Here is a 71,255-nt window from a genome sequence, read left to right as displayed (position 1 = left end):
TCACAATGCATGTCGACCTATCATCTCATGGTAACTTTTTTTATTGTGAAAGGTAGGCCTACATTTGCTGCAGCATAGTCTATGCTACAGTAATATAAAGACAGGATGTGAGTCTAAGTTACCAATCGCCATCTGGCTTTCGGGGGTCACCTTGTTTTTTAATTGTAAAGATGTATTTATTTTTTTATTGCCGCTGCAGTTTTAAAACAGCCTATCACTCGAAAATCGTTGCTTTAAATCAGTGCACGCACGAGCACTCTCTCTTTCTCTCTCCATCAACTCCATTCAAAATAGATAATCCTGTTCTAGATTGATATATAGCCCTATATATACTGTAGATGTCCTAGCCTACTCTTTTCAGGTAATACATTCAATGCAGTGTTAGCCTTATATTTAGCTCATTAATGATGGGTTATGCAAAATAAGCTTCTAACTTAAGCCGCTGTCTCTTGCACAATACGCAAGCACCTGTGCTTCACTGGCCTCTCATAAAAAAACGCTGCTTAGCTCTTGGAGTCCCATGCAGGAAAAGCTAGACTAGAATAGCTTGCTGGACATAATTTATTTTTTTGCATTTCTTATACTAATAGACTATTCGAAGAGGGACGCAAGCTCTTTTTTGCTGAATGTTAAATACAGCAGCCAATAGAACTCACAGGTAGTTTGAAAGAAGAGTGAACACACGATGGCGGTAGGCTATAGCAGTTATTTATTCAGACCCATAACCATTCAATCTTTGTGAAGAGAAGTGAAAGCCTTCTGCATCTAATTCTTATCCTATATTATTCAAGGATGTCATTAGAATGATTAAGACAAGGACAACAAAACTTATTTAATTTAGCCTAACTGTTGAAATTGAGGAAGGAATGAAGCAACAATAGAGAGAAAGAGGAGGTAGGCTAATAACATTAGGGGAAATATTATGAAAGGTATATATGCGTCGGCCAACTAATTATACAAATAGGCCCATTATACTTCAAAATTAAAATCCAATTAGCTAGCCTATACTTATAACTTTGTAGGCCGCATGTGCTGCACCAGAATTGCATGTTCTCTTCTGCTTTATCATAGTTTGAACGATGTCCGTAATTCCAGTCCATATAATACAGTATAATACAATACAGTACAGTAATATAGTTCACACTGAAAAAGATTAGCCTACTGGAGCTAGTTTAATTTATTTACACAAAAGAGCATATAGCTAGCTACATCTATGGGCTTTTATGTTTTTCTGTCGTGTGTAATGTGCAGCAGCCTATATCATATACAGTGGCTGCGAAAGTATTCACCCCCATTGGCATTTTTCCTATTTTGTTGTCTTACAACCTGGAATTGAAATTGATTTTTTGGGGGGGGTTGTATCATTTGATTTGTACAACATGCCTACCACTTTGAAGATGCAAAATATTTTTTTGAGTGAAACAAACAAGAAATAAGACAAAACAACAGAACACTTGAGCATGCATAACTATTCACCCCCCCAAAGTCAATACTTTGTGGAGCCACCTTTTGCAGCAATAACAGCTGCAAGTCTCTTGGGTTATGTCTTTATAAGCTTGGCACATCTAGCCACTGGGATTTTTGCCCATTCTTCAAGGCAAAACTGCTCCAACTCCTTCAAGTTGGATGGGTTCCGCTGGTGTACAGCAATCTTTAAGTCATACCACAGATTCTCAATTGGATTGAGGTCTTGGCTTTGACTAGGCCATTCCAAGACATTTAAATGTTTCCCCTTAAACCGCTCGAGTGTTGCTTTAGCAGTATGCTTAGGGTCATTGTCCTGCTGGAAGGTGAACCTCCTTCCCAGTCTCAAATCTCTGGAAGACAAACAGGTTTCCCTCAAGAATTTCCCTGTATTTAGCGCCATCCATCATTCCTTCAATTCTGACCAGTTTCCCAGTCCCTGCCGATGAAAAACTTCCCACAGCATGATGCTGCCACCACCATGCTTCATTGTGGGGATGGTGTTCTCGGGGTGATGAGAAGTGTTGGGTTTGCGCCAGACATAGCGTTTTCCTTGATGGCCAAAAAGCTCAATTTTAGTCTCATCTGACCAGAGTACCTTCTTCCATATGTTTGGGGAGTCTCCCACATGCCTTTTGGTGAACACCAAAACGTGTTTGCTTATTTTTTTCTTTAAGCAATGGCTTTTTTCTGGCCACTCTTCCATAAAGCCCAGCTCTGTGGAGTGTACGACTTAAAGTGGTCCCATGGACAGATACTCCAATCTCTGCTGTGGAGATTTGCAGCTTCTTCAGGGTTATCTTTGGTCTCTTTGTTGCCTCTCTGATTAATGCCCTCCTTGCCTGGTCCGTGAGTTTTGGTGGTCCGCCCTCTCTTGGCAGGTTTGTTGTGGTGCCATATTCTTTCAATTTTTTAATAATGGATTTAATGGTGCTCCGTGGGATGTTCGAAGTTTCAGATATTTTTTTAGAACCCATCCCTGATCTGTACTTCTCCACAACTTTGTCCCTGACCTGTTTGGAGAGCTCCTTCGTCTTCATGGTGCCGCTTGCTTGGTGGTGCCCCTTGCTTGGTGGTGTTGCAGACACTGGGGCCTTTCAGAACAGGTGTGTATATATATACTGAGATCATGTGACTGATCATGTGACACTTAGATTGCACACAGGTGGACTTTATTTAACTAATTATGTGACTTCTGAAGGTAATTGGTTGCACCAGATCTTATTTAGGGGCTTCATAGCAAAGGGGGTGAATACATATGCACGCACCACTTTTCCGTTATTTATTTTTTTGAATTTTTTGAAACAAGTTATGTTTTTCATTTCACTTCACCAATTTGTGTATGTCCATTACATGAAATCCAAATAAAAGTCCATTTAAATTACAGGTTGTAATGCAACAAAATAGGAAAAACGCCAAGGGGGATGAATTATTTTGCAAGGCACTGTATGTATTGGATAACGGCACAATCATTTGGCCTTTATTGGGCTAGGCCTCATTAAATGTTGTTAATGTAGGGTTCATAAAATGTATTTAATGTATGGCTCATCAGGCTCAGGTAGCATCAGGTTTGAATTATCATGCTGATCAAAGCTCTAATAAAATCCAGACATGTATATGCTTTATAATGCTTTTGAATGACACTTACGGTTTTGGTGGGAAATACCGGGTTACCCGGGAGAAATGGGAGAAATGTAGTTTATTGTAATATATATTTTAATATTTGTAAAATAACCGGAAATTATTCAACCCTAACACACACACACACACGATTACACACACTCACACAATTACACACACACAAACACACACACAGACACAGACACACACACACACACACACACACACAATGAAAGCTTGTGATTGCAGGGCCTCCTACAGTGGAGGACTGTTTGATTGGAGGATCATAAATTCAATTGAAAAACCTGTTGCTGCAGTATGCCCTACTGAACACAACCCTATACAGTATTTCTCTCAAAACCTTAAGGATGTCCATAGGATGTCAACAATAATTTATGTAGACCTGTTAGTTGTTTTTGATGAGGTCTAACTAATTTAACACACTGCAATATATAATCACAGCTTGACCCTTAACTGAACAATCAGATTGTGTTGCTGGAACTAACCATTTAATAAGAAGCAGCAGTAGACAAACTCTATCACAACATGGATATGTTCAACTCCTACAACCTGTACCTATGCCATTAAAAATGACCTAAATGAAAATCATGTGTGCTTTTTAAACCAGTTCCTTTAATTCCAGGTGGCTCGTTCTGCATCCTCTACACCCGCTACAACACTCTAATCACAAGCCATATTAGATTTCCTTGAAATATAATGATGTTCCTCTGAATTACACATTCAGATATGCACAGCCCAAATACATTTCAGTATGATTTACTTTGGAATGCTTCCTAAATCTCAGTGGCACACTCTGTGGCAGGCTGGCAGCACGAAGCACTGTGCATGAGCAATTTCACTTGGCTTGGCCTGGTAGTGGTTAGGTCTCTGCAATTCTGGATCCTTGAGACTTGAAATTTAAAATGGTTAAGGTAAGGGTTAAGGTGAGGGTTAGGTAAGGCCGGGTCATGGTTATGGTTATGGTTAAGGTTAGGGTTTAGGGTAGGGACATCCCAAGGAACTCAGATAGCACATACAGTATCTATGAGGTGGCACTGCCCCCTAGTGTTGGCATGTGACAGAGGCGAGGGTAGACTATGATAAAATATTGGAAATGAGTTTTTAGCACACAGACACACGCTCGCATGCACTCTCTCTCTCTCTCTCTCTCTCTCTCTCTCTCTCTCTCTCTCTCTCTCTCTCTCTCTCTCTCTCTCTCTCTCTCTCTCTCTCTCTCTCTCTCTCTCTCTCTCTCTCTCTCTCTCTCTCTCTCTCTCTCTCTCTCTCTCTCTCTCTCTCTCTCTCTCTCTCTCTCTCTCTCTCTCTCTCTCTCTCTCTCTCTCTCTCTCTCTCTCTCTCTCTCTCTCTCTCTCTCTCTCTCTCTCTCTCTCTCTCTCTCTCTCTCTCTCTCTCTCTCTCTCTCTCTCTCTCTCTCTCTCTCTCTCTCTCTCTCTCTCTCTCTCTCTCTCTCTCTCTCTCTCTCTCTCTCTCTCACACACACACACACACACACACACACACATTGACCGGCCTCTACAGCCTAATCTCATTGGCCCAGCTGCAAGAAGACCCATTTGGCTGCTAAATGAGTCTCTTTAACATTCACAACTGATGAAGCACAACCTTTAGGACTGGAAGGATGAAAGGGTCGAGGGACCTGCAGAAGACGAGTGGAACAAGGATGGGAAGGAGAGAGTGACAGAAGGAGAGGGAGTTGTGCAGCGGGAACGGGAGTGTGTGCCAACGGCATGCAGAGTCCCCACACAGCAAACACCTGCCAGGGATAAGGCACACTGAGGTGTACCTGGGGAGTGTGTGTGTGTCTGTGTGTGTCTGTCTGTGTGCATGCATTTCCGCGGGTGTTCATGCGTAGGACATCTACCGCAGAGTAACCTGCGAGAAGCCTGAGTGTCACTAGTGTGTCCAATGGAGTATTACTGTGCTCTGACAAAGAGAAGGGAAGACATTTTTATTTTTTTAAATGTTTTTTACTGGTCACCAAAATGACTGGTTTCTTCAATCTCCACTGCAGTTTGTAATTACAGAGAGCCAGCCACAGCCCTACATTTAACCATGGTCCCTGGCACTATATGCAATCGGAGAAGGCTGACGGTTGTAAAGGGATTTTCTCAAATCACTGTTTTTCTCCAAACCCCTAATATGAGGAACTAATAAATGATTTTGTTACATCTATGTCACTACTACTGCAATTATCTTTATGCATTTGTTGACATAAGCATTAATGAAATGAGCCACCCTCATTTGGCCACCTGGAACGAGAGTACTTATGAAATGCTTAAGTAGGCTACTGTCATGAATGCATTATGTATGGATTTATGAATGTGTTTATGTAGGGACCCTTCAAATAAAGAGACCCTGTTTTATATGACTGTGGATGGAGCCATTTTGATAATTACTATTTTCACCATGGATCTTTGTTTGGCAGCCATTCATATGTCAGTTCTCCATCAAGTTCATTGTTTGAAATAGCTTTGTCAGGTGCGTCACCGTGAAATGGCATGTCTGGCGAAGTGAGACCACCGTCGACTTGTCTCTCACTTGGCCTTATGAGAATTACTACTCGGTTTTTTTTCCTATCGCCAACATCCGACCTTTTCACGTGGAACATATCAAGTGGTTACCTCTGTTTCCCTCCCTGCGGCGTCGCGCGGGACACTCGTCCCCCAGAGAGTGAAAAGTCTCTCATCCTCCCTAGTCTCCGAGTGAGCGTTGAGAAAAAGACAGGCGGGGAAAAGGAGGGGGGAGAGAGAAACAAAGCGGGAAAAGGTTGTCTGTTACCTCCTACAAGGTGCTGAGAGGAAATTTCACGGCTGTTTATCCATTTGCTGAACTCCCATCTACCATAACCTGTGGCAAATTGCCAAAAGCCCCACAAATGACTAGAGACTGTAGTCAATTTCCCGAAGTTGATCCCCATGAAGTCAGGTAATACCGCAGTCCAGCACACCATGAGAGAAGTACTTTCGCTCCAAAACACTAGCCCCTAGACTGCTTCTTACTTATTTTATCGTCCGAACCCCTTTTTCTTCCCAAGTTAATCATTTTTTAAACTTGAGAGTATACAGCGCAGCACATCTTCAGTTTCCCCATAATTAGCTGGTCTCCATCTTTTATTTGCGAGCTCTCTTCTATCTTGAAACAGAATTGTAAATGCAGGGCCCACAGACATAACTCCTCGCCAAGTGCCAGCTTTGTTTGAGCTGTGTGAAGCTTGAATTAAATGTTTTTCTTGACAACTCAACCAAATGTAAATCAAAAATAGACGTTTAACTGACGTCTGCGCCCAGTGGGCTATCTCTGCCCAAATTATGTCCATGTAAAGCGGAATCTTAATTATTAAGCAGGTGAGGAGTTTTTGTATTGATACCTGAGGCTTATTTGATCTAATGGAAGTTTCGTAATGCTTAAGTTGTTACGAGTGTACTGATATAAGTGTGATGCATGTGACATCCCAGCAATTGTGAGAAAAAACACTATATATCAGAGTTGTCCCTTTTGAAATCCGAGATGGTCTATGCATATTCATGAGGCTAGCATCTCACTCACCATTGAATACAGGCGGTTGACATCAACACCCATTTTTTTCACCTTTATTTAACCAGGTAAGCCAATTGAGAACAAGTTCTCATTTACAACTGCGACCTGGCCAAGATAAAGCAAAGCAGTGCGATAAAAACAACAACACAGTTACATATGGGGTAAACAAAACAAAGTAAAAAATACAACAGAAAATATAAATACAGTGTGTGCGAATGTAGTAAGTTATGGAGGTAAGGCAATAAATAGGCCATAGTGCAAAATAGTTAAAATTTCGTATTAACACTGGAATGATAGATGTGCAAAAGATGATGTGCAAATAGAGATACTGGGGTGCAAATTAGCAAAATAAATAACAATATGTGGATGAGGTAGTTGGATGGGCTAATTACAGATGGGCTGTGTACAGGTGCAGTGATCGGTAAGCTGCTCTGACAACTGACGCCTAAAGTTAGTGAGGGAGATAAGAGTCTCCAGCTTCAGAGATTTTTGCAGTTCGTTCCAGTCATTGGCAGCAGAGAACTGGAAGGAATGGCGGCCAAAGGAGGTGTTGGCTTTGGGGATGACCAGTGAGATATACCTGCTGGAGCGCAGACTACGGGTGGGTGTTGCTATGGTGACCAGTGAGCTAAGATAAGATGGGGATTTGCCTAGCAGTGATTTATAGATGACCTGGAGCCAGTGGGTTTGGTGACGAATATGTAGTGAGGGCCAGCCAACAAGAGCGTACAGGTCACAATGGTGGGTAGTATATGGGGCTTTGGTGACAAAACGGATGGCACTGTGATAGACTACATCCAATTTGCTGAGTAGAGTGTTGGAGGATATTTTGTAAATGACATCGCCGAAGTCAAGGATCGGTAGGATAGTCAGTTTTACGAGGGCATGTTTGGCAGCATGAGTGAAGGAGGCTTTGTAGGCGAAATAGGAAGCCGATTCTAGATCTAACTTTTAATTGGAGATGCTTAATGTCAGTCTGGAAGGAGAGTTTACAGTCTAACCAGACACCTAGGTATTTGTAATTGTCCACATACTCTAGGTCAGACCCGCCGAGAGTAGTGATTCTAGTCGGGTGGGCGGGTGCAAGCAGCGTTCGGTTGAAGAGCATGCATTTAGTTTTACTAGTGTTTAAGAGCAGTTGGAGGCTACGAAAGGAGTGTATTCAAATAATTATTCAAATAACGAGATGTATCCACCAATCCAAAGAGAGGAATAGGCTGGAGCTTTGTGGCTAACGAATCCCATTGTTAGGGCGGAGACATAAGTATCTTGTCATTATATCCATATCTCTGGTACTGACATGATAATAGAGACGTTTGTGCAGGCAGCATGTCCTGTCCTGAATGTCTTCTCTTGACTTTGCCATTTCAGGAAATGCATATATAACCTTCATTTAACCAGGAAGTCCCTATGAGATCAGAAGGCTTCTTTTCCAAGGGATACGTGACATAGAAAAATAAAGTACAGTCTAAACCCAACCCCAAGCCCTGAGCCCTTCACTACTTGTGTAGAGCTGACAGAATTGGAGGGATATGACATAAATTCTGCCTAAACTATCAGAGTATAAGGTGGAGCTACTAACATATTGTGTGAATACTCACACAGTTTTTTCAGATCTACAGAAAGTGCCTTTCATTTAGAGGCTAAGGGTTGTTTTTGGACTGGGCCATGTATCCATAGTTTGGGTCCCCGACCGCTCCTATATGGTTACTCAATAATCAGGCCAGAGGTTACACCCCTCTCAAATGACAAAAAAATACCCCCCCCCCCCCCATCCAGTAAGGAGATGACATCACTATGTCATTTTTAACTCCGTGGGCCCCTTGGGACCACATCTTAAGAATCCGTTACTCGAGCTCTCTCCGTCTCTACCATCTCTCCAATGTCACCCACATCAAAGAGCACTCCAGGAGTTGGTACATCTGCGCCGCCGTCGTAATCCCTGAGGAGCAGCCGTCAGCGGGGCCCGGTGACATTGACAAAGTGAGCGGGGCCCATAGGGGAGCGTAACTGCGCGCCGTCACTTAACAGAGTCAGGGACACCTGCTCGGGCGCTGTCAGTAACTTCACCCCGAATCACCCGAGTCCTCGCAGGAAGGGTTTGAGTGACTGGAGAGAGAGGAGGGAGGTGGTTGCGGGAGAGAGTAGACGGCACTTATGTTTGCAAGGCGGGGTGAACAGGAGTTGAGGGACTGTAATGCTAATGGTTTGGGGGAAAGGAATGGAGGGAGAGAAGGAGGGTGACAAGGAGGGAGAGAAGGAGGGAGAGAGAGAGAATGAGGGAGAAAGAGAGAGAGAGCGAGGGAAGAGAGTGTTGCATGTCAGTTCCTATCAATTGAGACGTCTTGTACTGTCTGCCGTTATCTGCCATGGGAACAATCATTCCTCCAGAGGCTTTTTACTGAATAGCTGTTATTTAGGAATACCTCTGGTCAATCTCATCATTTTACAAAAGGGATTGCTTTCCTGGGCGTTTAACTACTGGATGTTCTTACTGTCTGCATAGCCATCATCACAGGGTTCATAGTTTACTGTGGTGTGTGATTGTGTACAGTGCCTTGCAAAAGTATTCATCCCTCTTGGCGTTTTTCCTATTTTGTTGCATTACAACCTGTAATTTAAATGGATTTTTATTTGGATTTCATGTAATGGACATACACAAAATAGTCCAATTGGTGAAGTGAAATAAAAAAAATACCACGAAGACCAAGGAGCTCTCCAAACAGGTCAGGGACAAAGTTGTGGAGAAGTACAGATCAGGGTTGGGTTATACAAAAATATCAGAAACTTTAAACATCCCACAGAGCACCATTAAATCCATTGTAAAAAAAAATTGAAAGAATATGGCACCACAACAAACCTGCCAAGAGAGGGCCGCCCACCAAAACTCACGGACCAGGCAAGGAGGGCATTAATCAGAGAGGCAACAAAGAGACCAAAGATAACCCTGAAGGAGCTGCAAAGCTCCACAGCGGAGATTGGAGTATCTGTCCATAGGACCACTTTAAGCCATACACTCCACAGAGCTGGGCTTTACGGAAGAGTGGCCAGAAAAAAGCCATTGCTTAAATAAAAAAATAAGCAAACACGTTTGGTTATAGTTTTTCATCGGCAGGGACTGGGAAACTGGTCAGAATTGAAGGAATGATGGATGGCGCTAAATACAGGGAAATTCTTGAGGGAAACCTGTTTGTCTTCCAGAGATTTGAGACTGGGAAGGAGGTTCACCTTCCAGCAGGACAATGACCCTAAGCATACTGCTAAAGCAACACTCAAGTGGTTTAAGGGGAAACATTTAAATGTCTTGGAATGGCCTAGTCAAAGCCCAGACCTCAATCCAATTGAGAATCTGTGGTATGACTTAAAGATTGCTGTACACCAGCGGAACCCATCCAACTTGAAGGAGCAGTTTTGCCTTGAAGAATGGGCAAAAATCCCAGTGGCTAGATGTGCCAAGCTTATAGAGACATACCCTAAGAGACTTGCAGCAGTTATTGCTGCAAAAGGTGGCTCTACAAAGTATTGACTTTGGGAGGGTGAATTGTTATGCACGCTCAAGTTTTCTGTTTGTTTCACAATAAAAAATATTTTGCATCTTCAAAGTGGTAGGCATGTTGTGTAAATCAAATGATACAAACCCCCCAAAAAACAATTTTAATTTCAGGTTGTAAGGCAACAAAATAGGAAAAATGCCAAGGGGGGTGAATACTTTCGCAAGCCACTGTATAAGTGTGTGTGCTCTTGCGGTTGCGTGCACTTTGATATTAACTTTTAATGGTTTGTCATAGTTTACTGTCACAATCCCTTCACGTTTAGAAGACAAACTAAAATGCCAGACAATTAAATGCCACTAACAACTCTCTTCTCTCTGAAACACTATTTCCTAAACTAATTCTCTGTTATCCTTGTTTTGGGTCTTGGCCTCACAAAGGATGATGAATTTTCCTTCACAGCTGAAAGGCAGCTAATGGGGCAGGAAGACTTGTTAGATCAAATGCATTTAAAGACATGAAAAAGAGACAAAAGACAGAAAGGGAACATCACAGAGCTCAATTACCAAGAGACAGAATCTGAGTCCAAAATGGCACCCTATTCCCTTTGTAATGCACTACTTTTGACCCTAAATGGGATAGGCCCTGGTCAAAAGTAGTGCACTACAAAGGGAATAGCGTACCATTTGGGACACACATCATCTGAACATCCACAGAGAGCGCCTTCAATTGTGTGTTTGCTTGGAACCGGTTTAATAGTTGTGTCAAAAACAGTCAAATCTAAGCTGCAGTGACTTTCTTCCCATCCAGCGACATCTTTAGTTTGGTAGAGCGCTCTGCTAATTTGAGGCTTGATTCTTGATTTTCATTTGATTCACACTCGCAAATTAGTCTAAATGTCAAAAATTATTTATGAAAACAAGACTAACGTTCATGTTTGCAAATTGATTTGGTATTACTCGCTCCACCGACTCAAACTCATTGCAAACATTTTCAAAAGCAGCAATGTTTATAATCGATTTTTGTTATCACTGCAATATATATGAAGTCTGGCATCCAGAGAACTTTCACTACAATCTTCCCATTTGAGAAATGTTACTGGGCTGTGATCCAATCAAATTGCCTAATTTCCTTCCAAACTATAGGTAAGTGTAAATGTGTGAGGCAATTCCACCATATTGCGTGCACCTGGCATGTCCTTGCAGATCACTAGTCACTGGTTAGGAGTATGATGGCTATAGTAGCCTATATGGTAGAGTAGTTTGTGAAACAAAAAATTTGATTTTTCTTAAATCCCTATCCAGGATAGCCAGAAGAAGACTGCCCAACCCTTGGAGCCTGGTTCCTCTCTAGGTTTCTTATAGCTTCCTGCCTTCTAGGGAGTTTTCCTAGCCACTGTGCTTCTGCCTCTGCATTGCTTGCTCTTTGGGGTTTTAGGCTGGGTATCTGTAAAGCACTTTGACAACTGCTGATGTAAAAAGGGCTTTATATAAAAACATTTGATTGATTGATCGTAAGTTGTAATATCAACTAACAAGGAGCCAATACAACTCCCTAAAATTACCATTTATCATCACTGAAAGCCTTTAATTGACTTCACTGATCCCACATCATCTGAGTCTCTCCTCTTTGTCTGTGGGACTTTTCAGCTCCGAGAAACACCGCTGCCTGGTAGCGCTTTGCTTTACCACAAAGGGCAGGTCGCACAAGCTTCTGTCTCATTAATTTTACTTCCTGACACTGTCATCCAATGATTTATTACCTCCCGTCACAGGCTTCCTGATTGGGCTATTCTTCCTTAATGGGGAGTCATTAGTATAAACATTCATTTGAGCGCACCCCTCTCTCGGAGGTCGATACCTGCTATGGCTCACAGGTTGATTGTTTCAATGAAGACTCTAGGAGGAATTGATGCAGGATTGTGACACAACGCCATGTACCTTCTAGCAGTCGGTGGAGTCAGTGTATAACTTTTCTGGCACATGTTTAGCAGCACACATATGCGTGTTCGTTGAAGTGGAAGGAATTAGTGTTTGTGTGTGTGTGAGAGTATGTGTGTGTGTGTGTGTGTGTGTGTGTGCGTGCGTGCATTGATCTGTGTTCATGCTTTCTTTCAGCCCCTCCAGGAGTCTTGGTGAATGAAAAAACAGAGCCAACATCTGGGTAGTAATTTACAGTAATTTGCTGGTCAGGGACAGCAGACACACAGTCTGTTGAGAGAAAAGCCAAACTCCAGTACCCCTCTGAGCCAGGAGATCTCCCTCACACTCACACTGCCAGCCTTGGCCTGGACTTAAGTATGCTCCTCGACTACGGCATGCGTGTGTGTGTGTGTGTGAGTTGGAGTGATATTGTGAGTGTCTGCATGTGCAAGTTTAAGTGCATGTGTGTGTCAAATCAAATTGTATTGGTCACATACACGTGTTTAGCAGATGTTATTGCGAGTGTAGCGAAATGCTTGTGTTTCTGGCTCCGACAGTGCAGTAATATCTAACAAGTAATATCTAACAATTTCACAACATATACCCAATACACACAAATCTAAGGAATGGAATTAAGAATAGATAAATAAATATATGGACGAGCAATGTCAGAGAGGCATAGACTGATACAGTAGAATAGGATAAAATACAGTATATACATATGAGATGAGTAATACAAGATATGTAAATATTATTAAAGTGACTAGTGTTCCATTTATTAAAGTGGCCAGTGGCCAGCTTCTAATGTGCTATTAATTACTATTTAACAGTCTGATGGCCTTGAGATAAAAGCTGTTTTTCAGTCTCTCTGTCCCATCTTTGATGCACCTGTACTGACCTCGCCTTCTGGATGATAGCATGGTGAACAGGGAGTACAGGAAAAGGCTGAGCACGCACTCTTGTGGGGACCCTGTGTTGAGGATCAGCGAAGTGGAGGTGTTGTTTCCTACCTTCACCACCTGGGGACGGCTCGTCAGGAAGTCCAGGACACAGTTGCACAGGGCAGGGTTCAGACCCAGGGCCTCGAGGTTAATGATGAGCTTGGAGGGTACTATGGTGTTGAATGCTGAGCTATAGTCAAGAGCATTCTTACATAGGCATTCCTCTTGTCCAGATGGGATAGGGCAGTGTGATGGCGATTGCATCACACTGTTTGTGTGTGTGATTTTCCCTGTCACATTTAGTCGATTGAAAAGCATGAGCTATTGCACACCCAAACAAGTTAGTAAAGGTGCTGACTAACATATATATATATAAGCTCCCTGTAATTTATTGGGTAAACCACCAACGTTTAAGCATCACTGTGCCTGCTTCAGGGTAATGTCATGAATGCTTGAACCAGGTTATGTAGACAAACAGTGTAATTAGTGCAACCAATGACCATAGTAACCCAGAAGAAACGTTGGTGGTTTACTCTACCCAATAAATTACCGGGAGCTTATATATGGAGTGTGCAACTCTCTGTCACACTTAGTAACACATAATTAGTAACACATCAACTTTTAAATTGCACCAAAAAAAAAACTGCTAAACAAACAATGCAGAATTCCGAATGCGAACACATACAATATAATATATTCTCCAAACAATAGATGTCGCTCGTTTGATAACTGATAGTCGTTTTTACCTTTACGGCCACCGTACTTGCATGTTGTTTTCGTTTGTGTACGTTGTTAGCTTGGTAGCTAGCTAGTTTACCATAATCTGAAGATATGGCTGAATATTCAAAAGTGAAAACAACAAAACTTGTTTTGAAAGGACTAAACAAGGGGTGAGTTTATTCCTCAACATCGAATTCAATATGTGTTTGTGTAGAAGATGGCGAATCAAGCTGGCTAATAATGCTATCTACCTAGCTATCATTAATCGACTGACCAGGCATTAACAGTTAGCTACTGGCTAATGTTAGCTAGCTAACTGTTTGCTATTTTCCTTTTCTCCCATTTCTAATTTGACCTGGCTAATATTGATCCACAATTGTCTTGTAGAAAGAAGAAGAAGCACAAGGATAAGAAGAGAAAAAGAGACGATGCAGAAGATAAACCGGATATTGTTGGTATGTTGTTTGCTGGTAAATCTTGGCAGCTAGCTAGCTAACTAATTGAAAATGGTTCTTATGATATTCCACAAAGTACTAAAAAATCATGTTTCTTTCTGCTTTCTAGGTGGATGGTGGTGTATCAGTGGCTTTGGGGAGATTTCAGGAACGGTTGCAATAGAGATGCAGACTAATTCCTACATCCATGCCCTGGATACTGGTCTGTTCACAGTTGGCGCACCACATCAAGGTAAGAAAAGTGAGAGAGAGTATCTTTAGCTAAATGTACCCAATATTTCCTTTATAGTGCACTACATCTCATCAGAGCCACGTAGAGCTCTGGTCAAACGTAGTGCACAATAATATAGGGAGTAGGGTGTCATGTGTTTAGTCATTAATGCATGATGATGATGATGATGATGCAGATGCACACAATTTGCTGTATGCCATACTAGGTTGTTATGCTACTTGATTGGACAGGGGGAAGTGTTTCGTAAGGCATTTTGTCTTTTGTTACATGACTGAGACGATAAGGTCTAATTTTTAAGTGTCGGTGATGTGTGTGGGGCGTGATCATAAAATGTTATGCTTGAGTAAGTGGTGTATGGGAGCGTTGTACTGCCTTAACCCAGAGGCTTTTGTGGTACAGTCCGTTAGGCGTTCACCTCTGCACTGTATGAGCTAGGGTTCGATCCCTGTTACAGCTCTCACTCTTCTGCTCCACCTGTTACCAGGGAGCAGAGGCAGGGGGCAGGGAGGGAGGTTGAACCTAGTGGAACTTTTGATTTGTTTAGATACAGATTACTGTTTGAGACTGTTATGAGGCACAAGCAGTGGAAGAGATTGCTAACCACGGGTATCAAACAGGGGGCGTCTGCACAATTCAAGACCTAAGGGTAAATTCATTTGAATTCAATCACTTTTTGACAGCACCCCTTTTGATTTGAACTAAACCTTTCTATACATATTTGCCCATTGTAGAAGTGCTCAGAACGTTACTTTTTGTAGTAGTTTGACAACACTGTTTGTAAGCTTTTAAATGATATCAAACTCAACCGTTTATCTTTTCCAGTGATGAAGACATGGATGTCTCATGGTATGGTGGAGTGTGCAAAATGGGTGAACTTTGAGCACCTTTATCTCCTGAATGTTTTGGCATTCAGGTCCAAAAAATCACTTTCTGACAAATGTTTCCATAGGCAAACATGTATGGAAAGTTTTGTTTAAATCAAAAGGGATGCTGTCAAAAAGTGATTGAATTCAAATGGATTTACCCCTAACACAAATATTTGGGGCAGGGTTACTCATCACAAGACATGAGTACTCAGTAGCTTTAGTTTGATCCACTAATTTGAAGGGATGTCCACATAATTTTGTATATATGACATTTCATTTCATGATGGAAAACTGACTTGTTAAAAAAGATCTACTTTGAAAACATGTAAGAGCTAGAGTTATTGTACAGTCTGACAGAAGGTAGTTGCGTTTTATTTATTTATAATACAGGCTGTAATACAGGACAGTTATGTATGTTTCTCAGGAACCTGGTGGTGTAGTCACCTCCCTTATTAGAGGGAGCAGGTCATGCAGTGGGTGTTCAAGAGTGTGCACTGCAGCCTGCTCTGCAGTGACTGGAGCTGTGGTTGGACTGCGCCACCTCAGAAGATAATACTCAGGGCCCTCCTCTGCACCCTGTCCAGTTGGGCCTGCTGCTTTTTATTGCATCCAACTAACAGCACTCCACCGTATTCCAGACCAGGCCTCACCAGGGTAGTATATAGACTGTGACCAGATCTTCAATGGGTGGGCCAGTTCTGGTGAGTACAGTCAAAGTGCAGGCAATTTGAGGCCTTCCTCACAGACTGTGTGTCACCACTGAGGTTAGTCTAGATGAAAACCAAGATACTTGATTGTTGTTACCACTGGTACTTCCTGTCCTCCTAGTATGAGTGGTGCAGGTTGTGGAGGGTCTCTCGAAAGGCATATCTGGATTTCCACAGACCCATTCAGGAGCATGTTATTGGATGTGGCCCACTCATCCAGCTGCTTTGCCTCCAAGCCTATGGAAGTGTCCTCCTGGATGCTGGTTAGTGGTATATGGCTCGGGACAGCCCCACATCATCAGCATACCCAGTGTCACTGAAGACAACTTTTCGGGTGGACATGTGAAGGAGAAAAGGATATGGTGAGGCCACGCCCTCTTGTGGCACCCTCTGACCAGGGGCTGAATGTGCCATTCATCATTACATTTACATTTTACATTTTAGTCATTTAGCAGACGCATCATCACCCTCTCCCTTCCTCCGGTGGTGTAGCTGTGGAGCCAGGCTAGTAACCACGGACACAGTTAAATGTCAGCCAGATTTTGCAGTAGCTTTGGGAGGGTAGTTTGGCAAGCTACCGCCAAAACACTTCTTAAATCCCCTCATCTCTGTAGCATCTACAGCTCAGTGTTCAACACCATAGTGCCCTCAAAGCTCATCACTAAGCTAAGGACCCTGGGACTAAACAGCTCCCTCTGCAACTGGATCCTGGACTTCCTGACGGGCCGCCCCCCGGTGGTAAGGGTAGGTATTCCTGCCATCCAGGACCTCTAGACCGCATGGCAAGCGGTACCGGAGCGCCAAGTCTATGTCCAAGAGGCTTCTAAACATCTTCTACCCCCAAGCCATAAGACTCCTGAACATCTAATCAAATGGCTACCCAGACTATTTGCATTGCCCCCCCCCCTTTTACGTTGCTGCTATTCTCTGTTTATTATCTATGCATAGTCACTTTAATAACTCTACCTACATGTGCATATTACCTCAATTACCTCAACTAACCGGTGCCCCCGCACATTGACTCGGTACCGGTACCCCCTTTAGATAGCCTCGCTATAGTTTTTTTGCTATTTGTTTTGGTATTCTTTCTTTTTTTTAAATTTTATTTATTTCACCTTTATTTAACCAGGTAAGCCAGTTGAGAACAAGTTCTCATTTACAACTGCGACCTGGCCAAGATAAAGCAAAGCAGTGCGATAAAAACAACAAACACAGAGGAATAAACAAAACATACAGTCAATAACACAATAGAAAATCTATATACAGTGTGTGCAAATGTAGTAAGTTATGGAGGTAAGGCAATAAATAGGCCATAGTGCAAAGTAATTCACCCAGCTCCTCCGCACACTCCACTGGCTTCCAGTTGAAGCCCGCATCTGCTACAAGACCATGGTGCTTGCCTACGGAGCTGTGAGGGGAACGGCACCTCTGTACCTTCAGGCTCTGATCAGTCCCTACACCCAAACGAGGGCATTGCGTTCATCCACCTCTGGCCTGCTGGCCCCACTACCTCTGCGGAAGCACAGTTCCCGCTCAGCCCAGTCAAAACTGTTCGCTGCTCTGGCACCCCAATGGTGGAACAAGCTCCCTCACGACGCCAGGACAGCGGAGTCACTCACCACCTTCCGGAGACACTTGAAACCCCACCTCTTTAAGGAATACCTGGGATAGGATAAAAGTAATCCTTCTACCCCCCCCCCCCCCCCCAAGAAAAAAGAAGGGGGAAAAAAGAAGATATATATTGTAAAGTGGTTGTCCCACTGGCTAGCATAAGGTGAATGCACCAATTTGTAAGTCGCTCTGGATAAGAGCGTCTGCTAAATGACGTAAATGTAATTACAATTTAGTATTAACACTGGAGTGATAGATGTGCAAATAGAGATACTGGGGTGCAAGTGAGCAAAATAAATAACAATGTAAATAACAATATGGGGATGAGGTAGTTGGGTGGGCTAATTACAGATGGGCTGTGTACAGTTGCAGTGATCGGTAAGCTGCTCTGACAACTGATGCTTAAAGATAGTAAGGGAGATAAGTGTCTCCAGCTTTAGAAATCTTTGCAGTTTGTTCCAGTCATTTGCAGCAGAGAACTGGAAGGAATGGCGGCCAAATGAGGTGTTGGCTTTGGGGATGACCAGTGAGATATACCTGCTGGAATGCATACTACGGGTGGGTGTTGCTATGGTGACCAATGAGCTAAGATAAGGCGGGGATTTGCCTAGAAGAGATTTATAGATGACCTGGAGCCAGTGGGTTTGGCGACGAATATGTAGTGAGGGCCAGCCAACGAGAGCGTACAGGTTACAATGGTGGATAGTATATGGGGCTTTGTTTTAAAATTGCATTGTTGGTTATGGGCTTGTAAGTAAGCGGTTCACTGTAAGGTCTACACCTGTTGTATTCGGCGCATGTGTCAAATCAAATTTGATTTGATTTGATCCCTAGCAGTTCAGCTGCTGAAATCGACTGTGATTCAAGTGACTTGCACCAATGTTACCAATCAGAATCTCTAACTTGGCTGTTCTGCACAACTCAAAACAGGTTGGCCCACTAAACTAAAGGCATCTTCATGTCTCAGGAAAAACTAATGGGAGCATAGTTTCAATGGGAACTTGATTTGCTTATAATCATCATACATTATGGTTATTGTAAGGTTTGGTTTCGCAACTGGTAGCTTGAGCACACATTGTTTTTGTTTGTGAACTTAAACTGCTTAAGTCAAGGCGGTGTGGTGTCTTGTTCAACCGTTTTAGATGGCAACTTCACTCAGGTTGTTAGAATGAGTCACTCTAAAATGACTAAGTCCTTAAAAGATTTCACTTTGTTAAGCCTTGCATTTCAAACTGAAATAAAAGTCATTTTTGAAATGCAAACCAGCCCAGCATGTTGCTTGCATTTACTTAAATTGTCTGCGTCAGATTCTGTAATCTGGCATTATAGGCATAGCAAATGGAGCTGGTAATTGTCAGGAATGAATGAATCCCAGAAGAGAATGGAAGAAAATCTCCCCATGGAGCCCAGTTTTCTCATGTTCCATTCTATTCCAATACGAAGAGAGGAAACCAAAGAGCCGTAATGGACGTCGCGTTCCATTAGCCTGGCAAAGCGGCAGGCAATTTTTAGTGTCATTCATTTGTGGAGAATGGGGGGGGTAGAATTCACTAATTGTTTCCTCCAACTTCATTTTCTTGCTTTTTCGATGACCGCTGCATTCGATGGCTGCCTGTGTGCAGTACCAAGCGTTTTGAAATCAAAACCAATTTTGTCCTAAACGGTATAAGATTTAGTGGCGTTTCGTTCTAAATCAATTTGAAGTCACACTCTGAGAGAGTGGACACGGAAAATAAAAGGGAGAACTGAACTACTATGTTGTTTCAGAAGCTATTAGGACACTCATTTCTGCACAGTTTGCCGGGTAATGGTTTAGAGAGGAAGCTGGAATTGCTCCTCCACACACACACACACCAGGCATTAATCTATCTCTTTGTCCTCTCAAGCACGTTATTGGATATCATCAATATGAATCCGGTGCTAGCTACGATTTATGGTGCCCATCCACTTGTGGAGGCAGGAGGACAATGAAATAATTTACCTGGAGGAAATGTATTGCACAGCTCTGTGATGGGTTAGAATTCAACAAGGTAACAGGCAAAGAGCTCTCTCTCTCTCGTCTCATGGTTTATGGATATCAAGATCCACATGAGTATCATTGACCTAATGTCATTGTGATTCCTTGCATCTTAAATGGATAGTTTTGCAGCACAACATTTAAATTGGTCACACGTTTTCATACCACCAAGTGGTATTGTGTCTAGGGTCCACAATAGATAGCATCTGTTGCGAGTATCCGGACCCACTCATTAGGCTAAGGTGAAAACTGTAGTCCACAATCCAAAATGAACGGGAAGGATTGGCACCAACCATTTAATTTCGATAGTATCTTTACCATTCCAAGTTGCCGTGCATGAAAAGTTAGAGGAGGGACATTGCCAACGTGCTGGAATCACATCTTTGAATCCAGGCTCACAGACGACATGCTTCGTCTCCCCATCGTTAGCCCCACTGACTAACAGGCCAGAGCCCCATTACAACAGCCCCTGAGCCTCAGGCAAAAGGCCTCGACTTGGGGGTGGAGCACCTAGCCTAACTAACCAAGCTATACTAAATGGGAGTTTCCAGGCAAAGATTCTCTGCCCTAAGGCGAGACATGTTTGAGAAATGTTCAATAAAACCCATCCACCCTCCAAAGACAGAAATGCAGACCTGGGATTCAGCGCACGGTTTTCTATTGAAGAGGGAGAAAGAGTGAAAACGGCCAGGAGATAAAAACATGAACCATTCCTATTCCCTTGGTGAGGCTCTGACTCGGGAGGCAGGCTCATTTAAATGAGATGAAAGAGCAATGGAGTTTCAGGGAGAGAGAGAGAGAGAGAGAGAAATGTTTCTGCACTTTTATGGGATTTTCAGTAAGAAGGAAACCCGTCTAGAATAGTTTAGCCCTCTCAAGCTGAGAAACGCCCTCAAGGTGATTAGTCACTGGATGCAGGAGAAGTTGTGAATGCCCTCTGTGTAAACTCAAGGGTCACATGGAGATATAGGCATGCTTTAGGGGATGGAATATGATTAGACTATAACCTGTCTATCTGATTATTGTGGTCTGAGAAACATAGAGGTATGTGAGCCTAGGGATATTATTCGCTATCCCAATGTCCAATGATTGCACACAGAGGTGTGGTTTCCCAATTTACATTCGCATCAATCTGTCCTTGAAATTGACATACTTTCCCCCCTCCTTAACTTTCCCTAACGTTGTGAGAACCTGTGACGGTCACATCCTTACGGAGTGTGTTTCTCGGTATGATTAACTAGCTTCCTTTCATCAATGGCCACCGATCTGGCAGGACATGATAGGTCAAAGCAGTAGGGTAGAACTCCATCCACAACTCCATATATCACTGATGAGAAAGAAAAGGGCATAAAGCTGTAGTGGGCAGTAATATTTGATATGTAATAGTAATATGTGAATATTCAGTATATTATACAGTATATACATAAAATGTGACTAAGCAATTAGTCTATTCAAATGTTTATCTGACTCCATAAAGATAATTAATATATACAAGCAAGCATTAGGCAATATTCCAAGCATATAGATCCTAAGGTGAACTTACAGGACAGTGCATGAACAAAGAGAGGCTTACTAGGCCAGAGGCCTAGAAGTCTAGGAAATGAAAATTGATTATACAACCTTCCTCCATGGACTGGATACAGGATAAGAGGAAGATAAAAGGCTTTTAATTCAATTTCTAACATCTGAAGGGTTAACCTTTCAACCCAAAACCAACCACCGTTGACCAATCAAATGATCCCGAGTGGTGCAGTGGTCTAAGGCACTGCATCGCAGTGCTAGCTGTGCCACTAGAGATCCTGGTTCGAGTCCAGGCTCTGTCGCAGCCGGCTGCGACCGGGAGACCCATGGGCGGCGCACAATTGGTCCAGCGTCGTCCAAGGTAGGGGAGGGTTTGGCCGGCATGTGGGTTCGTTTCCCACGGGGGGCCAGTATTTAGCATCTGCTAAATAACTAAACATGTAAATGTAAGTTGACAGTAACCTAAACACTCCCAGGCCCAATCTCCACACAATGTCACAGCATCTAAAGGCTTGTGTGGGGGATGAGACCAATGTAAATCAGACAGAATTTCTAAGAGGACCATAAAACCTTTTGCATATAGTAATTCAGAGTTCACCCTGTACAGAGACAAATAACCACAAAGATCATACATACATATAGTTAGCATCAGAGTTATCCTCAGTGAACAAGTTTCAGATAGATACCAAACATGGATACTATAGCATTATTCTATTAGTCCTCTGCATACTGTTACAGAGATACATTTTGTCCCCTTAGAGGGGGAAGGGCTGACTAGTCCTTGGGCATTGTCCTTTTGTTCCTGGACCATTTGCCATGCAGCTCCAGGTGACAGAGAACACATAAATTAGGGCCGAGCCTGCGAAGCCAGAGAAGAGTTTTGGAACTCAGGATAAGGATTGCCTGTAATTTTACAGCTGTCAGGGTGGATATAATCTCTTGTGGACGGACTACGATGACTAACGAGCGACAGTAGTCCCGGTGCTTTGGTTTTCTGTCGCTGGTTATTTGGCAGTATCAGGATTGGGTGCTTAAATTGGGGCAGGGATTTCAAGCAATGATTTCAAGTGGAACATTTTTTGAAGGGGTGGAGCCTTTAGCTGAGAGTTTCCGTTTAAGGGAGTGGAGACTTCTCTAGTTTTATAATATCCGTTCTCATACATCTCACCCCAGAACCTAATCGATCATCTGATGCAATTATGCAAGATTTGAGGTCTGGGTTTCCGAGATTAGGGTGGATGTAGGCGATCAATAGCACACAGCAGCAACATCGTGTAGCCCAAGGTTGTGTGTTATTAATGACCATGAAGCATTAGTAAAACATGAAGGCTCTACGTCAGTACGTCTCAAGGGTAGACCCGCTGCTAGAGGAAATTATGCAAATGGTCTGTTTTCAGAATGACACATTGTTATTGTATGTTAATACATCTGAGATCAAATGCATTGTATTGGCACCACTGTGACAGATTTATTTTTCTTCTTCAAGATCACGAACATGGCGAGAGAATGTGAGAAATGCTAATCGTACACAATGTTTCAACACTGAATGTTAAGTCGGCAGAGCCAAGTTCCCAAATGTTTGAAGTGATAATAAAGTGACATCTTTTTTTAATCCTCATTAATCCAAAACGAAGGCTCCTCTTGGATAAAAATAAGGAAGAAAAAAAAAAATAGAAAATGCTCTGAATAGAATATCAATCAGTGAAAAGGGAAATGTTGTCTTTGATATTTTGCAGACGATGAAGGGCCAGACCCCCCGGAGCAGTTCACTGCCATCAAGCTGTCAGACTCTAGGTGCGTATGAAAGGAGTAAATATCACCTATGCACATTTTATGTTGACTTCCTCTCTCCAAATCTGAATGGGAAGTGTCCCCTGGTGAGTTATAATAGACTTCGGAAGAACAATTACAGTCTCTGCAGGTTTACAATTTTATAAATACAAAATTGGATTTAAATTAGAACATTGTTGTTCAAATGGTCTTTATCTTTAAATAGTCTTTGGAAAAGTTTTTAGAGACTCAAATCAACCTGCCAGTATCCAGGAATGAATTTTGTTCTCCTGTGTTTTTCCCCCAGGGTAGCTCTGAAGTCTGGCTATGGGAAGTATCTAGGGATCACCTCGGAGGGGGTCGTGGTGGGGCGTTCCGACGCCATCGGCTCCCGGGAACAGTGGGAGCCTGTTTTCCAGGACGTGAGTGAAGCAACTGTCAATAAAAAAAACGTCAAAGTCAATGCATACAAAAACTGTGACATAATGCCATATCATATAGTACTTGTTGCATAGTAACCCTAGATATAGATAGGCCTTGTTTTCCTCACAGCTTGTTGCTTTGTTGATGCGTATTGGAGAGAAAGTTTGACGCTCTCTGCATATAATTGAGCTTTTACCTCGCGAATGGAGTATCAGCATGAGGTGAAACTCATCTGTCAACTAATCTCTTCATTTCATTTCTGTTTGTTTTCCATTTTTTAAAACTAATTTCTAACTTTCTCTTTCCCCTGTTCCAGGGCAAAATGGCTCTCATGGCAGCAAATAGCTGTTTCATCTCCTACAGTGAAAGTGGGGACATTGAGGCTAAGAGCAAGTTGGCGGGGGACGACGAGATGGTTAAGGTGATGTATATATTTCACAAGGTCGCTCCATAATCCCCCCCCCATCTATACTATAGAAATGACATCCCCATGGGGGAGTCTGAAGTTGGTGACGGAAAGAAAAAACAAAATGTCTCTGAACATTAGGGTGGCAGGATATTGCTATTCAACTTGCAACTGTTTTGTGTTTTCCCCTCTCTCTCTCTCGCCCTCTCTCCTTCTGTCTCTCTCTATGATGATGAACAGATCCGGTCATGCGCGGAGAGGGAGGTCAAGCGGAACGACGACATTGCAGACGAGGACAGGGGCAACGTGAAGAACTGCGAGCTCAACTACGTGTATGTACTGTCTGTCTACCTACGTCACACTCACAGTGGCTGCAACATTTGCAGCGGTAATCATACAAGGTGGGGATTCCATGCCCTCTAGTCTAGAGAGGTTGTAACCCTTGTTGTATGGCTCATCTTGTCCAAATGAACATAAGAAATGGTAAAGGAAAATTCCACCCTAAAACTATCTTTAGTATTTGTTTCATTAGTCCATTGTTGATATAGTCCCAAAATGTTTTGCATGTCAGCAATCAAGTTTTAAGATGTGTAACTTTCAAAATCAGAAATACAGCCAGTATGATTCATTTTGCATCACTGGCTGCATATCTGTATTTTGAAAGTTATATATCTTAAACGTGATTGTTTTTTTGGGACTATATCAACAATGAACTAATGAAACAAATACCAAAAGATAGTTTTGGGGTGGAATTTTCCTTTAAACTTCACCTACCAGTTCTCACAGTGGGGGGGGTGAAGCATTTTATGTAGAAAAGACAGCGAGGAAGGTGGAGGGGTTGAACACTGACCTTCTGTAGACAGACAGTGATTTCCCTCCGTTTTCACCCGACAACCTTCCGCTCTGGTGAGATTTTGACAACTAAATCACAGGCCCTGATGCGTGAGGAGCAGGTGCCACCTCATCAATCCCGCTCCCTTAAAAGGCCGATTGATGGGCCAACGCTACGGGGATGGAAACGGGAATGAGAACGGAACGCCGCTGCCGCTTTTACGGCCTGCGGCGGCCCATTAAGTTCTGAGGGCTAAGCGTGAACAAGGCTGTCATTGTGTTCCGTTTCTCCTCTTCCACCCTCAACTTCGTGTTCAATTTTTTATCTTCCCCTGTTCTCGCCATCGTTTTTTATTGTAGAGGAGGAAAACACAGGGGAAATGGACTCATCATGTTGACATGAAGATAATGGCTGCCCTTGAGCCCGTCATCGTGATGTAGTGCTTAGCATCCCCGAGCGTGTTGCATGAACAGAGCGCTGCCCGTGAATCATAAACCACTGTAACCACGGCTAGAGGGACTAAATGTCGTTAAAGCGCCTGGTAAAAACCAATGCGTTTGTTTGCGGCCCCATTGCACTCTGTATGTATCTACTATCAGGATTGTTTACTTCAATGGAAATGGCACGGTACTAACGAGTGTAAGTCGCTCTATACACGTTTGCATTCACATTTGTCATTGATAATGTAGTCAGGTTTATGCCCCAGAGAGTGCAATATTATTTATATTCCGGACTCTGACATTGCTCGTTCTAATATTTCGTAATTCCTTTATTTTTATTTTGGGGATTTGTGTGTATTGTTAGGTATGACTGCACTGTTGGAGCTAGGAACATAAGCATTTCACTACACCCGCGATAGCATATGCAAAATATGTGTACGCGACCAATAAAATTGATTAGATTTTTGTTCAGTGTCGTTATTCTTTGTGTTTGATAGTGGTGTGTGACTGGTCCTTCCATGTCTTATCATGAGGCTTTGTATGATGACTGTTTGTTTGTTTGTGTGTGTAATAAGTCTCACTGAACACAGATTTCTGATATTACAGAAAGAAGTTCCAGAGTTTCCAGGACAGGCGGCTGAGGCTGAACGAGGAGGACAGCACCACACTGAAGATGGCCCGGAAAGACGGGAAGTTCCACGAAGAGCTGTTAGACAGGTGGGGGAAAAACATCTCATAAAGAGGCAAATCCTAAACTTCTACTTAAGTCTAATTTTCTTTCAGTCTCCCATTGACATCAATGCATGACTAAGTGAAAATTTGATTTCAGTGGAGGTAGCTTCCCCAAAGGAAACAACCACACACAAACTGGTTTTAATAATCAACAAATCCAAACATCCTTTCCAAGAAATCACTCTGGAACTGGTCCAAATGACTGTTGACATGACTCCTACTGATGGCCATTTAATAGCAGGAGTTGGTCAGATAATTGGTCAAACTGCCAACACACTCTAAACCTATTTGCACAAACCTGTTTCAATTCAACATGTTGCGACAAGCTGACTTGTCACGTGATAGCTATTTACATTGTCTGGTGGATAGTGGTGATGTAAGGACTGAAAATAACCACGCGTGCCTTTTTTTGTTTGTCCACAGGAGAGCCAAGATGAAAGCAGACCGATACTGCAAGTGAAGATACAAGAGTTTATGGATTGTCCACTCGTCTTTGAATTTCTTATGTTAAAATCAAAAAGTATTTCCTTTTTATTCGTTTGGTTGTTTGACTGGCATTGATGAATCTGTTTGATTGTTTGACTGGCATTGATGAATATGTTTGATTGTTTGACTGGCATTGATTAATTTGTTTTGATGTAACTTTTTATCATGAATAAATTGTATTTGTTTAAGAGAGAGTAAATTGTGGGATTATTGTGTAATTTCAATCCCTAAACCCCTTCCCTAGCTGGCTGCTCAGAAGACGGAGTAGCTTGTTTCACTGGGTTTCCCTAGGCGTCATCTCTCAGATAATAAACTGGATTGTATTCGAGAGATTACCCAGTGACCCATTTTCCTGTAAATCATTGCCAACATGCCTACTACCACTATCTTTGTTTTGCCCTAAAAAACTGCAGATCAGTAGATCTGTCAGATGTTTGGGACAGTCCATTGATGTTTGTTTATTAGGAAATACTGTAGGAAAGAGTGGGGTAAGTTGAGCCATTTTTTGCTTTCAGCATCACTCTGTCAAGGGAAATATAGTATTATTTCTAACAAAGACATCTACATATATTTCAGGATGTTGTGTATCCCTGGAAATAATCAGAATGAATGTAAACATTACAGTTTTGAAAACATAGCTTGTCCAGAAAAAGTGGTGTCTTGACAAAACTTACCCCGGGTACATTGGGGAAAAAAGTATTTAGTCAGCCACCAATTGTGCAAGTTCTCCCACTTAAAAAGATGAGAGAGGCCTGTAATTTTCATCATAGGTACACGTCAACTATGACAGACAAAATGAGGAATACAAATCCAGAAAATCACATTGTAAGATTTTTAATGAATTTATTTGCAAATTATGGTGGAAAATAAGTATTTGGTCAATAACAAAAGTTTCTCAATACTTTGTTATATACCCTTTGTTGGCAATGACACAGGTCAAACGTTTTCTGTAAGTCTTCACAAGGTTTTCACACACTCACAATTCAACACAATCACAATTGCTTTTTTGTATTTTAATCATATTAAGCATATTTTAACACAGGCTTAACACCTAACAAACACTTGGTACTTTTAACATAGGCTAGGCCCTGTTGTTACCTCATATCCCAGGAATAATGCCTTGCATTACACCTGGGAAGAAAACATACTTCCATTTTCTCAACTTATCCCAACATTTTGACTATATTAGCCCACACAGCTACAAGGATGCACTTTAATGCTAGTTTTATGGCCTCATATTGAAGCTTATAGAGGCACAAACTGATGTATAGAACAATCTTACAATAATTTACTTTGGTTTTGATACAAGCGTAATGAAACCTCTTAACACAAATTAATTTGACTTGTTGAAAATCTGTTTTTTGGACCTAACTTGCTTACTACTTTTTCCATGCGGTTTCTTTCCTCACATACTATTTATTTTGTATTCGGTTTCCTAGAAACAACGGTTGCTCAGTTTACCCCTGGCTCAATTTACCACACTCTCCACTACAGCTTCAAGGTGTGAATATGGCAAAGCTCCTCAGTTTTAAACTATTTTTAACAGCCTTTGATGACAAGCGAATTTGCTTTAAAAAGTAATTTGTCACACACAACCCCTTTCAGTTGTTTTATGAGTAACCTGTGCCGAACTTTAACTACAATAAGCCCATTCTATTGCTCTTTAACTGCCAGTCATGTCATGTGCTTGTTTTCACTTCAGTATAACAATCAGGAATGTACCAGTATCAGGGATGGGAGGACATATTTATATATTTTCACATCAGTAGAAGCCTATTTATACACTTAACCATTTTTATGTGTAATAAGCGACATAAACAAAACAAATAATGTATCTGAATCAGAGAAAAATTAATGTATAAAATCTGTTGAAGCCGCCTGCCCATAGTGTAATGGTACGCTCCTCTCAAATCACGAGGAAAGCATGCACTTCCGTATTTTGAAGCGGACCAAAAGTTAGAAGAAGCTTCACACACAAACAACGGGGCGGCACAAGATGAATTGGTTGTGTTCTCTTCTCTTGGTGTCCTTATCTGCAGTATCGGCACAGTTTGTGCCACCGGTAAGTGCATCCAAATACTGACTATTCTGTCATCAAAATATTAGTTAGCCTGAGTGCTAGCTAGAAAGTGTGTCTTCACCTGAACAAAGCTTTGCTTTCTTTCGCCCTCTAACAGTATACCGAAGAATGTCAGACGGGCATGTACCCTCCCAAAGGTCCAACGTAAGTATTGCCATTAGTTAGTCACAGTGTGCTTGCTAGTTGTCCAAGGTGCTGTCAAATGTCCAACTAAACAACTTGCATAAGTTTTGTAACACCTGGCACAAGCTCCTAGCTCATGCATGAGGCGGCACACCTTATGCAAGGTAAACAGGAAGTGTTTGTATTGTGTATAACCAGGTGCATAATGTCATTAGCTACCTGCCTCTGTCCATTGTAATTGCACTGGGGCAACTATGACTACTTTAGTGACTAATGTGAATGAGTCTCACATGACAATATTGTGCAATACCACTTTCAGGGGATAGGAAAGTGACCTCAATGTCATTATGCATCAATCTAAAATGTCTCATGTCACGGTTTTGATCAGATTCAAAGGGTCCGTCACCTGGTACACAATAGACCTGGATTTGCCCCCCAGCGAAAGATGGAAGCTAATCATCACTGACAAAAAAGCTGAGGTGAGAGTATTACATGTCTTGTTCATATCAATTTCAATTACGTAAATGTATTTACTATAGGATCAATACTTGTACTGTTTTCTTATTCACTATTTGTCTGGTTTTCTTCAGTTGGTCAGCATGATCCAGGCTATCAGGGATTTGGCCAACGCTTTCGTTCCTAGTGGGAAACTAATAGATTTGGTCGACAAGGACTTGGTGAGAGCGTTTGATCATTTCACTGGAAAACTCTATTACACCTCGTCTCATAAAATAATTTCAATTATTGTTTAATTTGATCATGTAACTGTTTCTCCATGACTAATGGTTTTGTGTGTTCTGCAGCCTTTGATAGTGAGTACCCTTCCCTACCCATTCAACGAGGAAATAAAAGGAATTGCGACTGCCTCGGGTGTTCCCCTTGGTAATACACAGTAACCCACAATTGCCTAATTTCAACCCATGACCGTAACTTCACTATCATTCGGTCTCTAGTTTCTGTCTCACCTCCCTCCTATTCTGATTGTATTATACATGTTTCATTCCAGGCGAGGTTGTCCTCTTCAACATCTTCTATGAGGTCTTCACGGTGTGCACTTCTCTAGTGGCAGAGGACTCAAATGGTAAGTAACTCATGTTATGTTATGACACATTTGAATCAATACTTTAGTTATGCAGCAAGTACATGTCATCATAGTAGGACGTGATGCTTGAAATTCTCATGTACACACAGCATTTTGGTTTCTCCTTGCATTGTCATAGGTAACCTTATCCATGGGCGGAATATGGACTTTGGACTATTCATGGGGTAAGAATGTCACTGCTACGGTTTAGTGACAAAAGAAGGCATATCAAGGGTCCTACCACACATTGTTTTGTGCTCCATTGTGTTAATAGGACACTGTAGCTATTACAAACCCAAATCACTAGTCAGTCACTGATTTATATAATGTGGTTATATAATGTGGTTTGCATTTGTTATTTGGATGAACAATACCTTCTAACCAATGTGATTTGTTTTTCACTGGTTTTCTGTCAACTTTTTTTTCCCAGTTGCTACACCGTTTTATTCTTTACTGAAAATAATCCCCTTATATTGTTTCTTTCTCTACCAGGTGGGACATGAAGAACAGGTCCTGGCTGATAACAGAGAAACTCAAGCCTCTGGTGGTCAACATCGACTTCCAGAGAGGCAACAAGACAGTCTTCAAGTCCACTAACTTCGCCGGCTATGTGGGCATGCTGACTGGCATCAAGCCGGTGAGTTCCAGTCTGCTCCGGGCTGCATTCAGCAGGCACAAATGGAAGAAAGCAACATTTTCAAATGGGAACATTGTCAGAAATCCCTTTTCATGCCTTTAGAACGTGACCCTGAAGTGGTGTCTTTTTAGCCAATGATGACAGAAAAATAAATGGCTTTCTTACATCGGTTTTAATATCATGGTAGTTGTGAAACAGTGTAATGTTTGACACTTTTTTTTACATTTCTCATTTTCTTTGAAGCATGTTTTCACTCTGACCATGAATGAGCGCTTCAGCCTTGATGGAGGATACATCGGTGAGCTATAAAACTCTCCCGGTCTCTCAATCAGTACATTATAGACCTGTGATGAATGCGGAGCGGGGAATGTTAAGTGTGTCTGTCCTTTCTCAGGGATCGTGGAGTGGATCCTGGGGAATAGAGATGGGATGTGGATGAGTTTCCTCACTCGCTCAGTCTTAGAGAATGCTACCAGGTATCTTTCCACTTTCATGGAAGTATCAAATTACAATATCATGTCAACCGTATTTATATGTATATGTTTTGTTATTGAAGGTAATAATACCCATTCTTATTCTTGCTTTAATATGATGGCAATACTTAGTGGAATCAGAGATAAGGGCTGTATTATGGAGGAAAACCTGAGTACATTCAAGACCAGCATTTTGAAATGGACATTTCTTTGGTCTCACAAACACACCCTCTCTTTAACCCTGTGTGTATGCAGCTACGAGGAGGCTAAGCACCTTCTGGCCCAGACCAAGCTGCTGGCCCCGGCCTACTTCATCCTGGGAGGGAACCAGACGGGCCAGGGCTGTGTCATCACCCGCTCCAGAGTCCTCAGCATCGACATCTGGGAGTGAGTGGCTAAAAACGCTATATTACTATCCAATTTCAACTACTGAAATTATAGTCTATAAACACACCAGCCCAGCACTAGCATGTTTGATTTGAAAAGGTCTTGGGGGTGGGAACAAAAGACGGCACACCATTCTATTCCAAAATACCACATTTATGCTGTTGGAAATCCTTGAGTCCAAATTTCAACTAATGAAAGTAGATAATGATGCCCAAGATTACCTTGCATCACAATAGTCATACAAATCATATTGTTAAACACTGGGTTTGTAAAACATTCAGGGATGTGATCAAGACTACAAAAGCAGGGAAATCTGTCTAGCCGATAGGTTTGTTTCTATTACATAAGGATACATGTAGATATTCCTGATTTAAACAGGAAGCATCAAATTCCTAAACATTGTACTCCTGTGTTTGTTGTGAAGGATTGATCTGAAGCTGGGCCGCTGGTACGTTCTGGAGACCAACTACGATCACTGGAATGAGCCTCTGTTCTTGGACAACCGCAGGACTCCAGCCATGAAGTGTATGAACCAGACCATGCAGGCAGTGAGTACTGAGTACTACAACCATAGATAAGCCATAGATGCATAGGTGGGCAGACTACCAACCATTCCATGGCTGAACAAAAAGTCAACTATATAATTTGGCTCTGCTCCTTACATTATATTTCTGGATGTTTGTTTTAATTTCCTGTACAAAAGGAAATCGGACTCAGTCAAGAAAGTATCTTTGTGCTAAACAAAGTGCTAAGATTCTTTTCCCCTTTCCTTTCTCCTCAGAACATCTCACTGAAGACAGTGTACGACGTGCTGTCGACAAAACCAGTCTTGAACAAGGTGAGCCCTTATTTACTGTTTTATCATTAATCAACCATATCGCAATGAACGATTCAATAAAAAGTGTAATGCATAAGTCCGGAGTGACATTGACTTCTTCTCGTCATTGCAGTTGACCACATACACCACGTTGATGGACGTGAACAAGGGAAAACTGGAATCCTACATCCGTGACTGCCCCAACCCCTGTATGCCCTGGTGAAGCCTCCAACACAGACCTCAGATCAGTTTCTAAATGATCTATTGCACAGAACGGTGGTGGGCTCAACTGATTCAGGAACACAACTGGAGAATCCTGTTGTACATATTTCAAGTCTTTGCACTGTAACTAACTGCTCTGATCCAAATATTGCCTCAACCTCAATTGCTTAACCTGTAACACTCGTATCCGTATACAGGGTAAAAATGGCAGATTTGGGCACTAATAAGCCCCTAAATTGGAACATAGTGGCTGTACAGTAACATGCTATACATGACGTCAGAGCTCTGGTTCTCCGCTTCACAGCTCTGTATGGGTTTTGACTGACAGCCATTCTGAACTTGAGCACCACACTAAAAGAAGTTGCCTAATTACCGGAAGGGCTGGGGGCAACTTTTGTAAAAAAAAATTAAAGAAGAAAAAAAAGGGAAATGTTGGAAATTTAAAATGACTATACATTTTGAAAGATGACGTTGAGGATTATAATAAATACCGCTTTGATGTCATATAAGCAAGCCAAACACCTGAGAGTCCAAATGTGCACTTTACATTTCCAAATCATAAATCTCATGTCTATACAGTGTCAATGTTTATGATCACTATGCTTGATGTAGTTACAAGATGACATGCCATCATACCCTTGGTTGTTCTGAACAGAATGAGCCCATTTGTTTATTGAAGAAAATTCACTGCACCTGAATGCACTCAAGACTCCTTTCTATGCGCACCAAAATTACGATCTGTTTCTCTGAATTGCCTTGAAAGCCTAACTAAGATCGTATTAAGTTAGCTAGTCATGTGGGCAATAGAACAAGCATTAAAATCATGCCCACCTGACCCAGATTGCAATTTATAAAATGGACAGTTTTTGGATTGCATAAACAGTAATTGTGTGATGGCGGGGATACAGGGCTGCGTTCCAAACGAAACAAGTGTGCTCTAGTTCCTCAACGGCACAGCTAGGAGAGCTAAAAAAAAAAGTGTCTTATAGTTGCAGACAGTCATAAGTGCATTGACATTTCTTAGAAACTGTCCATGCTTTGGAGGTGGATGGACCGAGACACCAGGTAGTCCTCACTCAAACCCTTGTAAAAATGGTCTTATGTTGCACCTACCCCACATTTTCCAGGAATAGTCTTGTTACTGGATGTATCCGGATTTTTATTTATTTTTAGATTTCATTATCAAATGTACTCAAAGTACACTAAATGGCTAAAATGCAAATAAAAAGGTGTAAAGTTTGGATTCAGTTGTCAGGTGAACGGTTGTGTACTCTGTAGCTCAGCTGGTAGAGCACGGCGCTTGTAACGCCAAGGTAGTGGGTTCGATCCCCGGGACCACCCATACACAAAAAAAAATGTATGCACGCATGACTGTAAGTCGATTTGGATAAAAGCGTCTGCTAAATGGCATATTATTATATTATTATTATTATTATTAATTTCCCCATTATATCCATACTGTTCCCTTTCAATTGCTTCCATGGTCATGCATATGCTTTTCATATTTCTTCTGTAAGAAACATTTCAATTTAGCCCTATCCATATAGGCTAATTCCCACAAGTGTAAAGGGTTAACAAATGGCACCTCAATTTTTGTATGCTGTTCACTGCTTTGTTACAAATTAACAAACACAATTATATTAGCCCATCATTATTTCTATCATCGATAAGAGCCTACACGTTCTACCGCGGTAGGGATGATAAGGGAGTGCTTGGTGCAGAAAAGGCCTCTGTTCACCTATTCTATATGGCGACCGCATTTCGATTTACGGGTCACGGAGAAGAGGACATAAGGAGTTAAGAAGAGGACAGATTTTTACCTAATTGAGAAAGTGCCCAGGACACGTTAGCGCCAGGTATAAACTGGGCACATGAAAGCATTGATCAATCAGTTCATAGTTCCAATTTTTTTGCATTCAAGTAATCTGATTATGGGTCTTTTATGTCTACAGACTTCCAGTAAACTACACTAGTTAAAGACAAGCCACCGCTTTGAAAAGTTCCATCATTTTATTCTTTAAAACTACATACAGTAGTTAACATCTTTAATTACATGGAAATCATGGGAAACTGCCCCGAGAAACAAAAGCAAAACAAAAAGAGATATCAACATGCCTACAAAAGGTAAAACTAAGATTTGGAAGGGAAAAGGTAACATTAAAATAGTGCAGTAAAGATGACCAACAGCCCCATGACATGAGAAGGAAAAGATGTTAGGTGCCAATGTAGTCTACAGCCAAAGGTGATGCAACGCCTCACCAGCAGCCTGAATCTAGTTTGAAGTCGTACTTGTAGTTCTTTAGCGTTGTAGTTCTTAAGAGTTCAAAGGGTAAATTGCTTGAAAAGCATGGGCGCTAGCGAGAGAATAAGGCAAGGCCAAGAACACAAACAAATAAAACAATTCAAAATGACAAAACCGATTTCAAACTGATCCCATATCCGGAAAAAACAGAACTAAGGCGATTTTCAACAAGTTTGCTAGACTAGAGGATTCAAACGAGGCTTGTTAAACTTTATACGTAACACAGCAGCATAGAGCGAGAGAGAGACCCCACCCTAAAACCCCAAATCAGCAACAAATCATAGAACACATTCAGGAATCAGGGGCCATATGTATCAAGCGTCTCAGAGCAGGAGTGCTGATCCAGGATCAGGTCCAGCTTGTCCATACAATCAATATGTATTATGATCTAAAAGCCCAAACTGACCTTAGATCTTCAGCACTCCTACTCTGATGAGCTTAATAGATACAGCCTCAGGAGTTAAAATAAACAAAACCGTATTGGTTACATTACAGTTATAGTTGTTTTAACCATTGTAGTTGTTTTGAACTGTTTCGAGCGCAGCTTAGTCACTGGCACGTCATGACATTTCTCGCCAACCCTTGCTACCGTCCAATAATCAAATCATTAAGTACCAATAGGAGTCTGAACATCTTTAGGGTTATTCTGTAGTGGTCAATGAGACGGTGGTCATTCGACAACGTTTGTACAAGACAGTCTCTTCATGCACTTTGTGCACCTATCGTTTCTGTAAGAAAGATGGAGAAAAAAGTAGAAGGATTCTATCTTTCTAGAGATATCGCAAACACAGCAGATGGATACAATAGTATAAAGTATAAATAGTCATTCATAACATAGTATATAGCCAACATTTACTTGTCTACATGACAGAATAATATCAGTTCTGCAACATACATTTATTTACCTGGACATTCTGTGAAGAAGTTGCGCTCTACCGGTTTCATGAAACAATTTTGAATTGAAAACTGTGCCAGACAGTGCATCATTTCACTAGGTACTTGTCTGTACCTACCTGGTTCTTTGAGTGTGTGTCCATTTCCCACTAGTCCAGCCAGTGTGTCAGTGTTCCCACTGAGGATCTCAGCAGACAGATTATTATTCTGCTGTTCCTCGACTATCCTCTTCTGGAGCGCCTCCTGTTCATCACACAGAGAACATTATTAGATTTCATAAGACCAATGATCAGACAGTTTGTAAGAAGAGGAAAAGGGAAGTGGACGTATCGACAACAGGGGAAATGGAGTCGTTCTGGCTAGTCCCACCTCACATATGACACTGAGCTGCATGGGTAAGTCCTCCACTTTGACAAAGTCTTCCTCGTCTGACTTCTGGCTCGTGTTTCCTGATCCCACCTCCTGCATGAATTAAAATTAAAGCGTTAGAGTATATAAATCATAAAGAATTAAAAGGGTATAAAGCATAAATAATTAAAAGGGTATAAAGCATAAATAATTAAAAGGGTATAAATCATAAAGAATTAAAGGGTATAAATCATGAAGAGCATTTGGAGAAGTAATAAAGACATTGGAATACATAAAATAAAATAAATCTAATTACAGACTTGAATCCAATACAATTTTTGTAGTAAAAAAAAAAAAGAGGGAAAAAAAGGACCATAGGTCGGTGTAGTGGTCTTACGTCTATGTTGATCATGACGGGTGACTCTGTGTCGGGGCTGCTGCTGCTGCTGTTTGAGCCCTGGGAGTGGGAGCCCTCCTGGTTGTTGGTGGTTGCTGAGGCCGTACCTCCCTGGCTCTCCCCCTCTGGCCTCCCGCGCTCCACACCCTCCGCCTCACGCTCTTCCTCTGGGGAGTCCACCACCTCGATGGACTCGGACTTACTGCTCTTGACTGGGGGGGGGGATAATCAAGCAGGAAAGTTTAGGACAGACAGGCGAAGAAAAAAGGAGGGTGGGAGAGACATACAGTGGGGGAAAAAAGTATTTAGTCAGCCACCAATTGTGCAAGATCTCCCACTTAAAAAGATGAGAGAGGCCTGTAATTTTCATCATAGGTACACGTCAACTATGACAGACAAATTGAGAAGAAAAAAATCCAGAAAATCACATTGTAGGATTTTTAATGAATTTATTTGCAAATTATGGTGGAAAATAAGTATTTGGTCACCTACAAACAAGCAAGATTTCTGGCTCTCACAGACCTGTAACTTCTTCTTTAAGAGGCTCCTCTGTCCTCCACTCGTTACCTGTATTAATGGCACCTGTTTGAACTTGTTATCAGTATAAAAGACACCTGTCCACAACCTCAAACAGTCACACTCCAAACTCCACTATGGCCAAGACCAAAGAGCTGTCAAAGGACACCAGAAACAAAATTGTAGACCTGCACCAGGCTGGGAAGACTGAATCTGCAATAGGTAAGCAGCTTGGTTTGAAGAAATCAAATGTGGGAGCAATTATTAGGAAATGGAAGACATACAAGACCACTAATAATCTCCCTCGATCTGGGGCTCCACGCAAGATCTCACCCCGTGGGGTCAAAATGATCACAAGAACGGTGAGCAAAAATCCCAGAACCACACGGGGGGACCTAGTTAATGACCTGCAGAGAGCTGGGACCAAAGTAACAAAGCCTACCATCAGTAACACACTACGCCGCCAGGGACTCAAATCCTGCAGTGCCAGACGTGTCCCCCTGCTTAAGCCAGTACATGTCCAGGCCCGTCTGAAGTTTGCTAGAGTTCATTTGGATGATCCAGAAGAGGATTGGGAGAATGTCATATGGTCAGATGAAACCAAAAATAGAACCTTTTGGTAAAAACTCAACTCGTCATGTTTGGAGGACAAAGAATGCTGAGTTGCATCCAAAGAACACCATACCTACTGTGAAGCATGGGGGTGGAAACATCATGCTAGGGACCAGGACGACTGATCCGTGTAAAGGAAAGAATGAATGGGGCCATGTATCGTGAGATTTTGAGTGAAAACCTCCTTCCATCAGCAAGGGCATTGAAGATGAAACGTGGCTGGGTCTTTCAGCATGACAATGATCCCAAACACACTGCCCGGGCAACGAAGGAGTGCCTTCGTAAGAAGCATTTCAAGGGCCTGGAGTGGCCTAGCCAGTCTCCAGATCTCAACCCCATAGAAAATCTTTGGAGGGAGTTGAAAGTCTGTGTTGCCCAGCGACAGCCCCAAAACATCACTGCTCTAGAGGAGATCTGCATGGAGGAATGGGCCAAAATACCAGCAACAGTGTGAAAACCTTGTGAAGACTTACAGAAAACGTTTGACCTGTGTCATTGCCAACAAAGGGTATATAACAAAGTATTGAGAAACTTTTGTTATTGACCAAATACTTATTTTCCACCATAATTTGCAAATACATTCATTAAAAATCCTACAATGTGATTTTCAGGATTTTTTTCCCTCATTTTGTCTGTCATAGTTGACGTGTACCTATGATGAAAATTACAGGCCTCTCATCTTTTTAAGTGGGAGAACTTGCACAATTGGTGGCTGACTAAATACTTTTTTCCCCCACTGTAAAGGATAGGAAAGCGGGGGGGGGAAATGGGGTTAATTGAGAATCAGAGGGGCTGAAAACACAAAGACATCCATCAGACCAAACACTGCTATAATGAAAACACCCGACAGCCATTTATCAAAATGTGGACAATGTACACAGCAAAAGGTAGACGTAAAGAAAAACGGGCACTATTTTGGCTGGCTAAAAGCTAAGAGACAGTGAACGTTCTTACCATCGTTACTCTCAGAGCTTTCTTGGTCCGACTTTGTCTCTCGGTTTCCATTTGACGGGGCTTCATTTGCTCCCTGAAATACAGGAGAAGATGGTAACTAGACAGTCTAATGGAAGTGTGTGTACTGAGTGTGTGTTTCCTAACCCGTTGCTCTCCGCCATCATTGCTAGCCTGCAGGGAGGTCTGGACGTCCGGGGGCTCAGCTTCAAACTCCTCCATCTCCTCCACCTCGTTCTCATCCTCCCCGCTGCCGTAGTTAGTCAGGGCCTGGGTCTCCGCCTTGGACAGATCTGGCCAAGAACATAAACCATGAAGGGTTAGCACTGGGAGGTAACTAGTCTAGGGTGTGGCACTCTTCATAATCCTAGTAGTAGTAGGAGTTTACTTGGTTGGAAATAGGTAGGCGGCACTTGTAAAGCCACGACAATAAAAATTCACAACAAATCCTCCATTGTTAACCTGCAGAACACTCGTTCACAAGCTTCCTCTAGTAGCTACGGTCACTAGCAAGGTTCGCTGTGGTTGAACTCACTTTACAGAGTAGCTTTTATGCTAATTGAGGCTTCTCGCATTGTAGTATTCACTCACTAATAGAGAGTGGCAGTCCCTCTCCATCCTCCTCTTCCTCCTCCTCCTCCACCTCCACCTCGGAGGCCTCGCTGCTCCTGCTGTCCTTCCTCTCTCCTCCGTGCCGCTCCCTCTCGGTCTCTTTCTGCTCTGTCTCATCTTCATCCTGTCACACAGAGGGAGATGTAAACAGTTATTTAAGACATTTACACACAGAGGGAGATGTAAACAGTTATTTAAGACATTTATACACAGAGGGAGATGTAAACAGTTATTTAAGACATTTACACACAGAGGGAGATGTAAACAGTTAAAGACATTTACACTATCCTTCCAACCTTTAGACTACACCAGGGGTGTCAAATTAGAATTTTCTTTAGACAATTTCTTGGGGTAGAACATTTACTCAATATACTTTAAAATGACTAAACCAAATTGAAACTGTGTAGAAATTATACAAATGGACCTACATTCATACAGTGTCCAGCTTGCTAATAATCACTGAAATGAAAGCTAGACAGTCAGGGAGCGTAAAAAAAAACAAAAAACGCTGGAATATTTTTGCTGATTTTGACGCTGAGGAAATAACACATTCTGAGTTTGACACCCCTGGACTACACAATGTGTAGTCTAAAAAGAGACAGATCTGGCTTGAAACCACACTAGAAAAATCAGATGTTGAATGTTGATTTCCTCACTTTGTCTTCATCGAGATATGCTGGGGAAAAGGCCTTCTCGACCTCCGGCGACTTGTTCTCCTGAAAGTAGACAAATGTTTACCAGTCTTGAAATGGATTCCCTCATTTCATTATAGATCGAATGACACACACACACACACACACCCACCCTCCCCAGACTCCTTCCCCTCCACCTACCTCATTATTCCTGTGTTCCTGCTTGACTTGGTTATTAGGTGGTTGTCTCCTGTTCTTGTGCCTGGCCTGGGAGTTAGTTATAGTAGCAGTACTGATGCTGTTGCTGTCCAGATCCTGCATGAGTCTGAAGAAGGCCAGCTCATTAAACAGGATCTCAGAGATCTCCACCAGCAGGTCCTCGCCACAGTCCTTTAGAGTACGTCCTGCAAACTTACTCAGAGAGTCCTGAGGGGGAGGGAGAGAAACTTAGGGCTCCATTTTGATAATAATGATAAGCTAAAACAGCACTAGATAATAGACAGAATAGGTGTTGAGAAAATCGAAAAAGCTGCACACTGATACTATTTTTTTATTTTTTATTTTTTTATGGCTGAACCAATAGGATCTCGCTAGCTCGTGCTTGGCTCTGCCCCCCTACTTGCTTGTTCTGCCCACTATGGCTCATTTGTTCCCATTGGAAACGACAGGCTGTGGGTCTATCTTGGTTTAGTTATAAAAAATCTTTGCTGATACTACGCATTTTAAAATGGCTGAACCAATATTTCTGGATATATATTCTTATGTTAGTCTGCACTTTGTTAACTTGTTTGGGTGGACGTTTTCAGCTCTTATTCTACCAAAAGAAACTAATCTGAGGTTTGAGTCACAGTGGGGGAAAACCCCTCCCTACATTTGAAACAATATCATAATGCTTATCATACCTGCAGTATGCCTCCCAGCTGTCGGTGGAAGAAGCGGACAAACTCCTTGCTCTCGTCGTTCTGCTGGGTGAGGGTGAGCACCATGCGCCGCACCGACGTCAGCAGCTGGTAGGAACACACCTCGTCCATGTGCTCCTGACAGACCACAAGAACAAAAACAACCGCTCTCAGTTCTTTGACTTTAACAACATTCAATATTGCTAGCCTGGGTACATGACTGTTGTTGGATTCAAATCATGCTAGCTTTGCCAAATTGTTTGTTGGGACATCAACAAGTTGGCTAAGGCAGAAACAAGGGCTATTCCACTGCCAAGCGTTTCATTCCAAGAGTGAAAATGTCTGTTCTTAGAACATTATGTGAATCATTGCTCAAGTCACACAAAACATACATCACAATAGTCTTATGTTATCTCACTCCAAATGTAGAATAAGTCTGGAACAAAAGCCTGCACATCCAGACCAGTAGCTTTCCAGGATGAGGATTGACCACCCCTAGTATAAATGAAGGAGAGGAGACGAAAGGGAAGGAGACCACTATAGAGTATTAAGGTGCTTCCTGGGTTCCTACCTTGAGGAAGGGGATGACTTCGGTCATGATGGCTTTAATCTGTCTGTCCAGCTGCTGGGTGTCGATCTGGGGACAGTGGACATCACCTGACCAGACTCCCGCACCTTTACACACACACACACACACACATTTATTAGCACATCTCCCATCTGAGGTGTGTGTTTTTTAAGCTGGCATCAAGAGAAATCTAAACAGCTCAACACACCATTGCCACGTCCCATTTTTCTTTACTACGAGCGTGAGGGGACACTTCAAGGGCTCTACATGAGATCGCAGACAGCCAAAGTGCCTTGCACTTGGAAACACGTGTGTGGGAGTGCTCACACCCTCAGACCGGAGAGTGGGACGAGGCACATGGCTTTGGGGAGCAAGCGTTATGCATTTCTATCATTTCTGTAGAGCGAGAGAGAGATGTAGAGAGAGCACGAGAGATGTAGAGAGAGATAGAGAGCGAGCGATAGATGTAGAGATGTAGAGAGCGAGCGATAGATGTAGAGAGCGATAGATGTAGAGAGCGAGAGATGTAGAGAGCGAGAGATGTAGAGCGAGAGCGAGAGATGTAGAGCGAGAGCTAGAGATGTAGAGCGAGAGCTAGAGATATAGAGCGAGAGCGAGAGATGGAGAGCGAGAGATGGAGAGCGAGAGATGGAGAGCGAGATCGAGATGGAGAGATGTCGAGAGCGCGATGGAGAGATGTCGAGAGCGCGAGAGAGCGATAGATGAGAGAGATAGAGAGATAGATGTAGAGAGCGATGTAGAGAGCGAGAGATGTAGACAGATGTAGAGAGAGAGAGAGGTAGAGAGGTAGAGGTAGAGAGAGAGAGAGAGATGTGGAGAGCGAGAGATGTACCTTCCAGCAGTTGAGCAGCACTAGCAGAGGAGTTAGCAGAGGCCTCAGAGGCAGTAGCAGCGGTTGTGTTGGGGCTAAACTCAGCCTTGAGCTTCATGCGCTCGTACTCCCTCATCCTGGCTAGAGCCTTGTCTAAGTGGATCACTGTGTTACCTGGCAGCACAGCACAGCAAGGGGCAGGAGAGAGGAGGGAGAGAGAGCGAGAGAACGCAAGAGAAGGATATTAGAAGAGCAATGAGGGATAATAAACTCAAGTTAAGTTGCCACAAGCTGAAGTTCTCTTTTGACCTAATGTGCTGTGGATTAGAGCATTGTATGCATTTGTATTTTATATTTTTTACCTAAGTCGTCGTTAGCGAACGGCTCCAGGTTGGAGGTGGTGGACAGGGTGCTCTCGTTGTCCACCGATTCTGCATCGTTCCGCCTCTTACTCGGGTCGTGATGCTTGATGACCCGGATGTTCTTCTCTGACACGTCCTGAGAGACAGAGGTAAAAATAGAATTCAGTTACACACCACTCACCCATGGAGGGCTAACAAACACAATTTAGGGAGAAGAGAAAAAAAGACATTTTCAAAAAGAGAACCCATTCATCCTTCATTGTCTCGAACGGGGAGGGGGGGACGACGACAAAAAACGTTGATTCGTCGCAGAGACACCTCTGCTAAACTCCCTTGATGGATTTCGCGTCTGTTCTATCTCGTTAAATTAGCAAGGGATGCAATAGACTAACAACAATTGGCAGCGCATCTGCCCTTCTATCCTTTTCTCCTAACATGGGGAAATCGGGTGTCTCATCCATCACTGGGCAACAAAGGAGTGATATACAAAGACAAAAAGGACGGTTCTAATTAGCGAAACCTCCGGGTACCTGGGCTAGAACAAAGACCTGCACAGCCATTCATCTAATCTGTCCAGCAGGCAGCAACCGCAACGCTTCGCTCAGACTGACGGATGGGCCGCAAGGCACAGCCTTACTGACAACTGGAAGACTGGATTTCAAAGACGAGAGAGGGGGGCGGAGAACAAAGGAGGTATGGAGAGAGAGAAAAAGAGATGGACGGAGTGTTTAAGATGGATATGAGAGAGAGAGAAAAGAGCGAAAGCAAGAGAGCTAGAGAGAAAGCAAGAGAGCAAGCAAGAGAGAGAGATGGGCAGAGTGTTTAAGATATATGCCTAGAGAGAGCGAGAGATGTTGAGAGAAAGTGAGAGGTGTCGGGAATGAGATATGGGAGCGAGAGAGCTAGAGAAAAGAGCGAGAGTGAGAGAGATGGGGAAAGTTTGAGAAGAGAAAGGAGGGAGTGGGTGATATGACAGCCAAGTGATTTAATGAGGCGGCAGGTGTGTGTGTGTGTGTGTGTGTGTGTGTGTGTATATATATATCCGTCTGTCTCACCCCGTCGCTGGTGGCCAGGCTCTCGCTGGGGGTGAGCTCTGACTGGGAGCCGGCTGCCCAGGCCACGGGGCCCAGGGAGGAGGCCTGGTCCTCGGCCGCACTCTTCTCCGTCAGGTGCCTGGTCACTATGTCCTGGAGGTCAACGGCAGAGAGACATGGTCAAACATGGGAATCCAACAGCAAGGAACAAGGTTACAAGCATGAGCTGTAAATGATGAAAAACATACTCTGCACACTGCAGTCTATGCTCCTACGTGATTCCTCGACAACATTTGACCCCTCAGGTCTTTTTCAGCAGCTCCTTGTGGCTTGTATCCATTCCGATGAGGTTTACCCATAGATTGTATGAAATACTATTTACAGTCTCATAGTAGGAGAGCTGATCTTGGATCAGCACTAGATCATTGTTCGGAGATGTTTACCTGTAGGGAGTAGAGTGCCCTCTGGCGCAGATAGTCTGTGTTGAGCAGCTGCAGCTCGTGGAAGAGCTCGATGAGGAAGTGGGGCCGCGATTCGTTCTGGGAGATGAGTGTGGCAACCTCCGAGTAGATGGTCTCCCTCAAAGCCTCAAACAGGGAGAAGTCACTGCTGGCATCTGGAGGTGTGAAACACAAGGCAGACACTCAAGAAGATGTTCTCACGGGTATAAGAAGCAGTCATATGTGGCAGTCTATTGGGGATACATCTCAGGTTTCCATACAGTATTGCAGAGGTGGCGGTGTAGGCTTTAGCTCCAGCCCTGCTGAAACATACCCAAATCTTCATTAGGACCTTGATTAGCTGAATCAGAGGTGTTAGTAGAGTTGGAGCAAAAGCCTGCATACCTAGTAGTTCTCTAAGAGCAATGTAGTTTTATTTAAGGCAATGATACTGGATATATTAAACCATATTGGATAGTACTGTAATAAATTCAGGTTATGTTTCTAAAAAGCAGTTTAATTGTTTTAATGGTTTTAAAGCCAATTAAAATGCCAAGCATATTACTAAATTGTTAGCCAAGTTAATTAGCTAAAGCTAGAGACTCCAAGGTTACAAAGGTTGGGACCTAGTTTGAGTACGTTAAAAGATTAACTGTATTACATGCATAAGGTGCTTGGATGACCGATATTACACAAAAGTTGTGAAAAAATACCCAAAACTTAAATCAGTGACAATCAGTGTTAGCTGGTGCTTAGCTGTGTGCTAGGGGTGAGTTTACCTGGCGCTTCAGTGCATGCAATTCTGTTAGAGAGGAAAGGTGTTCTCCAAGCATAGGCTGTGAGGAAAATCAAAAAAGTGACGACATAAATAAACAAACGAAAAGTAAAACGTGGTCACGTTACAAAAAGGTGAGGACATGAAACCAATTAAACCAAGATTCAACTCAAATAATAATAATGAAACTGAAGATGCGAGTGGACAAGGTGTGGTGTGATGAGGTTAAGGTTTTGTACCGGAGGAGAGGTCGTTGGGCTTGTTGCCAGTCTTGGTCTTGCTGTCCAGTTTCTCCTGGGTCAGTTTGTCCAGCAGGCTCTGGTTCTGGTTTTGGTCCCGCTGGCGATGGGGCTGCGGCGCCCTCTCCTGGACAAAGTCGGCCGTGCTAGACACGCTGTCACTCTCCACTCCTTGGAATACACAAGCAAGGAAAGAGAAAGTAGACATTCAAAACGAATAGAGGGGAGAAAGTGTGAGATACGCAAATAAACATTTACACACATCGTATGTTTAAAAAAAGACCCTATTCGTGCATTTGTCTTTTGGATAGATTGTAGCCTTGAGCAATACTGTTTCAGCTTGAGTCTCCTAAATATTTGGAGGTCCTCAAATCTCTATTCTTATGATGTTTTAAATATATAAACAGGCAGGTGCTACACAGTGGTGGTGGTTGGAGCGAGTTACCTCCCGGCCTTCCTAACTGAGCTGCCGGAGAGGAAGGAAATGTCAAGTACTAGAGAAAAAGCGCTCAATATAAATCACTACATGTCCCTACACTGTATCCCCTGTCCCCGTACCCGTGTTCTTGTGGTGTCCCTTGGCCCGCCGGGTCCTCCTCTTGGAGTTGGGCGTCTTGTCGCGGGAGGCCAGGCTGGCCTGGGCAGAGGCCTTGCGTCCTGCCCTGAAGGTCTTGGTGACGGTGGTGGGGTCAGCGGGGTCCGGCATGCTGCTAAAGCTCTCCTGGGAGGCCTGGTCGAAGGCCTGGGGCCGGGTGTTGTTAGCCCCACTATGGGGTAAAGGGGAGGGGGATTCGGTGATAGGAGCTGGAGGCTGGGAGACGTTGAGCCAGCCAGATTCATGGCCACGACTGCTGCTTCCTTCATTCTGCCTCTGGGGCCTGGTGGGACGGATACAGACAGAACGACGGTTGGACTAATGAAGGAAGAAATTTGTATGTGTGAGTAATAGAGAACTAAGTAGTAATGAAGTGTGCCTTTCATTCTTCGCACACACACACACTAGGGCTGGGAATTGCCAGGGACATCACGATACGATATTATCACGATACTTCGGTGCCAATACGATATGTATTGCGACTCGCACGATTCTACATGTATTGCGAAGATTTTATTGTGATTTGATGTTCCAAACATATAGCTCACTATAAGTCTGCTGCAGAGAGACAGAGCATGAGAAAACTAGTTTTGATCAGTCAGGGAAAGTGCTGAAAACACATTGGCTCACTATTTAAAAAGATGAAGAACATGCTATAGGATGAAAAATATTGGAGTTTTGGCACAGGTACAGCCGATTAGCGCTAGCTAACGCTACCTACATCGATTTTATAAACCGATACTTGGGAGTCAAACGTTGATAATATCGATACAATATCGTCCAAAAATGATATCACAATATGCAACTATCGATTTTTTCTCCCATCACTAACACACACCTTTTGTCTACAGTGTTGAGTGGGGAGCGTTGCAGGGGCGGGGGGAAGCTCAAGTACTCTGTCTTGACTGAGGTGTTGGGATCCAGCTGCTGTTGGTTGTCTGGGCTGGCCTGGCTACCAGCACTGTGAGGGAACTCACCCATAGCAGAAGGGAACAGGGGGTTGAAGTTAAACCCTGTGTAGGAGAAAAATAAGTGATGTGAGCACACATATTGAGGTATATTGTGCAGGTTAGCGTTTTTTCCGTCATGAATCTTGTTCTGGAGGCAGCTCTGCAGAGTGGTCACTAGCTGGCACAGCCACAGTCATCAAATCTGATTTTAAACCTAACCCTAATCCTAACCTTAAATTAAGACCAAAAAGCTCATTTTATGTTAATGAGTTTTACCATATAGACCTTTTTTTTTTTTTTTGCAGCTGGGTAACTTAAGGGGAAATCGCTCAGTTCTGCCTCCAGGACAAGACTGATGACAAGCGTCAACCTGCGTATATTGTGATCTGGAAACACAACAACTTGGTTACAAACTTATCAAATCAGGAATTTCCTACTATTCCAGTATGCCCTCTAGTCCTCAATCACGCTCATATGTGCCAGAGCTTCTCAATTTCCAAAGCGAACCTCTGAAGTGAACTGGTCCAAGGTGATGAGTGAAAGAGACATTATTTGAACACTAACTATACACTGAGTATACAAAACATTAAGAACTCCTGCTCTTTCCATGACATAGACTGATCAGGTGAATCCAGGTTAAAGCTATGAGGACAGGTTAAAGAAGGATTTTGAAGCCTTGAGACATCGATTTTGTATGTGTTCCATTCAGAGGATGAATGGACAAGACAACAAATGTAAGTGCTGTTGAACGGGGTATGGTAGTAGGTGCCAGGCACACCGGTTTGTGTCAAGAACTGCATCACCGCTGGGTTTTCCACGCTCAACAGTTTCCCATGTTTATCAAAATGGTCCACCACCCAAAAAGACATCCAGCCAACTTGACACAACTGTGGGAAGCATTGGAGTCAACATGGGCTAGCATTCCTGTGGAACACTTGACACCTTGTAGAGTCCATGCCCCGATGAATTGAGGCTGTTCTGAGGGCAAAACGGGGTGGGGTGCAACTCAATATTAGGAAGTTGTTCCTAATGTTTGGTATACTCTGTGCACATTCTTGGATGTTTCATTCCTTTGAGAACTTTCACTCATACAATAGAGATACAGTTGAAGTCGAAGTTTATATCAACCTTAGCCAAATACATTTAAACTCAGTTTCACAATTCCTGACATTTAATCATAGTAAAAATTCCCTGTCTTAGGTCAGTTAGGATCACCACTTTATTTTAAGAAAGTGAAATGTCAGAATAATAGTAGAGATAATTATTTATATCAGCTTTTATTTCTTTCATCACATTCCCAGTGGGTCAGAAGTTTACATACACTCAATTAGTATTTGGTAGCATTGCCTTTAAATTGTTTAACTTGGGTCAAATGTTTCAGGTAGCCTTCCACAAGCTTCCCACAATAAGTTGGGTGAATTTTGGCCCATTCCTCCTGACAGAGCTGGTGTAACGGAGTCAGGTATTTAGGCCTCCTTGCTCGCACATGCTTTTTCAGTTCTGCCCACAAATGTTCTATAGGATTGAGGTCAGGGCTTTGTGATGGCCACTCCAATACCTTGACTTTGTTGTCCTTAAGCCGTTTTGCCACAACTTTGGAAGTATGCTTGGGGTCATTGTGGAAGACCCCTTTGCGACTAAGCTTTAACTTCCCGACTGATGTCTTGAGATGTTGCTTCAATATATCCACATAATTTTCCTTCCTCATGCCGCCATCTATTTTGTGAAGTGCACCAGTCCCTCCTGCAGCAAAGCACCCCCATAGAATGATGCTGCCACCCCCATGCTTCACGGTTGGGATGGTGTTCTTCGGCTTGCAAGCCACCCCCTTTTTCCTCCAAACATAACGATGGTCATTATGGCCAAACAGTTCTATTTTTGTTTCATCAGACCAGAGGACATTTCTCCAAAAAGTACAATCTTTGTCCCCATGTGCAGTTGCAAACCGTAGTCTGGCTTTTTTGTGGTGGTTTTGGAGCAGTGGCTTCTTCCTTGCTGAGCGGCCTTTCAGGTTATGTCGATATAGGACTCGTTTTACTGTTACCTGTTTACTCCAGCATCTTCACAAGGTCCTTTGCTGTTGTTCTGGGATTTATTTGCACTTTTCGCACCAAAGTATGTTCATCTCTAGGAGACAGAACGCGTCTCCTTCCTGAGCGGTATTACGGCTCCGTGGTCCCATGGTGTTTATACTTGCGTACTATTGTTTGTACAGATGGACGTGGTACCTTCAGGCGTTTGGAAATTGCTCCCAATGATGAACCAGACTTGTGGAGGTCTACAATATTTTTTCTGAGGTCTTGGCTGATTTCTTTTGATTTTCCCATGATGTCAAGCAAATAGGCAATGAGTTTGAAGGTAGGCCTTGAAATACATTCACAGGTACACCTCCAATTGACTCAAATGATGTCAATTAGCCTATCAGAAGCTTCTAAAGCCAAGACATCATTTTCTGGAATTTTCCAAGCTGTTTAAAGGCACAGTCAACTTAGTGTATGTAAACTTCTGACCCACTGGAATTGTGATAGTGAATTATAAGTGAAATAATCTGTCTGTTAACAATCGTTGGAAGAATTACTCGTGTCATGCACAAAGCAGATGTCCTAACCAACTTGCCAAAACTATAGTTTGTTAACAAGAAATTTGTGGAGTTGTTGAAAAACGAGTTTTAATGCCTCCAACCTAAGTGTATGTAAACTTCCGACTGCAACTGTATGTCATAACATCAAGGAGGAAGGATCTATAAAGATTGGATGGAAGGTGCATTTATAAAAGGGGTGTTGGAAGTCGTACCGGAGGAGAGGGGCGAGAATCCGGCCAGGCCAGGGGGCAGGTTGAGGGTCTGGTTGACAGAGGGGGGCATGGAGGAGGTGAAGGGGAGAAAGAGGCTGGTGGGGGAGAGGGGGGGACAGCCACTGCCGGAGTCCCGGGACGTGGAACCCTGGTTCTGGGCCTGTTGACCTGACGACGACGAGGGCTGTTGTTGTTGTTGTTGTTGTTGTTGTTGACGGAGCAGGTCGCTCAGCACCAGTTTCAGTCTGGGGACAAACGGGACAAATACAGGCAAGTCAGCGTTAAAACGTAATAATATTCACATTCATGTATTCACAAGTCATGTTTAAACCGGATATCATTTTCACATACAGTGTACTACAGATAGTCAATCATGGTTAAATAACTATGCACTTAGAACGATACACTAATGTAGACATGCGTGTGAACCTAACGAACGAAAGCTGCAATGAATACATGTTCATAAACTGAATTGTAAGGTCTTGAAAACAGACACTGATCATTTCCCTCATGCAGTACATTGAGCCGGTGACATTAACATATTAGTAAACTAATACAGTATCTGGGGATTTCAGATGGAAATTAACTACAGTATATAGCTAAAATATGGTGCAATGTTTGTCGTACATTATCTGTGTCAAACGGGTCCCGTGTGGGTCAGTTGGTAGAGCAACGCGCTTGCAACGCCAGAGTTGTGGGTTCGATTCCCATGGAGGACCAGTACGAAAAAGTATGCACTCACTACTGTAAGTCTGCTAAATGACTAGAACGTAAATAAACCAATAGAATACACATTTCTAGTTGTTGTTTTGTCTGTCTGTGTTCGTTCTACCTTTCGACGTTGTTCTGCTGCCAGGCCAGCTGTGTGTAACACTGGCTGAGCTGGTGCATGACCAGGTGGACCTGGGGGGAGGACAGGTTGTTGGGCAGCGCGCTGTACGGTCCTGTCAGCAGGGTCTGGAGCATGTAGGACAACGTCTGGATGGATGGGGGGGGGTAGTGACAAGGAAAGAGTGAGAGACAGGGAGAGGAAGAGATGGAGAAAGAGTGTGTATAGAGAAAGAAAGAGTTTGAAAGACAGATAGAGAGAGAGAAGGGAAGGAGAAGGGGGGGGGGGGGGGGGGGGAGAGAAAATGGTATTCATGAACCTGTCAGTCAGTTGGTTTCCCATACAGGTTCTGACACCCAGTCAAATAGGAACTCTAGCCAACGGCTGATTTCTATAAAGGAATAGCAGCGTTGGCATTTCCATCAGGACGACGCACCCTGAATAAACTCAACACCATGCCCTATAGGTTAATAAGTGTCACCGCCGCCATGCTATATCAATGACTATGTGGAGAAAATCCATTTAGGCACCTCTTAACACAAGACTAGCGTGAGTAATACATTTTCTTTATTAACTTACTTTTTCAACCTTAGTGAAATGTAATAGACATTGAACAGTAAGGAAAGCGAGCAGAAATGACAGACATTCTTTGGCGGTGTGCCTTAGGTTGCTGCTACCTTTTCTGTAGGTTGGGTGAAACAGACCAGGGTCGAATACATAATATTCCGAATATTTGAAATACTTGGTGTACTTTATTTGGATTAGCTGGTCATGTAAAATGGAAACAAACTCCTCATGCCAGGCAAGCTAAATTAACCTCAAGTACCTCATTTGGTAAGGTGAATTCAGACCTGGTTCGGATATGTATTCCATATTTGAAATACTTGGGCACTTAAATTTTTTTTTAGCTTGGACGGTACAATGAAAACAATGGAATAATCCAAAAAGCATGTACACCCCTCATACCAGACAAGTTAAAATCAATACATTCCAAAAAGTTGACATGTGAGGTTCCCTTGATATAGCTTAGCTTGTCAGGTACAATGGAACCAAACTCCTCATGCCAGCTGGCCTCATACCTGACAAGCTAAATCAGGCACGCCTCAACCATGTCAAATGCTTGAGATAAGCCTACATATTAGTGTGAGGTGACTGAAGTGTGTGCCAACTGCTATACCAACCTGCTGGTCCTGCAGTAGGGTCTGACACATGCTGGTGCTAAAGTCCAGCTGCCTCTGTAGTGTGCCCACCTGCTCCTGCCAGTGGCGTGATGCCAACCCAGACCCAGTGCCAGAACCCTCCTGGAAGGACAGCTCAGCTGCCCAGCGCAGGTTCTCCTGGCGCCTCGCACCCCCGATGTTGACGCCGCCGTGGGCTTGGGACTGTTTTTGTTGTTTGGCTCTGGCTCGAGAACGGGGAGAGGGTCGGCCACTAGCTTCGGATGCGAATTGTTGGGGCGGCTTCAGAACTTTGCTGGAGAAAGAGAACGAAGGGGGAGAGTGATATATTTGTATTATTGGGTGTCCAACGAGTTGTGGGTGCTGCTGGGAATGTATGACCCAATTTTTCCCCAGAACTTTCATGATGCCAGGATTCAAGTTTTATTATTCTCATGTACGGGCTACGTATGGTATACATTGTCCAACGAAGTGTTTACTTGCAAGTTCCTTCGACAATGCATCAATAGGAAATTGTAAAAAATAAGAATACGAACATAAAGTAAATGGCAGTAGAATACTGTATGTTAGCATACATCAATAGAATCCTATGGGGTGGATCAAAAGCCTGCACACCCAGTTTCTCTCTAGGACTGGAGTTGGGTTAAGGTTAACCCTAACCCCTCATAACTACAATTGATTCATCCTTAAGAGTATATTAACGAACCCTTGATAAAAAACATCCCCATCAAAATCCGTCAGTTTAAGATAGAGATATCATTTTTTTTAAATAGGATGCGTCTCAATCCACCGCCTACACTAATGTCGGCTTTCCGCATCTGTGGTGGAAGGTGGCTGAGCTATAGCGGTGTCAGACCATGAGACATCCCGACATCACTAAAACGTCTGTAGCGTCGGAACAGTTTGGCCTACAAAACGACTACAACTCTATGGAAAGAGTAGACTGTCACGAACACGATGGTGTTCTCCGTTTTGCTCTACAAGTGTCACGGGGCTCGTCTGAAAGTAATCCATACAAACGACTAGAAGTATGGAGGTAGTTTAGTGCCAACAAAAATAAGGGGTTAAATATGTACAAAAAAACAAAAATATTTCCTGAGCTTTCTTAAATCTCCTAATACATATACAGTACCAGTCAAAAGTTCGGACACACCTACTCATTCAAGGGTTTTTCTTTATTTTTACATTGTAGAATAATAGTGAAGTCATCAAAACTATGAAATAACATATGGAATCATGTAGTAACCAAATAAGTGCTAAACAAATCAAAATATATTTTATATTTGCGATTCTTCAAATAGGCACCGTTTGCCTTGATAACAGCTTTGCACATTTGGCATTTTCTCAACCAGCTTCACTTGGTATGCTTTTCCAACAGTCTTGAAGGAGTTCCCACATATGCTGATCACTTGTTGGCTGCTTTTCCTTCACTCTGCCGTCCGACTCATCCCAAACCATCTCAATTGGGTTGAGGTCGGGGGATTGTGGAGGCCAGGTCATCTGATGCGGCACTCCATCACTCTCCTTCTTGGTCAAATAGCCCTTACACAGCCTGGAGGTGTGTTGGGTCATTGTCCTGTTGAAAAACAAATTATAGTCCCACTAAGCCCAAACCAGATGGGATGGCGTATCACTGCATAATGCTGTGGTAGCTATGCTGGTTAAGTGTGCCTTGAATACTAAATAAATCACTGACAGTGTCACCAGCAAAGCACCCACACACCATAACACCACCTCCTCCATGCTTTACGGTGGGAACTACACATCCGTTCACCCACATCGGTTCTCACAAAGACACGGCGGTTTGAACCAAAAATCTAAAATTTCGACTACAGGCCAAAGGACAATTTTCTACCGGTCTAATGTCCATTGCTCATGTTTCTTGGCCCAAGCAGGTCTCTTCTTCTTATTGGTGTCCTTTAGTAGTGGTTTCTTTGCAGCAATTCGACCATGAATTACTGATTCACACTGTCCCCTCTGAACAGTTGATGTTGAGATGTGTCTGTTACTTGAACTCTGAAGCATTTATTTGGCCTGCAATTTCAGAGGCTGGTAACTCTAATGAACTTATCCTCCGCAGCAGAGGTAACTCTGGGTCTTCCATTCCTGTGGCGGTCCTCATGAGAGCCAATTTCATCATAGCGCTTGATGGTTTTTGCAACTGCACTTGAAGAAACTTTCAAAGTTCTGGAAATGTTCAGTATTGACTGACCTTCATGTCTTAAAGTAATGATGGACTGTCATTTCTCTTTGCTGTTCTTGTTCAATATTTTGAATGTTTAACACTTTTTTGGTTACTACGATTCCATGTGTTATTTCAGTTTGTCTTCACTATTATTCTTCAATGTCAAAAATGGTAAAAATAAAGAAAAACCCTTGAATGAGTAGGTGTGTCCAAGCTTTTGACTGGTAGTTTATATATATATATATTTTTTTTAAAGCTAAAGGGGTCCTACAATTCTATATCAAACAGCTAAATGGTCTGACCATCTTAAAACAATTCCATATGTAGCTTGTTCCCTCCCACCCCAACGGCTTAGACTTTTAGAGGTTAAGAGTACTGTGCCCTGTATCTTTATCCTGAATCGAAAATTAATACAAAAACAATGGGTATCCTTGTATACATCTTTCACAGACCTGCCCAGTGTCTTCCTGTTGCTGTAGGATCGCTGCTTCCTAGTGGAGTAGAGATGCAGGTCATCACTGGAGCTGGACTCTGCTCCGTCCTCCTCTTCTTCATCCTCCTCTTCTTCTTCCTCAGCGCCCATCTCAGAGGGGTAGCCGTCCTCATCCAGCTGACAGGTGGTGGAGCCGCCCCACGTGGCCATGGTCCTGAGGAGGGTAACAAGTCGTTTAAGGCCCCACTCAGAGACTAAACCGATCCCCCTAGGCACTTCATGTAGACATGAGAGCATACGATGGCTAAAAGCATCATTCTATTTCTATCTGCAACATTCAGGACGGTTCACATCATAGAATTGACCCCCGATGTAGATTTGGGGGCCTTTGTGAATAATCTACCGCTTTTCTCACCTCTCGTCCCTGCTGAGTGGCTGCGAGGCGGCGGCGTGTCCATCTGGGTCCTCCATCCTGTAGGGGGAGTCGCTGAGGCCGCTCCTCCTCTGGTGCTCGGCCATCAGGGACTCCAGGTGCTTCCTCCGCTGGCGCAGTTCCTCCCGCAGGATCTGGTGGCGCCGCATCTCACACCACAGCTGCTTGGGAACCATGAAGGTAAATGAGCGGAGTCATTTTCATGGTTACATCTGCATGATAACCCACACACTCCTATAAGAGCTCCCTGACATCTAGCCATGGCTAACTCGGTCACGCTAACCCTTACCAGTTAACTCTCAGGAAAAGCCTTGCACTGAGCGGGTGATACAAGTGTTTCACGAGCCATCACTTTAAGTTTGTACTAGCCTTGATGTTTTGTGAACCTGTCAATGAAATCAAAATAAAGAACCCACCTCGTTGTCGGTGACAGAGGCGTTAGCAGCGGCCTGGGCTGTGGGTTTGAGCACGGCGGCGGCAGGAGAAGCGTTGGCTTTGGGGGCTGCAGCCGGCGCAGGGGGAGGGGCCGGGGTGGAGGTTGCAGCCGGGAGCTTCCTCATCAGGGCCTGCTGGCTCACTGTGCTGCTGGACACTGACGACTGGAGAGGAGAAGAGCGGAGGGAGAGGTAGAATGAGAGAGAGAGAATGATAGGAGAGAGGAGGTGATAGAGAGTGAGAGAGTGACTGTCTCAACACCCTATTCCCAATATAGGGCACTACGGTTAAAAAAAAGAGTCCAGGAAGAAGTTCAGAAAGAAGTTCTGACACCAAAACAATCAATCAGGAAATAGGGCGATGTGTGCTCAGTGTGTTACCTGCAGGTCGGGGCAGGCCCACTGTAGGTCCTGGATTTTGTCCTGGATCTCCATCAGCCGCTGGCGCTCCTCGTGGAGCTGCTGCAACTCCTGCTGCTGCTGACGAAGCTTCTCCTCGTACAGCTTCTCCCTGAGACACACACACAACATATTTTAGATTCACAAACAGAATCACCAGCTGTGTAATTCACACATGCTTAAATGAAAGGAATGCACTCACTCAATATATAAATAGACGCAGGAACGTTCATACACACATGATGGTTCAACGGCCTCTACTGTGTATGTGTTAGTGCTCCGTGCGGGAGTCTCCTACCTGGCCTTGTCTGTGAGGGTGAGGTCTCTGGGGCTCTTGGCTGCGGAGGAGGAGGAGGCAGCAGCAGCACCTCTGGTGTTGTTGGGCTGCTGGTGGTGACCCTCGTCCTCGTTGGCCGTGGTGGCGTCTGTATCATCACTCTGGGAGACAGGAAGTCACATGGTTACTATTCCATAAGGCCATCACCCATCTTCAAATGACTCAAATTCCAGCTCTTTACTTTCTTGGACTGTAAAGGATCCTCTTCCACTCTGAACTGTCTAGACCTCTCAGCTGCACCATGGTCATTTTACATTCTATACCATGTGTTCTATTTTGTATTATTTGCTTATACGTGTGTTGATATGTTTCTACTTGCACGCTCTATATACAATGCTGTGAGAAAGTACTTGCCTCCTTTCTAAATCGTCTTTGCTTTTGCATATTTTTTATACTGAATTATATCAGATCTTCAACCAAAACCTAATATTAGATAAAGGGAACCGGAGTGAACAAATAACAACAATTACATACTTATTTCATAAAGAAAGTTATGCAACACCCAATGCTCCTGTGTGGGAAAAAAAAGAGTAATTGCCCCCCTTGCACTCAGTGACTGGTTGCGCCGCCTTCTGCTGCAATGACTCCAACCAAATACTTCCTGTAGTTATTGATCAGTCTCTCACGTCGCTGTGGAGGAATTTTGGCCCACTCTTCCATGCAGAACTGCTTTAACTCAGCTACATTTGTGGGTTTTCAAGCATGAACTGCTGGTTTCAAGTCCTACAACAACTGAATTGGGATTATGTTTGTACTTTGACTAGGCCATTCCAAAACTTCAAATGTTTAACTTTTTACCCATTTTCATGTAGACTTGATTGTTTATTTTGGATCAGTCTTGCTGCATGACCGATCTGCGCTTCAGTTCATAGACAGATAGTCTGACATTCTCCTGTAGAATTCTCTGATACAGAGCAGAATTCATGGTTCCTTCTATTAAGGCAAGTCGTCCAGGTCCTGAGGCAGCAAAGCATCCCCAAACCATCACAATACCAACACACTCGACTGTTGATATAAGGTTCTTACTGTGGAATGCAGTGTTTGGTTTTCGCCAGACATAAATGGGACCCATGTCATCCAAAAAGTTATAATTTTGACTCATCTGTCCATAGAACATTCTTCCAAGAGTCTTGATGATCATCCAGGTGCTTTTTGGCAAACTTGAGTCAACCTTTTGGACGAGATGGGTCCAATTATGTCTGGCGAAAACCAAACACTGCATTCCACAGTAAGAACCTCATACCAACGGTCAAGCATGGTGGTGGTAGTGTGATGGTTTGGGGATGCTTTGCTGCCTCAGGACCTGGACGATTTGCCTTAATAGAAGGAACCATGAATTCTGCTCTGTATCAGAGAATTGTCAGGCCATTGGTCTGTGAGCTGAAGCGCAGCTCGGTCAGGAAGCAAAACAATGATCCAAAATACAATCAAATCTACATGAATGGCTAAAAAGCAACACATTTGACGTTTTGGAATGGCCTAGCAAAAGTCCAGACCTAATCCCAATTGAAATGTTGTGGCAGGACTTGAAACGAGCAGTTCATGCTTGCAAACCCACAAATATCTCTGAGTTAAAGCAGTTCCGCATGCAAAAGTGGGCCAAAATTCCTCACAGCACTGTTTACTCCCAATGATTTAATGGGTATAACACCAATGTGTCAGGGCACAGTGCCTTCTTCAGACAACAGACTTGCACTTTGTTGCCTACAATTTATTTCAGACTCTATTCTATATCTTTCATATGCTATGTTTCTCTGTTTCTAGTCAGTCCTCTCACCTGCACCATGGCCACCAGCTCCTGGAGCTGCCGTAGTTTCTGCTTGGCCGTCTGCAGCCGGTGGACTTTGTGGGCGAAGTCTGCGTCCTCGTTCCCCAGGCTGCTCCTCCTGCTCGACCCCGAGCCCTCGCTGTCCCGGCCCCCGGCCCCCTGCGCCCCCTCTTCATCCTCCAGGGCATCGTCTTCTTCATCATCGTCGTCCTTGACCTGGTTGTAGGGGCGGTTGTACTGGCACTCTGTTGGAGGCAGAGACCATGAGGGTTAGTGAGATGAGTGGGTTGTGTGTGTGAACAGCATGGGGGTGTACAGCATGTAATGTGCGTATGTGTGTCGTGCTACCTATGGCTGAGGGGATGTTGAGGCTGCGGAGGTTTGTTGCTGCAGAGCGGTTGTTGATCTCACACTCGGTGTTGAGTCTCCCGTCAGCGCGGTTGTTGGCGCTGCCTCCTCCTCGGGCGTTGGTCAGACTGTTCATTTCTGTCCAGTTCCCAGAACGCTGTGGGTTTCTGACCAGGGGAAAGAGAGATGGAGAAGAGGGTCAAGTCTCAATTTCACTCTCCGGCGTGATTTGCCCTTGGGAATTGTAATTATCTAAACCTTTATAATATTTCTTAGCCAGGCAAGTCATTGAGAACAAGCTATATTTTACAATAAAGACCTGGTAATGTGGGGCACATGAAGGGAACAGATTATATGCTTGGTTTGAAACTAACAGTTACTGTCAGTGGTTGCCAGTTCGAATCCTAGGTCTGTGATGCTTAGTATCAGAATTGGACAAGGCCCACTTATAAACAGCTCTAATGCGGAATAATAACGACGTCACCCTAATCTGTCCGTGTCCCTCAAGTACCTGATGTTGGTGATGGGAGGCCGGCGGTTCTCCTGCTCCGAGTCGAACATGGTCTCCAGCATGGAGCCGTCCTCCTCAGTCTCCTCCTCCTCCTCTTCCTCTTCCTCCTTCACGTTCTCGTTGACCGTGTCCACCATCATGTCCGATGTCTGCTCGTAGTACTGCACCAGCTCACGCAGCTCGTTCAAACGCTTGTGCACCTCCTTCAGCTTCCTGTGGTGGTGGGGGGGAGAGAGAGACTTAGGCCTGATTCCGTTTTAAAATGTCCAAAGACTTAAAAGCATTGGATTGGCCTTCTGCCCAAAGTGTGCACTCTTCACAACCCCCCACCCCCAAGAATTTACAGCACCTCAGGTGAGCTGCAAGCAGTCTATTCCCTTTGAGTCACATTTCAGAAACAGTGTGGGGGAATGAATGGGGAGAAATGGAATGGGGAAAGAGACTATGGTTGATACATGGACAACTGATTCAATGAAGGAGAGACACTTGACTAATTGGATCCATTGTTGCTCAGACTGATGAATGAATAAGAGGGATAAGAGTGATGGATGATAGAGTTTGTCTGAAGGAACAGTACAGTATGGATCTTCAGCTGCCGGTATCAGAGTGATAGAAAGGGTGCATGCTAATAGTCTGAGCTGGTTCCCTCTACTAGTCTCCTTTGCTTCATCGCCACTGGGTTGTATTCATTAGGGCACCACTGGGTTGTATTCATTAGGGCACCACTGGGTTGTATTCATTAGGGCACCACTGGGTTGTATTCATTAGGGCACCACTGGGTTGTATTCATTAGGGCACCACTGGGTTGTATTCATTAGGGCACCACTGGGTTGTATTCATTAGGGCACCACTGGGTTGTATTCATTAGGGCACCACTGGGTTGTATTCATTAGGGCAGAAGTCCAGGTAGTCCCAATAGACATGGAACACTGGTCACTTGAATCATGTTTACATACTGTTTTACTCATTTCATATGTATATACTGTATTCTAGTCAATGCCATCCTATTCAACTATTGCTGTATAAATACTATTCAATCCTACAGATATACTAAATATTCTATCCACATACTGTCCATAATGTCTATACATCCCATCACATACATATACTCCGGACTCAGACATTGCTCGTCCTAATATTTATATACATTTCTTAATTCCATTATTATTGTGTGAATTGTTAGATACTACTGCACTGTTGAACACAAGCATTTCGCTACACCCGCAATAACATTGCTAAATATGTGTATGCGACCAATAAAATTTGATTTGGGCAAGTCCAGGTAGTTCCTCTGCGTTTCAGTCAGTTTTCTTCCATTTGGTGCCTTATGAATACAACCGTGGTGTGATGTGCACTGATCTTAATAATAGTTGGGAGTTTAGTACCGGAGTTTGTCTGCTGGGGCGTCCTCATGCTGGGGGTGTGTGGAGGGGATGTAGGTGGAGGGGTCCCGTCTCATGGCTGAGGCCCCGTTGGGCTCCCGGTACAGGGCAGAGGGGCGGTCTGAGGAGGGGCCCGCGCCCAGAGCCAGGCTACGCTGAGAGGACACAGACACAACTGCGCCGCGACCTGAGGGAACAACATACACGCGTCACTCACACATGCACAGCTGCAAACTTACAAGCTTCTATCATATAAAACACGTTTCTCCCCAAAGAATGTAAGATGGGAGCTGCGCCACTATGTAAACACAATAAAAAACACATCTAAAAAGTTTGTTATCATTGAATGCTCTATATTGCAGGAAACAGCTTTGCAGGTGTTCAAATAAGCAATAATCTCTGAAAAATCTAAAAATATCACTGACCCCTCCGGGCCTCCATCCCTGACGGTGTTATCCTACTCCTAGTCAGTTACAGAGACGAACCATAACTTACAGGAGTTGTTGTTGAGGGTCTGGTCACGGAGCGAGTGCAACTCCTGCAGGATCTTGTCCATGGTCTGCTTCTTGTCCTGCAGCTCCTGCAGCTTGGTCAGCTTGGCGCTCGCCGCCGAGGCCGACGTGGGGGTGATGGAGGTCAGGGAGGTGAGCGGGGTGGGATGGAGGAAGGAGGAGGAGACAGAGCGGGGAGGAGGGGAAGGCTGGGAGGAGCGGGAGCGGCAGACTTCCCGAGAGAGGGAGAGGCTCGCGGCTTGTCTGCGGTTGTCTGGGACTACTGCCTTGGTCTGAGGAAGGAAAGGCACACAGGATGTTAGTAGGTGCATAAACACAAACATTCAACTCATCATTTATTACTTTGATGGGTAGCACTTCACATTATCACAAGGGATAAAGTGGTAATAACATGGTAACAAGTTCTATTTACTTAACATGGAGACTTCATTTTGCCCAGTTATCTCTTCATTTAAATGGAATGATTCTTGTTATAGGGTTATACACCACGTATGTAATAGAGGGGTAACAATACCATGTTATTGCAACTTTAGCCCGTGCTGTAAAGTGCTACCTTATGTTTGCCAGGGTTGTATTCATTAGGCACCAGACAGGAGAAAATGCTAATACTTTTGGCTATGGTGTGCCCTAATTAATACGACCCAGTACTGTATGTTGCTGGTACCTGGGAGTCGTGCAGCTGGTTGTGGAAGCGCTGAATGAGGTCGTTCAGCTCATCGTTCAGCTCTGAGGTGATGCTCAGCCCTGACACACTGCCTGTGGTCTCCGTTGGCACTGGAACAACACACACACCAAATGAAAAAAGGTTACGTGTGTGTAGGTACCTGCTCTGCATGTGCGCTGTGTGTGTGTGTGTTTACACTATGCGAGTGTGTGTGCTCTCTCTATGTGGTCCGTGTCTCACCGGTGTCAGCCACGGTGTGGGAGGCGTGCTGGGAGCTGTGCTGCAGGGTCAGTAGTGCTGCCTGGCGGCCCTGTAGAGCCCTGAGCTGCTCCTGCTGCTCCAGCATCTTCTTCAGGAGCTCGTGCTGCTTCCTCAAGTTCTCCAGCTCCTCCTTCTGGTCACTGCGGCCTGCAACGCGGCCCTGTTTTAGACACACACATAAGAAAAACGCCAGCACAAGCAGAACTGGGTCAGACGCTAACAGCGAAGATTTCCTGGTGTTACACCGGCAATGGGAGGTGGAGGGAGGGATGGAGGGAGAGAGGAAGAGCGAGGGATGACGGCAATAAGATTAGCCTCGGTCTGCTTGGGTGGCGCTACTTCTAGAAGCAGTGTCTTACTATCTAGTAGAGATGGTAAAGCATATCCCTATGCAGCGTATTAGATGATCTCGTTTGTGACCAATCCAAATAGCAGAAGCAGGAGGGGTTGTCAGAACTAGAGGAAGGGCTACTCACGGTGGCGTTGGAGGCGTCTGAGGAGCGCACCTCGATGTTGAGGGAGGTGCTCTCTGGCAATGAGCCTAAACCCACGGCAGAGTCCAGTGTTCCCGCCTCGTCCTCCTCGTCCTCCCTCGCCTACAGAAGACGGGGCGTCAGTAAAATAGTAGGCACAGACTGCAAGCAGTCTCCCTCCTTGGCCCTAACTATGGTGCTATGGACACTGAGGGTGTAGTGGCTATGGGAACCCAGGTCTTCTCATCCGTTTCCTTCCCCCTCGCTTTTCAATGTAATACTTGAACAGTGGTTGGAGTGAAAAAGTTAGGACTGGTCATAAGTACTCGCACATATGCCAGAGGGGGTATCGTATTTAATATTGACAGCAAGATGCGCTGACAGCAAGATCAAATAACACGTGCCATCCAGCAGTTCAGAAGCAATGTGTGTCATGTCCTAGATTTATCTGCCAAATGGAACAAGATACACGACTGTGTCTGTCGGCGTGTTTCAGACGCCTTGGCATAAAAAATACATGACCAGGGTGCAGTGAAGAGTTCCCAAACACAACACCTTGAACTATCAACATCAATGTGAGAAAGAAGCAGTGGACAGCAGGCATTCTTTAACAGGCAAAAGCCCAAGCTTATTTTTTACTAATCAATACCAGACACAGAGTGAATTCAAACTAAAAATGTATCTCGAAAGCAGCCCCTCTCATCCTTAAATGACAGAAGGATGGAAAGAGAGATAGACCAAAAGAAAGAGAAAAATATATAAAAAGACAGACAGATCAAGCCAAAGAGAGAGGAAGGAGAAATTAGAAAAACAGAGACACAAAGCCAAAGAGAGACAGTGAGAAAGCCGTGATAAGCCGGCGGTACTGTACTGACCAGCATCTTCTGCAGGAAGCGGAGGTAGGACCTCTCCTGCTCCTTGAGGTGGGCGATGAGGTGGGTGAGGCGCTCCACGTTGGCCGGGATGTCGTTCTTCTCCACCAGATCATCCCTCATGGAGCTGGCCTTGCCGATGTACTCCCGGATCTGAACCAGCTTGCTCACCACCTGACCGGGACACCAGAGTGTGAGGGTGTGTGAGAGATAGTGTGACAACAGAGAGAGAGCATGTGTGCGTGCATGTCTGTGTGTAAATGATAGAGAGAGCGAGACAGAGAGCGAGAAATCGTGTGTGAGAGCGCGGATACCAATCCGCTCAGTGCAGACTGCGCTAAACGAGGGCAGAACTCACTTGGGAACCTGCGGTGGTGGCTTATTTTTAAATTGCCCTAAATACACACTGGTTTCATCGTCATCTTGCTCACTTAGTCTCCCATCCTTGTTCTACCATTTCTTTTTTTACAGGAGCGAGAGCACGGCACCCCTTGTGATCGTTTGCAGACAGTACAGGACGATCAGGTCAGTGCAAGCACAGACTTGAATGGTGAAAATGCTGTTCCAAGGTATGCTATTTATATAGATTTGTCCAAAATGTGTTACTGTACCCACTTTTCTTCTATCTGCCGACAACTAAACTACCTTTATCGTATGCATTGTCCTGTTTGTTCTATTTTAACTAAGTATTGAAACAACTACAAACTTCAAATCATTTGCATTGTGCAGTAAGTGGTTGATCAAACAAAAACGTAGACTACATAGAGACAGTATTAAAAAAAACAAGCCCTGAAAAGCCCTAATCCTTCACTAAACCAAAGTGCCTAGACATTACCTACCTGGCTACTGTCGATGCTGAGCTCTCCTCTCCCATCCTCCCTAGAGGGAAGAAGCCCTCTCTCAGCCCGACTACCTAGCCCAGGGGTGTCATTGCTGGGCAGGGAGGGGGCGAACGCGTCCCTGAGACCCAGGCCAGGGCTCTGCTTCTTGGCTGTGGCGGCGACAGAGGGGGTTGCGGGGGCCGAGGCGGAGGGGGCCTCCCGACTCTTGTTGGTGTTGACGTGCAGCGGCAGGAATTTGAAGGGCTTTTTGTTTTCCGCCGCCAGCTGTCGCTGGTTGTTGGCTGCTGTGACGCGGCCCTGGGAGTCACTGCCGACGCTCCTCTGGGAAAAAAGAGCGAGGGATGTCATAACCTGGCTTTTAGTCTAAATTACAGTACTATGAAACAGAACAATGCCGCAGAACCTCTGCGATATAAAAAGCTGGAAAGAAGGTTCTTTGGAACATTTAATAATTGAAAACTTTCACACTAAAGACAACAAAAAAAGCTTAATTTTTGTACATGAACAGTACACTTCCACAACATCTTTGGTGGACTTTAAAATGTTAACTAGGACCCCCTCCAGACCCCAACAATCACAGATGAATCCTCCAAGAAGAAACGCACAGTTCAGAAAGCTCTAAGGAGAACCCTCTCACCTCGTCCAGGTCAGTGAAGTTGATCCTCTGCCGGAGACGGTCCAGCTCGGCCTGGTCGGGCACCGACATCTGGGTGGTGTACTTGACGTGGGGGAAGGAGTGAGGGGTGTGTGTCCTCCTCCGCCCCGTGCCAGGTGTGGACTCCGGGGAGATGTCATTGGTCAGTCGGCTCTCCGCCACGCCGCCGGCTGAGAACTTCTTCCTGTTCTTCTCCGTCGAGCGGTTGGCCTTCTTCTGCTGGATGCCCCAGTCCTGAAAGGGGACAGGAAGCTTTCAAAAGGGGTGTAGGGTGAAGTTATCACTAAACACTGATGGGTCAGTTTTGGATTTCCCCCCACAAATGGTTAAGGTTAGGATTGGGGAAAGGGAAGCTGATCCTTGACATTTACCTAGAGGAAACTTCACCCTGGAGCTTTAAAAAGGACAGAAGGTCCTTGCATGTGTTTTATGTATTACCATGTACTGTTTAATGCTGTACTTGCTTGATAAGCACATCATGGTTCCCCAAAGGGGACGCATTACAATAAACTTGTAATAGACCATTTCAAATCCATGTCTCGCTTTGGTCAGCATTGTAGGTAGATTGACAGACTCTAGAGCTAGTCAGTGAAGGGGCTGAATCCTTACTAGAGCTATAGAGTACCACAGTATGAGTCATAATACCCATAAAACCTAGCGGTCAAACAGGGAAATGGTTCCAATTGTTTTTCCACCATTTATTTTTTCCCCATAGGTCATTTTAGAAACACTTCAAATAAGGGCTGTGTTTCGTGTAGATGAATGGTGGGAAAATGATTGGAACCATTTCCCTGTTTGACCGCTAGGTTTTATGGGTATTATGACACCTCCACTGTGGGGCTATATACGCACAAAAAACTAACGCAATCACAAAGATTTTAGTTACTTTCACAAATCTCCAGTTAGGATTCAGCCTTTTAGTGTCCATTCTCAATAGTCGTGTCCCAAATGTCACCCTATTCCAGTAGTGCCCTACTATCGACCAGGACCCATAGGGCTCTCTGGTCAAAAGTACTGCAGTGCACTACATAGGGAATAGGGTTCCATTTGGGACGCATCCATTGTCTCTGTACCATGTTGTTGAGCCGGTCTTCTAGGCTGCTGCCGTTGGTAACGGTCCAGTTGTGCAGCTCCTGCTCGTCTGCGCAGTCGTCAAAGGGAGTGCCCCCTGTCGCCATGTCCTCCTCGGCTCCGCACCTGTTGGGTCGTTGACATGCATCGTCAGTCAACACTCTAGAACGGCTTTGGACTGGAGACAAAAGCATGTGCACGTACACACACACACACACAGTATGTCTCTTTCATATTGGCATACTGTACACAACTCATTCACTCACACACTCACCAGGGTTTCCGTTTGCCGGTAATTGCCGGCTTTTGGACGATAAAAAAATGAAAAGCCAATAAACAAAAATTGTTGCCAGCCAAATTGACCAGGATAATTTTTTTTCCTCCCAGTGCAAAATAATGCTTTTTATTAATTGATGGAAATACATTTCACAGTCGTGCTTATCGGTCTATTAGGTTATTTTGTTACATTTAGCAGAATTAAAATTGGGGTGTGTGTATTTTCATTAGTCGTCATCAATGTTCCCTCTAAGCTGCGCGAGCACAGTAGCCCCGGGACTGCTGCGCAGAAACATCAGCTCACAGATAACTTCACTCAACTTTCTAGAGCAGTGGTCACCAACCGGTCAATCACGATCGACCTCCAATGCATTCATAGTGAATCGCCAAACATTTCTGTAAAAAAACCATTGATAAAGCCTTGTGTTCCTATTTTCTTTTTTCTTCGTCTCGGGATGTTGGTGGTAGGTGCACCCGATTCACCTGCCCTACACGCCGGGTAGGCCAACTTTTGACATTTTGAAACATTTCATGTGTCTGAAGGTACAATCTCTGCCTTCCCGGCGGGCTCGGAGAGCAAACCAAGTGCACTATAGGCCTACCGCTGGCCAATCGGATGGCTCAGATTACCGTGTCTGTAGTAATGTAGCAGGCATTAAAGAAAGCTACAGCAAAGTTGATACTGTGAGATTTCAAAACCATGACTAGAGAGAAACTGTCAACGAATACAGCAAAGAGCTGCTGTTTTTATGAATGAGTTCATGTTTAAGTTCTTACTCAGCACTGTCAACACTTTGTATTCAACACTTTTATAAGCCATAAAATGTGCGTTCTTCCTATTTCCACTCAGCACTACAACAAGCACTGCAGCTGTAATGAATGAGTAGGAAAGTGTATCTATAGTCTTGCGTTATTATTAGTGGCTTGGGTCTTCTTTAATACCGAGGAATATTTCACTTTCTTTGTCCATAGGAGTAACATGAATTTGTGCATGAGGCAGAAATAATGCAGTGCGACTTGAGTTTCGCCATCAGCTGGAAGACGGTGTCCCTTTTTGGTCAGTCTCAGGGAGAGTGGAGGGACGTTTAGAGGCGGACCCTCAGTCTGCTGCTCTCTACCTCCGCTGAGACTGACCATCAGATGCAGGCACCATCAGCCCAGTAAAATAAAAAGCTAATTATTTAAAATGTATGCTCACTCAGCTGTGCCTCACAAGTAATACAATAACGGATATATTACTGGTGCGATCATATAGCCTACCTCAAATGTTGAAATATATATACAGCTCTGGAAAAAAGTAAGAGACCACTGCAAAATTATCAGTTTCTCTGGTTTTACTATTTATAGGTATGTGTTTGGGTAAAAATAACATTTTTGTATTATTCTATAAACTACTGACAACATTTCTCCCAAATTCCAAATAAAAATAGTCATTTAGAGCATTTATTTGCAGAAAATGACAACTGGTCAAAATAACAGTGTTGTCAGACCTCGAATAATGCAAAGAAAATAAGTTCATGTTCATTTTTAAACAACACTAATGTTTTAACTTAGGAAGAGTTCAGAAATCAACATTTGGTGGAATAACCCTGATTTCCAATCACAGCTTTCATGAGTCTTGGATGCTCTCCACCAGTCTTTCACATTGATGTTGGGTGACTTTATGCCACTCCTGGCGCAATAATTCAAGCAGCTCGGCATTGTTTGATGGCTTGTGACCATCCATCTTCCTCTTGATCACATTCCAGAAGTTTTCAATGGGGTTCAGGTCTGGAGATTGGGCTGGCCATGACAGGGTCTTGATCTGGTGGTCCTCCATCCACACCTTCATTGACCTGGCTGTGTGGCATTGGCGCATTGTCCTGCTGGAAAAACCAATCCTCAGAGTTGGGGAACAATGTCAGAGCAAAAGGAAGCACGTTTTCTTCCAGGACAACCTTGTACGTGGCTTGATTCATGCGTCCTTCACAAAGACAAATCTGCCCGATTCCAGCCTTGCTGAAGCACCCCCAGATCATCACCGATCCTCCACCAAATTTCACAGTTGGTGCGAGACACTGTGGCTTGTAGGCCTCTCCAGGTCTCTGTCTAACCATTAGACGACCAGGTGTTGTGCAAAGCTGAAAATTGGACTCATCAGAGAAGATGACCATACTCCAGTCCTCTATGGTCCAATCCTTCTGGTCTTTTGCAAACCTCAGCCTGGCTCTTCTTTGCTTCTCATTGATGAAGGGCTTTTTTCTAGCTTTACACGACTTCAGCCCTTCCCCTAGGAGCCTGTTTCGAACCGTCCTCGCCGTGCACTTCACCCCAGCTGCCGTTTGCCATTCTTTTTGTACGTCACTTGATGTCATCCTACGGTTGTTGAGTGACATTCGAATGAGTTGGCGGTCATCCCGGTCAGTAGAGAGTCATTTTCGCCCTCTGCCGGTCTGGAGCTTTGTTGTACCCAAATGTCTGCTGCTTGACCTTGTTCTTATGAACCGCCATCTTTGAAATTTTAAGGATGGAAGCAACCTGACGCTCACGGTATCCCTCTGCCAGTAAAGCCAGAATTGAAACCTTCTTTTCCTCACTCAAAACTTTCCTTTTCAACTCTTTTGGCATGGTCAATAGTTATTTTTTGATTAATATTACTTTTGAGATACTATTAGAACTATTTTTGCCATCCAGCTGGTCCTATTGCAAGAGGATAGTGATGACCACAGCAGTGGTTTTATACTTTTCCTCGTTAAATAAGATTTGGTTCAGGTGATCACCTAATTCAGTAGAATGTTGTGTGCCTGTGTTGGAATTCAACAGACACTGGAATGGAAATCATACATGTAGAGATGCTGATTTAAGAGAAATGTGCAGTGGTCTCTTAATTTTTTCCAGAGCTGTATATATATTTTAAATGGCCCGGACAACAATGCATTGGCAGGGCAATTCAAGCAAAGCTAATATGCAGTGATAATGTATTGGGCCTATAGCTTACTGCACAAACTTCATTGCTACAGTACTGTTTTTAATTGGTTAATGTTGCATAGACTTACGTTTTTTAAGGCATGTATTATATATATATTATTATTATATATTATTATATTATTAAAAAGAAATCTGAGAGGTAGATCTCAGTTTGCATTTTGACTCAGAAAGTGATCTTAACTCAGAAAAGGTTGGTGACCACTGTTCTAGAGTTTTCCTTGTTAACATTATTAACGTTTCCCTTCACTGTGGCAATTGTGATTGAATCAACGCAGGTTATTGTCAAGCCCTGTATGTTTTTTTTTTCAAAAGTCTCATGGAATGTAAACCTACATTTAACACCACACATTGGCTGCTACTGTAGGCTGAATGATAGAACAGATATATCCATGTTAAGATGTTATGGGATGCATTTTCTTCATTGTTTTTGATGGTAGGCCACTCTGGTAGGCCTACATTATGATCAAATAGCCACAGTAGTCTACATACATGGCCACTGTTTAAACTAACTTAAAGCGGGAACAGCCTCAGTGTTCAGAGTAAACGCGCGCTGGAAGTTGCACAGAATTTTCACAACTTTCAAGCTTGCGCTCAGCAGACGTGAAATTTTCTCAGTGCCGGAAATAATTAGAGGGAACATTGGTCGTAATGTATCATTTCTTACCCGCGCACAGCATACAGAGCCTATTTTGAGCTGAATATCGCTTGTCAGACAGTGCTAGAACTGCTGCAGCCGCAGCTCCTCAGCTCGTTGCTGCTGGAGTAAAACATGTACTTTTATAAGACCAGTCATTGGGCAACAATTCTGAATGCAGTCACCTGTTAAAAACAGTTTTGATGGCCACGATTAAAAATAACTACTATTTTTATTATCAACTGGCAATTGTGACGCGCCTCCCATTCAAGTGCAAAGGCAACGGTAGGCATGCTATCAGCGCATCACCCACCACTTTGCAATGTGAACTGGAGGCAGTATGCATTTTGAAAATCGAATTAATTGTTTGAAACCTGAATGTTTTACTTCATATTATGAAGCATGTCTTACCTTGCTTCAAAGCAGCCTAGGAAAAATCTGACCATAGAAACATGGAGGCAATTATTTTATAAAGACTTCCCCATATGCCATTGAAACCAGCATCTCTCCTGTTGGTATTCATATCACCTTTCTTTCATTGTCCAGAAGCCAAAAGGCACAATCCCAGTCATATTATCAACCTAAGTTTCTAACGCTGGCATCAGGTGTGCTGTTTGGAATGGTGTTGTTTGCCCACGAATTGCATTTAGGCAAATGTTTGAAAATAACGTTTTAGTGTCTCCTTCATTACAGGAGTTGGGTGTTCTGTTAAGATGAATACCATAATCTAAATGTAATTTCTGACATTCTGAGCACCGTGGGTGGACGTCCTAATGGGTTATGCACACAATGCATAACATTATGGGTCAGGTACTTTTCTCAAATTGGCAGCAAATTAAACAATTTAATGTCACGTTGTATGGCGCCACATTTTCCTAATGGAAACCCAGACACACACACGTCAAAACAAACAAGGTGTGTTTCCGAAGTAGCTTCACAGTTATGACACTAACAGAGTGCATGATTCTAGAGGTGTTTGTTGCTTTCAGAAACATCCTCCAGTCAGAAACGGTGGCTTGTTTGGAGGAATGTTCCTGCAACTAAGCAACAACATTCACAGACCTTACCCTTAGTATGACAAGTATTACAGCAAACTAAACCATAACGTGAGGCATAACGTTAATAATCCAAAACACCATAGCTAGCTACAAACCATTGTATGACATAGCTAATAATAATAATAATAAACATTACCGATATCAATAACGTTACTTTACCTATCGATTACGTACCTGTGCGGTGTATTCAGTCACCCACTATTAAATGTGTTGGTTTGCTTTTGGGGAGGTCGCGGATTGAGTAAGGATGTCTTGCTGACTACGTAACTAGCTAACTTCCCAACAAAAGGCACTTCTAGCCTTGTAGACCGCTAGAATTCCCTCCACTTCAGCGAGTTCGCGGGAGCCAACTGTCAGTAGCAACAACTAACAACTACCCCCCCCCCCTTCTAAGAAGTTCTAACTTAACGAAGTATGGTGACAAAAACCTTCATCGATATACACTCAAATAGCCTATCGATGCGGTTTATTCATCATTTGGGATACCAATGTAGCTATGCAAATCTAAACTAGTTTACCTTTGTCACTGTTTGGCAACATGAAATTGCACGCCATGGTAACGCTTGACCCCCCCCCCTCCCCGCGAAAACTGGAGGTGAAATTCCGACAATGGAAAATACATTGAAGGCTAACTAACGTTAATGGTTGCATACACTGCCCTTGGAAAGTTTGAACAATTGATGTTCAAAACAAAAGCTGGTGTTAAATTCGGAGGGGAAAGTATTGTCAGTAGTAGGAATTACAGTTAGCTAGGTAACGTCAACTTGCTAACGTAGCTAGTAGCTCACGTTACCTAGCTAGCTGGCCAACTAAAAACAAACAAGATTTCACGGCCTGACAAGATTGCATGCCTAGATAGCTAGTTACCTAGTTAGTTCTTGTTGGCTATAACAGTTTCAAAATGTGTACACGTAGCTGGTTAAATACAATAGCTAATGCCTACTCGAAAATACAGCACCAACCTAGTTTTGTTTGGGGTAAGGAGGTAGCTTACGTGATGATGCTACGCTAGCTAGCTGGTGGTGAACTAGCCACTTGCCCTGGCTTGGCTAATAAAAGTAGTGTAAAGAAATGAATTACCTCAGTGAGTTTTTGAGAAATTCTCGTAACACTTTATGGTCAACGGCTCATTCTAACAGCCAGGAGAAGGCTGTGTCTCAATAAACACAAATAAGTCGTTTCGGTGTTGATGATGAATCCACTCAGTCAACGTACGCTTATCAGCCCAGTGTCAGCCATTATATTCCCTGTTCAAGGAGGCGGAGTGATATAAAATAGTAGTGCTACTTGAACAAGAGCCCTCATCGTCAATACTGTTATGTTTTTTCTCAAATGCACACACACATATGTAAGGAGTATATCAAAGTGACTGTAATTATGTGTACAATATTTTGGACTAATATACAGGCAATGGCACCCCTATTGAATAAGGTACTATTTAGGCTCTCGGATGGTTAATTAATGGTACGTTACGTTGGAAGAATGTCAGTGTTTTGCCTAAATGTTGCATTTTTCATACATCAAGTTTAAATGAATTTATTCAAATTGGTCAATGATTTACAGTATTCACTCACACTACTGCCATGGAAAAATGTAAATATTCTAACTGTTACAAGCTCTAATTATATGATAAACAAACAGGCCCCTTTGTGAAGCAATAGGACCTAGCCTTATCATCTGAGCTGAAAGTTTGCCACTCACAGACACATAAAACATTGTGTCTTGTATTCCCTATAATCTATATTAATAATAAATTGAGACTGGAGAGAAGTATCAAAAAACACTGCAAGATTTGCTTAAGTTTACAGAATGATGTGCCCGAGCACCAACCTACAACCGCACTCTTTGCTACAACTCCATCCAGCTACATGGGGTGTCTCATCCTGCAAAATTGATTTTACAGGCATGCTGGGAACATGAGCGAAGACAGAACACGAGCTTTGGGTGG

The 71,255-nt window shown here is 43.5% G+C and overlaps 3 protein-coding genes across 7 annotated transcripts; 2 read left to right on the top strand and 1 right to left on the bottom strand.

Annotated features, from left to right (window-relative positions):
• Window positions 1-13,752: 13,752 nt before the first annotated feature.
• On the top strand, window positions 13,753-26,402 carry LOC311112248 (protein FRG1-like). Its single transcript, XM_084155294.1, has 9 exons — window positions 13,753-13,886; window positions 14,104-14,171; window positions 14,281-14,403; window positions 22,862-22,919; window positions 23,203-23,317; window positions 23,635-23,739; window positions 23,965-24,056; window positions 25,603-25,713; window positions 26,152-26,402. The coding sequence occupies exons 1-9, from the start codon at window positions 13,828-13,830 to the stop codon at window positions 26,186-26,188; spliced, it is 768 nt and encodes a 255-aa protein (XP_084011420.1). The 5' UTR covers window positions 13,753-13,827; the 3' UTR covers window positions 26,189-26,402.
• Window positions 26,403-27,922: 1,520 nt separating this feature from the next.
• On the top strand, window positions 27,923-33,275 carry LOC311112193 (acid ceramidase-like). Its single transcript, XM_084155218.1, has 14 exons — window positions 27,923-28,276; window positions 28,392-28,438; window positions 28,806-28,896; window positions 29,008-29,094; window positions 29,221-29,299; window positions 29,424-29,498; window positions 29,638-29,683; window positions 29,991-30,135; window positions 30,379-30,433; window positions 30,530-30,611; window positions 30,864-30,995; window positions 31,420-31,543; window positions 31,777-31,833; window positions 31,946-33,275. Exons 1-14 carry the CDS (start codon window positions 28,211-28,213, stop codon window positions 32,033-32,035), a joined length of 1,176 nt encoding a protein of 391 aa, XP_084011344.1. The 5' UTR covers window positions 27,923-28,210; the 3' UTR covers window positions 32,036-33,275.
• A 695-nt stretch (window positions 33,276-33,970) lies between these two features.
• On the bottom strand, window positions 33,971-70,490 carry LOC311112056 (pericentriolar material 1 protein-like). 5 transcript variants are annotated; one of them, XM_084155034.1, is made up of 40 exons: window positions 70,388-70,490; window positions 64,375-64,498; window positions 63,284-63,535; window positions 62,644-62,967; window positions 61,808-61,978; window positions 60,936-61,055; window positions 60,439-60,619; window positions 60,199-60,308; window positions 59,518-59,806; window positions 59,026-59,209; window positions 57,641-57,853; window positions 57,130-57,296; window positions 56,791-57,026; window positions 54,975-55,114; window positions 54,659-54,788; window positions 54,260-54,442; window positions 53,826-54,007; window positions 53,430-53,624; window positions 50,796-51,087; window positions 49,618-49,763; window positions 48,786-49,030; window positions 45,881-46,055; window positions 45,006-45,325; window positions 44,448-44,618; window positions 44,213-44,269; window positions 43,437-43,609; window positions 43,015-43,146; window positions 41,960-42,095; window positions 41,619-41,771; window positions 40,769-40,872; window positions 40,201-40,335; window positions 39,500-39,724; window positions 39,323-39,382; window positions 38,646-38,790; window positions 38,202-38,347; window positions 38,058-38,130; window positions 35,976-36,187; window positions 35,600-35,692; window positions 35,350-35,473; window positions 33,971-35,064 (listed from the first exon to the last, which is right to left on the bottom strand). In XM_084155034.1, the coding sequence occupies exons 2-40, from the start codon at window positions 64,477-64,479 to the stop codon at window positions 35,039-35,041; spliced, it is 6,525 nt and encodes a 2,174-aa protein (XP_084011160.1). In that variant the 5' UTR covers window positions 64,480-64,498; window positions 70,388-70,490; the 3' UTR covers window positions 33,971-35,038. The 5 variants fall into 5 exon arrangements, with proteins under 5 accessions (XP_084011160.1, XP_084011162.1, XP_084011164.1 ...); XM_084155035.1 differs by having other exon boundaries at window positions 33,972-35,064; window positions 53,826-54,004; XM_084155036.1 differs by lacking the exon at window positions 44,213-44,269.
• Between the last annotated feature and the right edge of the window lie 765 nt (window positions 70,491-71,255).

The sequence above is a fragment of the Coregonus lavaretus genome (assembly GCF_964263955.1).
Source record: "Coregonus lavaretus genome assembly, chromosome: 38".
Lineage (NCBI taxonomy): Eukaryota > Metazoa > Chordata > Actinopteri > Salmoniformes > Salmonidae > Coregonus > Coregonus lavaretus.
This window is presented reverse-complemented; position numbering and strand designations above follow the sequence as displayed.

Bases quoted from the DNA above. Each gene is read 5' to 3' on its own strand.
- LOC311112056 (XM_084155034.1), bottom strand. From the start codon at position 64,479: ATGGCGACAGGGGGCACTCCCTTTGACGACTGCGCAGACGAGCAGGAG. The intron at 51,088-53,429 runs GTCTGTGAAAGA...CTCTTTCTCCAG, and splicing joins AACAGGAAGACACTGGGCAG to CAAAGTTCTGAAGCCGCCCC. The intron at 40,873-41,618 runs GTACATCTCTCG...GTGTGTGTAAAG, and splicing joins TGCTGCTCAACTGCTGGAAG to GTGCGGGAGTCTGGTCAGGT.
- LOC311112248 (XM_084155294.1), top strand. From the start codon at position 13,828: ATGGCTGAATATTCAAAAGTGAAAACAACAAAACTTGTTTTGAAAGGA. The intron at 13,887-14,103 runs GTGAGTTTATTC...ATTGTCTTGTAG, and splicing joins TTGAAAGGACTAAACAAGGG to AAAGAAGAAGAAGCACAAGG. The intron at 25,714-26,151 runs GTGGGGGAAAAA...GTTTGTCCACAG, and splicing joins CACGAAGAGCTGTTAGACAG to GAGAGCCAAGATGAAAGCAG.
- LOC311112193 (XM_084155218.1), top strand. From the start codon at position 28,211: ATGAATTGGTTGTGTTCTCTTCTCTTGGTGTCCTTATCTGCAGTATCG. The intron at 28,277-28,391 runs GTAAGTGCATCC...GCCCTCTAACAG, and splicing joins CGGCACAGTTTGTGCCACCG to TATACCGAAGAATGTCAGAC. The intron at 28,439-28,805 runs GTAAGTATTGCC...GGTTTTGATCAG, and splicing joins TACCCTCCCAAAGGTCCAAC to ATTCAAAGGGTCCGTCACCT.